We start from the raw sequence: 60,948 nt of genomic DNA, 5'->3' as shown, positions 1-60,948 counted from the left end.
GCCAAGCGAGGCAGCACCAAACACCATTCTTAGCGCCTGTGGCATGACCCGACCCGGGTTTGACTTCGAGGCGAACGCCCTAACTACTAGACCACCGATACGGTCTCTGACTAATTGGTTAGCAATGCATGACAATATTGTTATCCATACGCAAACTATGTGGTGTTACTCTGCCAACTTCTAAATGCCTCTTAAAGAATTTATGATAATTCTATCTGACTGTTTGGCAACTGATTACTTTAAAACTGTTTAAACAGGTCGTCTGTGAGAGTAAGATTTTTTACGCTTGAATAAATGTATTAAGGCGCCTTAAGCTTTAGCGTATTTTAACAGTAGAGTCATTACGGTCAGTCGTTTGCGGTCGTGTCTCATTTTGGTATAGAACGAAGTACAAATTAGGACGCCTAGATATGCATACATCCGATTACAGCAACTGCTAATTGCTAGGACTTCTTAGCTAGGACATCAGGTAGCTGCAATTCACTGGACAAGACGCTGAACAAAAGAACCCTCCTTGAGGAAAAATAAATAATCAACTTTATCAGCACTTCTCAGAGAAGATGTGTATAAATTAATCAGTAAATCATATATACAATTTCCTTGAAATCAAAGGATAATTCGCTAATGTTGCTCTGGTTTGACAGATGCTTAAAACTCTGATGAAGGTAAAGCTGCATAATGCCTAAAATAATTTAAGATGCGTATAACGTTTAAGATGTACTCTTTTCAAGACATAAGGTAGAATAAAATCTCTTTTTTTTAGCACATTTCAGCTTTAACAATTAAAACTGAAATACCTAAAATTAGGTATAAGATCAATTTTAAAAAAGCTTACCGGTCATGTAAATTGGCCTTTTAAATGTTTTTAAAAGCATATAATATTCCAGAACAACATTTAAAGCATTCTGATACCACGTCTCAACACTGCGTTTAAACCATGATTATGAAAAGCAAGAGGAAATTGTTCACCACGAGATTATGTTAGTAATAATTCTGTTAGAGTTATGAATTATGCTGTTAAAATACTGGCATTTAATCCCCCATGCAGGTCGATCATTGATCGGGCCATCTTAGTCCAGTGGTCAAGAGATTCCTCACCATTTTCTTCAAGAGAGTGAGGAGTGTTCAATGTCTCAGTGCTAAAACACACCATATTGTTCTATTAGCAACGTTGTACAATGAGCAGCCCAGTGAGGTTACAATCAGAGGTAACTACCAGCTATGGTAGCACTGATATTACTGGATGTCATCTCTTTATATTAAAACTTTATGTCATGACCAGCCATCGTTCCACAGGAACGAATTGTCTCCCAGCATTCTGGCTAATTGTTCATTGTAAGGTTTGTAAAAAGCATCCAATAGAACCCTAGTTTCAGGGAGCATGTCTCCGATCTGAACATCCTGTTTCCGCCGAGTATTGGCCTTTTGCATTGAGAGAATAGACTCCTCTTCGTCTGCCGTCAGATTTCCTGGAAATAAAACATACAGTTCTCGGTTTATGACTAATTTAATTAACGGATGAACGGTCAGACCGACCTGGTTGACAAAGTAAGGACAAACCAAGCTCTTCTACCTTTCTACCTTTTACATTTTACCTATTCTGCTTTTCTAACTTTGCTACTCGTGTGCTTTTTATCGCGATAAGACAATTTATAAACTAAATGACTGACTGACCTGATTGATGACAATGCTGTTCGGACTGACAGTTTAGTTTTATGAATGCCATGTTGACAACTATATATTCAGATTCAATACGCAATCATTCAGATGTAACTTTTTATGAGATTAACTCAAATTTTACAGACCTTAAGGAGTAATGCTGACCTATGTAATAGACAGAGGCCATATTAAACCTGCAGGGTCTGTAAAACTCCGAATCAGCCCAGTTAAAAGCCTTTCCTGCTTTATGAAATGAGTCTGATCGATACACTCTTCAGGCTATCACGCGACTGAAATAAACCAATCGTAGGACAGATTGCTCTGTCACAAAATAAAATATTACAAACACGCTGATATCCCATAATCGAGTAGAGTCACTGATTTTTCCCCCACAATATGAAAGGAACGTTACCATGGAAATATCTAAAGTTTCGACATAGTGATCGAAGATGTTACCGTTTCACTTGTGCATCAATTATATCCAATCTAATCGTCGTTACCGACCCAGTCGTCGAACAACAAAGGACGTAATCCCAAGACCAATTTCCAAAACAGCATTCAACACAAATCATCAAAGGACAACGAAAGTAAGAAATTAGGACGGACTCATGCAGTCAGCAGTTTTCCATTATGATGGAAAAACGCAAGGAATGTTTTTTAGCGAGTGAATTAAAAGCTTTTAGAAGTTGAACCGATACTTTACCCACTCCGGAAGAGATTTATGTTCAAATACTCAAACCGATATCTATACAGAGAACACCAATGTATATTATACAGAATACTAATGCGTGATTCCCACACAGTTACACGATAAACCCAGTTGTACTTAATGGCGAATGTGCGGCTGGGAATCTATATGTGTTTTCCCACGTTACAGCCGATGTAATACCGCTTGTTGAGGTGAAGTGAGGTGAATGACTCTTGACTATTGTCCCGGATTCCATCACGCCTCACAGCTAAAGGCCACTGATTTGTACGGTAATGCATACAAATTGACGGTGATCTCTTCCTGACTGACAGACGTGCAGACACACACATTATCTGACAGCCCAATACACGGCCAGCGCCAGGTGAAAACTATTGGTAAGGTAAATGCTCTGGTAAGACTGTAAACCGAAGGGAAATTAGGCCACAGTGTCTGCATGTGTTAACTGAACACTAACATCTTTTGAATACCGCGCTGATTAAGGGCATGGTCTTCATAAAAAGACCTTTTTGTGTTTAAAATAGAAAGGTCTTTTTATGAAGACAATAGAAAGTTATATAGATTTTGGAAAAACAGTGTTTATGTGAAACTGCTTCTAGGCTTCTGTCAGTTTTAAAGACAGTGCTAATTTGAAGACATGGTTAATATCTCAGCCCCTTCGACAACATGGGAAGCTTCACTGGTTAAAGTGGTTGTACATTAACCAACGTGTCAAGTCAATCAATCGGTATACTCAACTGTCACAGCCTTATGGCATATAATTATTCGCTTCAGCAACAAGAATTTGACACAAAATGTTTTTCATTAAACTTCAAGAAGAATAATGCTGACGTATTAACGAATGAAATGTGGAACAAAATGAATCTACGTGTGGATGAACGAATTGATTCATCCCCATGCAATTCTAGGACAGCCAAAAAAGCAAATTATCTCCAAAAATCACAACTCTGATTAGATCAATGAACAAATTCAATGAACGATTGAACGACGAAAGCTACTCACTGAGTCCAAGGAAATCGTAGATATCCCTGAGGATACCCTGAGGACCCTCTGCGTAATCTTCCGTTCTCACGATGAAGAGTTGTTGCCTTGGAAACACTCTGAGCCATTCTGCTAAGAACACAGCGTACATTCCCACACGTAGACGAATCTTTGGGAGAAAGATGGTAGGATTACACGTGTGTTATGACATAAGGAGGTTGCAGGTGAGCAAACCGTGGCATTTTACCCCACTTAGCATTGTGGGGCCATTAACGAAGACCACGCTCTTATAAAAACATTCCAAGAAATTTTTCGCCTTCAAATCAACTATCTAATGATTGATATGTAAACATACATGGTATTGCACGCACAGTGCTAATCAAACAACCATAGCATAATACGAATTGAAAATGCTAAATAAACACTATTAAAAAACAACGTTTTCAACTATTACGTGTTTTTCTCTTGAATTTAATAAAATGATATGAAAGTTAAACAAATACGGTTAAAAAGTTTGATCTATGCGAACTCCTAATGTAAGTTCCATTCACAACGCCATTAGAGTACTAGAGATGTTAACCTGGTGATCACTCATGATATACCTTCGCTCGTTGGTTAGTAGTAGCATTATACACACAGCCTCGTACTGAGTGCACTCTTATGCAGGCCTTATACACGCGGACTGCATTCACAACCGCCTGGTGGAAATCTACGGGCAACTTCCGGTCCTTCCGGAAGTACAAAAAATCGGAGTACATTCTGAAATATTAAAATGGATTACGTTAATGTTACAGACATATCCATATATCAGGTTATGACAGTATAAGAGATTTCTGGTTCAATCAGCTAAAGCGTTTTTGTCTAACCGGCGAGGTCCCAGGCACAACTATAGATCTCGCTGATTCGGTTGCAACTTTAAGTCAGGACGATTACTAGGTGATGGGTGGTGGTTTCCTTCACCCACAAACTTCACTACCGTCATGTAAGTAAAATAATACTTGAGTACGGGGTTAAGCAACATTTGAAGAAATTAAACAGCCATTATCGGATATCTGCATTTGTACGGTGTGACAATTTTGCCGTAGAAAAAAATTATTACATGTTAGTCAGGGACCATGCTTAGAAATACATGCATATTATTAACGGTCAGTAACAAAATTACTTAAAACCTCCTAATGACTCACATAATTAACTGACAGAGACGTACTTTATCAGGATACTTTGTAATAGCAAAGAATGTGAGAAACGATGAGATGTACGTCAACTTGTGTAAGCCTACGTGTCAGCATCTTTTCAGTAAGCTTTATGCGATACCCACGGCAAGCATTATTTAGCATCACGTAAAACATCGCTGTGGAAGATCTGTATTATTTACATTGGCTTCAGTGACACGTTTCAAAATGTTGTGATAATTTGTTTTGACAAGGTTGGCGTCAGCCGTTTGTAGAGTCATCTTGCTAACCGATTTCTGAGCTTGAGCATTAGTTTGGTATATGGTAAAATAGTGGCGTCGGGTAACACGTGATAAATGTGCAATGACATTTACGTGGTTGTAGGGTTTCTGAGTATGAGGATAAGTTTGGCGTCGGGTAACACGTGATGTATGTGCAATGACATTTACGTGGTTGTAGGGTTCCTGAGTATGAGGATAAGTTTGGCGTCAGGTAACACGTGATGTATGTGCAATGACATTTACGTGGTTGTAGGGTTCCTGAGTATGAGGATAAGTTTGGCGTCGGGTAACACGTGATGTATGTGCAATGACATTTACGTGGTTGTAGGGTTCCTGAGTATGAGGATAAGTTTGGCGTCAGGTAACACGTGATAAATGTGCAATGACATTTACGTGGTTGTAGGGTTCCTGAGTATGAGGATAAGTTTGGCGTCGGGTAACACGTGATGTATGTGCAATGACATTTACGTGGTTGTAGGGTTCCTGAGTATGAGGATAAGTTTGGCGTCGGGTAACACGTGATGTATGTGCAATGACATTTACGTGGTTGTAGGGTTTCTGAGTATGAGGATAAGTTTGGCGTCGGGTAACACGTGATGTATGTGCAATGACATTTACGTGGTTGTAGGGTTCCTGAGTATGAGGATAAGTTTAGCGTCGGGTAACACGTGATGTATGTGCAATGACATTTACGTGGTTGTAGGGTTCCTGAGTATGAGGATAAGTTTGGCGTCAGGTAACACGTGATGTATGTGCAATGACATTTACGTGGTTGTAGGGTTCCTGAGTATGAGGATAAGTTTGGCGTCGGGTAACACGTGATGTATGTGCAATGACATTTACGTGGTTGTAGGGTTCCTGAGTATGAGGATAAGTTTGGCGTCGGGTAACACGTGATGTAGGGTTTCTGAGTATGAGGATAAGTTTGGCGTCGGGTAACACGTGATGTATGTGCAATGACATTTACGTGGTTGTAGGGTTCCTGAGTATGAGGATAAGTTTGGCGTCGGGTAACACGTGATGTATGTGCAATGACATTTACGTGGTGGTAGGGTTCCTAAGTATGAGGATTAGTGTAGCTTCAGGTAACACGCGATGGATGTGTAGTAACATCTATCTGAATGCAGGATTCCTGAGTGTGAGGATAAGTTTGGAATAGGGTAACACGTGGTGGGGATTAGTTTATCGGCAGGTAACACGCTGTGGATGTACCTCGTTGCAGGGTTCCTGAGTATGAAGATAACTTTGGCATCAGGTAAGACATGGTGGTTGTGTAGTGATATTTACCTGGTGGTAGGGTTCCTGAGCATGAGGATATTTATTTATTTATTGGTATTTTACGCTGTACTCAATAATATTTCACTCATACGACGGCGGCCAGCATTATGGTGGGTGGAAACAGGGCAGAGCCCGGGGGAAACCTACGACCATCCGCAGGTTGCTGGTAGACCTTCCCACGTACAGCCGGAGAGGAAGCCATCATGAGCTGGACTTGAACTCACAGCGACCGCATTGGTGAGAGACTCCTGGTTCATTACGCTGCGCTAGCGCGCTAACCAACTGAGCCACCGAGCATGAGGATAAGATTGGCGTCAGATAACACGTGGTAAGATATGATGTCATATGGTAACATCAGGTAGCGCATGCCAGATGAGTAGTGATATTTACCTGGTTTTAGGGTTCCTGAGTATGAGGATAAGTTTGGCGTGAGGTAACACGTTGTGGTTGTGTGGTAATATTTACCTGGTTTTAGGGTTCCTGAGTATGAGGATAAGTTTGGTGTCAAGAAATACAGCACGTGGTGGTTGTGTAGAGATATTTACCTGATTTTAGGGTTCCTGAGTAAGAGCCTAAGATTGGTGTCATGTAATACAGCACGTGGTGGTTGTGTAGAGATATTTACGTGGTTTTAGGGTTCCTGGGTATGAGGATAAGTTTGGCGTCAGGTAGCACGTGGTGGATGGGTAGTGATATTTACCTGACTGTTGGGTTACTGAGTATGATTATATGTTTGACATTAGGTAACACGTGGCGGATGTGTAGTGATATTTAACAGGTTGTAGGGTATGACGTTCCTAAGTATGACGATAAGTTTGGTTGATGTGCAGTTATATTTACCTGGTTGTAGGGTTCCTGAGTATAAGAATTAGCTTAGCATTAGGTAAAACATGATGGACATAGTCAGGATTGAGTACACGTGGCTCAGTTGTGTTTTCGTTGCCCACCATCGCCCACCAGTGGTCATTATCCCAAAATGTCGACATACTTCCTTCACCTAAACATAGAACCAACGAGAGAAATAATCTTGCAGTGACACCTAGCATTGAAGACACACAAAACACTTGATCTTCAGACTAGACAAATATTGACGGCTATATTATTAATAAATGTGGTAGGGTAGATTAAACGAAATAGCTGTAGACAGTCCTGAAGTCAGATAGACTATTATATCAAAACATTGAAAGATTTAAATGAACACATACATGGCTTTTACACACTAGTGTGCATGAATCGTAAAGTCCATGTTGAGAACATCGGCGTAGCTGTAATGCTGCAAACCTGCAAACCTGCAGTTTTCTTACTTCTTGTACCCACAAATAATGTTACTGTAAAGTTTGTACATCTTGTAGGCATTTTTTGTTGTCGTTGATCTGAGCGCACGTTTAAACGTTTCTCTGAGCACGCACGCACCTGTAATTTTTATATTTAACTGCCAACATATGATATGTTGTTTATATTAACACATATACAGTATTGTTAAGGGAAAGTGAATAATACTCCTATATTCCCTTAATTTTCTAAACTATAAACATCTACCTAAAACGTTTGTTAAGCTGCACGTACCTATAACTTATGACTGTGTAAGTCGTTTACGCACCTGTAATTTTGTTATGAACTACCCCACTCTTCTCATCTGTCTCTGTCTCCGTCTCTATTCTGTACGCAGCGTGATCAAACAGATCCACGTAATTTCTCAGCGAAACCACGTGTCCCCGGGCACTCTGTCGACCTGATGGTTGTTAATTACAGCATAGGTCACAGACTGTTTTTTGGAATAAAAGTTGATAATAAAACGGATAAAAAATGCAGTACTGTTCCACGTGTGTAACCGCTATCCCGATCCGGAATAGAAAATCGGACTCCATCTTAAGACGAGAACAAGAAACAGGCGCATAAGCCACTTCACCAATCAAGTGAATTTTAAATAATACATATATATGCATGCTTAACAGAAGAAAATACTAAACATGAAGTCTTTGGCTGATATATATTATTCAGATGCTATTAATGTTACAAGGTGTTCTGAGGGTAGAGTGACTTGAATGATGTTGTTTTCGTACCTCCATTACTGAGCAGAGTAAGTCCTGGAACAGGAAGATGTAAATTGTGAAACAGGGGCCGGTTTCATGAAACTCACTTAGCTAAGTAAGCGCTTAACTGCCATGACAACGTATGTTGTAGATATATAAAGTGCACTTAGCTAAGGGCTACTTAACGCTGAGTAAGTTCCATGCAACCGACCCCTGCTGTACTACCACAAACACATAAATGGCGATAAGCATGATACCGTGAACATAAACCGTATCATATTTGTAATTACCAAGCCTCGTTCTTGCCCACCAATGAGGTTCTTTCAATGCCGGTGGGATGTTGCAGACATCGGGGTGAGCAATAATCTTTCGGTAAAGATCGGTGCTCCCGCACTTCGGCTGACCAATGATAAGGAAGTATGGTAAGCAGCGAACACGGTGAAAGTCCCAGATTCTCCGTCTCTTATTTAACAACTCAGCCATTACCGCCAGCTCATGACTAACGTCATTACGGGATGTGTAGAAGCTTCCGGAATAGTTTGCACGTGAATATTCAATCCAACACGGATTTTTGTACGACTCCAGAAAGGGGAAAGGCTTCTGTAACAGAAACAGGAATTCCGTTCACAATAATTCTCAAATAAAGGTTTATATTTTTCCAATGTCAAATCTATACGCAACAAACCATTCAGTCATACCATATGTAATACCAGAGAAAAACAAAAAATAAGATGAGTTAGTAATACAGTATTATTCGCCGCTGGGGTTGTGGTAATTGACCTAGACAGATGACATGTAAAACCGAATCGGAAACAATGATGAACCACCTTACACCACAGCAAAGGAATAAATAACCCAAGATGTCATCTATACTGTCTCCTCCTTCACATTAAGTCATGCTCTACATGGAAATCAAACTTTTTATTACATATGTTAAAGGGGAAGAAACCATAAAATAAAGCAAGCATCAGTAGAAAGACCTTTAAAAACTGTATCTGGAAAAGTTAAGATCTCTTTATTCATGGACTATTGAAGATATATGTCGCCATTGACGACGACTGGCTCTACGAAACAGCTAAGTAACTTTAAAATGGTACTTGTGGCAGCCTCGCTTGACGCTCAACACTGAGAAGTTAGGGCAAGGAATCAGAAGAGGGTGGGGTGCCATGTCTGGTGTCTTCAGCATGATAAAACAGCCATTTAATACCTTTTCTTGCACTCATAGTTCATGACTGAAGCTCACAAAAATTGTGCACAGAGCTGAAAACGCTATGTGAAGTCAATAGTGGTATATATTACCAATTTTCATCCTGCAGCCTCTTGTACAATCCACACATTTGACTATTTAAATTTAATGATTTAATTTCTACTGATGTTCTCTTCATTTTTATGATTCATTCCAGGAATTAAATTACTTTCTCGATGAAATAACGAGTGGTGTGTGACTCACCAGTGCCATGAGGTCCACGTCTTTTGGTCGGTAAGGCAAAGAAGTCTTCCAAAAAGCAGTTTTCTCCGTGAATGAAAGTCGTGATATTTGTGGCATAAAATAATTTAAAGAAATATTTTTGGCTTTTGTCCATTTGTCAAACCTTTTGAAATATATTTTTTGAACCTTGTTTGTTGGTACATTGTCCTCAAACAACTTTGCAATGAGTGGATCTGGGGAAGAAAAAGCACGTTGTTGTTCAGGTGAGTAAGTGGAGGAACCGTAACTTTGATCGTCTCTGTCTGGCCTTTTTTTGTTAGATTTTTTAACCTTGTCACTATCATAAGTAAGGTCTTGATTCAGACTGAGGGCGAACCTGTCACTTGTTTTCCCAGAACGATCGCCTGTCTTCGTTCTTTTTGGGTTTCCTTTCGCGAAAAGGTCATTGTGCCTGAGGTCAGCCGATATTACATATCCTGGATGTTTGTTGCTTAACGATGGCAAGAGATTTCCTAAGAAAAACCCTTGAGTAGTCTTTGAGACGTCGTCCTTGGTGACGTCATGCTTTTTGGAGCAGTTCGTTCGACCGCCTACGACAGAATTAAACGTAATAGTTTCTCTCTGGAGTGTGGACAGATATGTTGTTCCGACCAGTAGCAAAAGCAAAGCGAAGCCTGGAATGTATGTGGATCGTTTCTGTGCACAGCTGGGACAAAATATCAGCCGGTTCCACGTCATTTCCTGATCAGCCGTTGTTAAGCGCGCCCAGAGCTTCTTCTGATCGGACATCTTCACTCATAGCTACAGCTGAGGTCAGAGGTCACCTGCAAGATGACACAATACACACTTCTTACGAATTCACAAAACTCAGAGAAATTCTGACATCTTTGAAGTAGAACATGAATATAGTATTATAGGCTTAGACGGAAACTTAGTGGAAGGACAGGCCATCAGCCAGAAAGGCCAGGCCACATTGGTTGTTTATGGATTAACCAGATCGTACCTAGGTGGAACCCTGTATAGAAGCTGACCAGCACTTATAAATCGGTGAGATGTTTCCACAAGATAAAGGCTACTGATAAAGGTGGCAAAAAGTTCATTCTCACATTTGGGCGAAAAGCTGCGATAGGCTTATGTGGTATGCATAATGAGTTAGTGCTACATGGATTTCTGCTGACAAGCAGACTGCTAGTCATAAATGTCACGTGATCGAGTTTCTCTGACGTATGTCACTGAAACATCAATTAGGACGTGGCAGACGGGTTCTGCGAATGATTTGCATACTCACAGTCAGCACGTTTCTGTCTTCAACGCGCGAAAACTTAATTTGTGGGTTCAGACGTGGATTGAAAACGAGACAGGGAGCAAACTGAGGGGTGCTAAAGCCATACATTCTAACTGTTAGAGAATCCACAAACTCTGCCACACGGACACTTTTTGTCTCAGATGGTCACAAACATTGGTCGTCTAAAATCGCGTATTCGTTGACAAAATTACACGTCCACGTTATTGTACGTACCGGTTATGCCCTTGCCAGAGAATTAAAGGTTATACATGTATTGCCAAATGAGGGTATCTTAACGCCAGTAGTTAACCACATGCAGTTGCATAATCATAACGTGAGTTACCTAATAAAGCTGGTAGTTTTATTGCACTTCTGTGCGCGGTGTACGGAGAGCAATGGTGTAAAAATTACGGCGATAATAGCCATATACATGTAGTTGCCATGGCGTGCATTGTCCAATAAGGACGGAAAACGTCATGCAATTCACAAGCACACCCCTCACTCTCACACCACCCCTCTAAAAAGTTGACGAATAATTATAAAGACGAAAATCCACAGGCCATAATCGTGTAATCACAGAGCACATTTGAAAACACTCTCAATTATATAGCGGCAGTTAGTGGAATATATGTGTCATAACTTTTGATATGCATAAAGCTGACAAAAAAGATATTTAACAGTAAAACATTAAATACCGGAACCTAGTTTCACATGCATGAGTGAATTTTCATTAGTTATCATTGTGTTATCAATAAACTGGTTTTGAATCCGGCAGTAGTGTTGTAGACATCAGATGTTGTAGCCTATCTTAGATTAAAGGTGTATAAGGCCTTTTAGGTTTAATTATCTCAACAACACATCTCTCCATAATCATGTACCTGAAGGGAAAGGGCTTGCTGGTCAATATGGCACGTACTTCACTGTATCAAATGAACAAGCTTTATCTCTTATTTATAGAGGGTTTATTTGCATAAGGTGTTAACCGACTTTATACTTTTACTGTGGTCACGTAAGAACATGTGAGCTCTTCCTTCAAAGCACAGAATAATATAGGTTTATATAAGTATGCCGTTCCCCAGAAGTCATTTTAGTGTGTCACTTTTCAGTTTATTGCTACACACTCGTCAGTTGTCGTGAGTCGTAATCGAGAAACGGTCGGATTGTTCCATGATACCACTGACTTCATTCAGCAGACTCTCCATCAAAAACGTCTCAGATGTTAAGGGCTCTCGCGCTCTCGCGCCTCTGATTGCCTAACCTCGGGACTGTTAAACTGTCAAATATTGTTGATTCTCGCTGTTTTGGCTGCGGCTTTAGGTCAGGTTCCTGTCAAAGGATGATGGTTCACTCCGACCACTCCTGTTTTCTCCATCTGGGAAGTAATCTTAAACACTGACACTATTGTTTCAGTTAGTTATTCGACTTTTGTCATGCAGTCAGGGAAATTTGCTGTGAACAAATGCGATCCCTTTCTGTATCTAGGACAGTCGATACGACGCAGACTTACAGTTCGTCTACAAACGAACAATCTGTCCGTTCCCAAGTTATGCAATGAACAAAAGAACGTTCGGGCACTGGTCAACCATGCATGCACTTTCAACCAATTTTTGTTGCATATCAAGCCACGGATTTTCTAGACCACCAATTGCCATACATATGTTATTGAGTGTATTTAATCCTGCTTTTTAAGCTACCTTGAAAAGACTGTACCGCAGAGGAAAGTTAAAAATGACCACAGGAATCTGAATCTATAAACTTACATATGCTTATTTCTGGCATTACATTCGTGACTGTCCGTTACAACGTAGTTTCTGAGACCCGCAGTTAGCACCCTTTTTCTGAATGTTTCTAACCCAGAAATGTCCATCAGACGGGTATTGTATTACAGGGTCGTGTCAGCTTTGGCCCTCATTCTTCAAACCCATGATCGTCACCAAATCCAAACATGCTTGTCTTAGTTACTGAGTTTTTTTGTTGATCTTTGGTGACACAGTGACCCCCAGCTACACTCTGAGCCTCCCCCACTCCCCCAACCGCTTTATCCTGGGTACGCTCCCAGGTAGACGTCCGATAAAATTCGCGATGTGATGCTTAAGCAGAGCGGCTAATTAGCTAAACCATGTCACGACCCGACAACTCAATACCTGTCCACTTGTGTATTCACTGACAAAACACCATTCCTCGAACGCACCCCATTCCGCTAAACACGCAAGATGCAAAAGTTCTACAAAAACATTTACTGATGAAACCATTATACAGGTATTTGTAAATGTTCAAAATTTTTAATCGTATATTTGAACAACATAATGAGACAACCTGGTGCGGTTAAAAGTTATATTGCTATTTGATTATGTATCTTGTAACAGGTGCGGGGAAGTTTTACAAAACATGGAAATACAGGCAGCTGATAAATACTCGTGTTTATTTCTACACACAAACTAATTTCATTACGATAAACGAATTCGTGTTTGTTACAGGTAATAATACGAACATCAGATCTGCCACAAGAATACACAATATAAATTATGTATACACGCCTAATGACTCCTACTCCTCACATGACTTAAAAATTATTAAGTACTACGCAAAATCCCATACATTATATATATACATACATATATATATATATATATATATATATATATATATATATATATATATATATATATATATATATATATATATATATATATACATATATACATATACATATATACATATATATATATATATATATATATATATATATATATATATATATATATATATATATATATACGTTAGATTCAAATAATATAGTACTTAAAGGAATTTTGGAGAATTTTAAACTTAAAATACGGTTTGTTATCCTAGATAAGGCTACAGTCATTGAAAACACATTACTAGAAATCAAAACACTGAATGATAAATAGTATTGCAGGACTCACCGCTTAACATGTATCAAATTAAATGTCACTGACTTCTCAAACAAGAACCCATTCGCTGATAAATATGTGTGCACTCATATCGCCATACAGTGACCCGATGATCTAAATACACTGGCTAAGGGCATCCCGGGGTGGCCAGCTGGCCACAAGCTCAAATCGTTGACATCAAATTTATCGTCCTCGTGTAACCCTATCTACACATCTGTCCAACGGAGACTCGTTTGTTTGCGTATGTTACAGAAAGGGTGAAGACTTAACCTACTCTGCTTGCTCTCTGTAGTAAAACCGACCAGTATATTATATGTGTTCATACATAGCGGAGTATGTGTGCACATTTAAACATATACGTGTTGAAAGCGTTTTCTCTAATGTTTCCGATAACACATCCTTTTGTGAACTATGTGAACGGTTAATATTTGGTAAATTATACGGCATGAAAACGGCTTATCCGTACATTCCTTTTCTTTAAGACTCACAGTATACCGATTACTGTAAATAATCAAGTCCTGCCTTGTTCGGTAGGGCATTTTGTTTCCTTGATCGCCTCTTGATCTCTTTTAGCCAGGGTACTTTCAAAACAGGTACATGAAATACATACACAAAGCGATTGACCTTCACTTTTGTTTTCAGGACAGATTTCCTATATACTTATAGCATTGTTATATGAACGTTTTAAATGAAAACACAGCTCATGATGGCTTCCTCTCCCTCCGTAAATGGGAAGGTGTGTCAGGAACCGTAAGCGGATGGTCGTGGGTTTCCCCAGGGCTATGCCCAGTTTCCTCCCACCATAATGCAAGCCGCTGTCGTATAAGTGAAATATTCTTGAGTACGGCGTAAAACACCAATCAATTACATAAATAAATAAATGAAAACATACGACAGTAATTGATTTTCCTGGCTGAATAATTAGTAGTTAACAAGAGAAAAAAAGGAAGATAAATCTGTCGCACGAAAAAAGTGTACAGTGTCTAAAATCCGGATTATACCAGATTCTTTAGATGGCGACAAGCTCTCTTGGCTGCAGTGTTGACTTAAAGTATTGCAGTTTTAACTATCCAGTATGTCAGATCCGACAGGAATGTTTTCATAACATGTATGCTAATTTTGCTTTCTCAATAAAAAAAATCACATAATTGTGGACCTGAGCATCTCCTTTCAGGTCTTTCACCTCAGGGTATAAGCTCCTTATGAATTCCAAACGAGCTGTATGTATCTCCTGCTTCGGCCATGTCTACTTGAAAACTGATGACAGCTTCTCTCTTACATATTACCAGCTTTATTTACTGTTTATATGTTAGTTTAATAGCGTATTATTTCTGACACATTCCTGTAGGAACAGGTGTTTTAAGCTGTTTGAGAAATGGGTCTTGTGATTATCAACTTGACACGGTCCACAAACGGCATAAGAATGTCAGGTGATGCTAAGACCCCATACATTCTTCATTTTACCCTTTTCGCCTTATGCAAAGGTGGTTATGCAATTATTCATTCGAATGAAATTTGTTTTCACGCATGAGTGAAGGTTTTATTGAAAAATCAACTAACCCTAAAGTTCCAACAGTGAGCCTGCCCTAACAACTAATTCTTTTTTAAGAATTCAGCCATGATAACAATACGAATGCTGATCCTGGGAAAGGTGCAATGATCGAAATAGCTCATTTACCAACAAATGCTAGGTAGTATAGTATAATGAGAGATGAACAGCGTAGACAACCAGAGCAGGGATGACAGTGCGATATCTAGCATATGGTCACACGTAACCGGTGAAAAATACGGCCTCTTGTCATTTTATCTCAGTCAGGGTTTTATTCTAAGTGTTTATGCAAATCCTTTAATAGTAGATAATTAAATGCCCCCTCTTAGAACCACAGCTTAAGCAAAATTAAGTAAAAAAAATTGCAGTGATATTAATTTCAATTTATTAGACGTCACTGATCTAGAATTATTCAAAATGCTGCGTTATCACATTTAACGTACAATAACATTTAAAACAATGCAAAAGGACAGGGCTTCGGGGATACTTAGTCCACCAGAAGTCTGGCAAAAATCCGGCGTTTATCTTTACTAGTCATACAACGTGAGCATATAAACATCTCAAACGTCAAGTAGATCAACTCTACCTTCGACCCATACACTCCTGTAGCAGTAAAATTATGTTTGGATAACATTTGTCCGTTTCTACCGGAGTTTGGTTGAACAAATATTTTCTTCCACATTTGATATTAGCACTGATCCATTTCGGACTTAATTACGTCCACGTGACCTACCCTGTACATGTTAAGAGCTTGGTGTCACTGGGTTTGTATCTGGTGAACACATACAGGGTTTGTCACCACTAAAGCCCTGGTCCTGACCAACTGGTCAAACGGTCAACCTTGTAAAACACATACCATCACATTTACCCTGTATATGTCATGGTATTCTTTGACCCGTCAGCTATGTCAGATAGCTGTGCCCGTACCAGCCCGTTAGCTACCTTGGTATTGTTTCGTCTGAATTTACCTTACAAGTCTTAATTTATTGACTCAATATTCTCCCTGTCAGAGTATAAGCTTCATGTGGCGAAGGCATCGGACCTATGCCTCGAAACAGACATACATATACCAACCGCCAACCAATAAAGATGTTCCAGATCAATAATCGCAATAAATTTCCCGCTGTAAATATATTCAAAGTAGGCGGGACGGTCGGACGTGCTGTAGGCCTACATCGTACTTCAGACTGAACAGGCACGTGTTGAAAACCAATTAGAAACCAAGAATCGAGCAAAAGTTATGTACAGCTGCAGAGAGAATTTGAGAAATAAGCATAAAATAAAAGAATGAAAGCAAAAAAAAACATTATGTACTTACCTTATGAACAAGTGGCTGAAGTGTTCTATGCTGAGCGATTGGTGAGGATGTTGTTCGAGCTTGTGTCTAGCTGATGGTGACAGCGCTCCCACAGAAGTCCCTTAGTTACGTTTGTATCACTCCACGCACGTACACTATTAATGCCCTCCACCGGGAAGCCTATTTATGCCTGGTAGAGTATATGCCACAACCATAAATCGCAGATTAACGTCAATATCAGCACTGTTAATCCAGGACTTGTCAGAGTTGGAGAGACTATAAACAAAGGATATTTTAAACTTGTGACGCTGGCTCATGGCCGTTCTACCCTAAACGTACTTAAAAACTAGGCAAGGCCAAGCAAACATTGGAGTGAGCAGGAGCGTACAGGCTGCCCTGCGGGACGTAAGGATAAAAGTGATAGGGGTGCGAGAGTGAGGGCCCAGGTACGCAGACCGGGTAGTCTCCGAGAAATGAGGATCATGCTCCCTGCGCAGCCCTGAAGCTATACGGCATGGTGAAATGTACGGATTAGACAGGCTCGCAGAGAACAACCTTGACGTACGCCTTCAGATTGGTGACAATACAGCCGTATCATGTCCCGTCAGGTTAAGGCATGTCCTCTGGCCCTCCGACCGTTTTATTCCACACGCTTCAGGATTTATTCAGAGGAAGTTACGCTGGACAATTTGAATTTGGTTAGTGCTCAACATGGACTTTTGTATGTGCAGCATGAAATGACAAAAGATCGTGCTGGCGAGAGGTCGTGATTTCGATACATAATGGGTTCTATTGTTGTAAAAACTTGTGCACCATGCATGTCAACCATATGCCTCGAGCTGTTTTAAACGTCCATTTCCTTTTTGACAATGAGAAGCTTTGTTATGCCATTTCGTGGGAAATCCGTTTCCTCTTGCTAACCGCTTCCAGACTAATCTGCTCTTACATCCTCTGTTAAACTACTGAAGTGTAGCATCATGCGAGTAAGGACACAAAAAACACGTATACTCTTATCACGAGGTGGTAAAAAAGCCGATGATCAAATAATTATCAAGCAATCGTCAAAAAAAAAAACAATCATACGAACTAGGGAGTTTTATTTTTCATCGGCAGCAAATGTTGCTGAGAAAAAAACTAATTTAATTGATTAATGGCGTACTACGTGACGGCCTAAAATATTGTCGAAGTGCCACTGAGAAGGCACTGAACACATAAAGAAGGAATGATGAGCCTACAAGGCTTTTAGTTACAGTGGATTAGTCTGGATTTACTACAGGTAAACATGCAGGCCAAAACAATCAACACTTGTTTGTTTTCACTTTCAATTACCTTGGCTATACGTCTTTAGAGCATCTGATATGGCCGAAAATTGAATGTTCATTAAGGAGACCATACCGGAGATGTTAGACAAAAAAGGATTAGTGTAAAAGGAATCGAATTTTGCTATTATTTTAGAACAGCCCAAATAATTACCTTTCACAAAATGTCAGCCTTGTCAGTGCACGTGTTACCAGTCAAAATTGCATTATAACGTTTCTAAACTTTAGAATCATTTTAGCATCATAAATTGTGCAGATACGTGTCTGATATTCACTACACAGTAATAATTTGAGTTATTCTAGGTAAATACAGAAAATTTGATCTGATAAACAGACAAAAAGATTTTTTGCTAAACATTTCCCATAGTGTATTTTAAACATACTATAAAAAGACAAAGTGTAAAATATGTCTCAATAAGTGTGAGCAGGAAAACAAAACATGTTCATACACAAAAAACAACGGTAAATGAATGAGTATCCTTTGCTGACCAATTGTTATGTGATTTTGAGGATCTACGTTCATTTTGAACCACTGGCGATATAGGGTTTATTTAACAAGGTCGTTTAAACTGTAAACAGGAAATTCATCTTCCGGATGCTAAAACACTTTGTTTATACCCGAATATTCGTGTGCCGTGCTAGAGCAGGCCACTGATGGGATTGCTGTGCTACACACATCTCCATGTCGGGTTGACAGGACGTTCCTATAGTCTTCTCAGGCTGCTATTTGTCACAATTACAGGGAATGTAACAAAGGGAAAGCTACGATCGCAGCGCTTATAACTGACTCGTATCCTGCCTGGATGCGATTAACACACGTAAAGACGTAAAATATCGTGACAAACCTGTACATCTTCATTCCCATCTACGTATTGTGTAATAACTTTCAAATAACTTATCGTTTAACATGCACGTGTAAACTAAATTTAAGTATAAAATACTGTACTTTGCAAGACCAGCCCATCAGATTATGTGTGTAAATACAGCGTTTTCTGCGGGTTACTCAGACTTATCTTGTCTGAAGCACAAAGGGACACATTTTTTGTGCATGTGTTTGTATGTGTAAGTGAACAAAATATGTTCATAAAATCTTGAGTGTTTAAATTTCACACAGTTGGAATGGAGTGCACAGGAATGCAAGCAATATCCAAATGGAAGTTGACAGTGTAAGTCTAGCCAGTACATGTCTTACGATCACAAATTTGTCTTTAACTTACGCTTGTTGTATTATTCCTGAATTTACATTTCAACTTAAACACTAGTTTTCAATTTCGCCACGAAATTCAGCCATGGGGTAGGTCATAATTTTAGAGTAGTAGGCTGTTCTGAAGACCAACACAGCTTCAGCCTTTGATCACTAAAGTGGGCCAGGGCATATTCATTCACAGTGCTGTATCTTTATTCATATATTTGTTGTCATCCAGGATCGCATGTTAGTCAACATAACATTCACTGAAATTGTGGCCAGAAATCTCAAAATATGGGGCAAAAATCATGCAGACAAATCAAAACGCCTTATCAGCTTCCTCTTACACTCTGTCGTATTGAATGAGCAGACCAGAGAGCGGCAGGTAGATTCGAACTCACGACAGGGAGAGTCCTCTCACATACATTTCACACAGCACTAAATGGCCTAGAAGTAAAGAAACCATATCTTGTAAAAGAAACTGTAAAGTTATTTTGACCTTCTCAAACAACCCGCCATATATACAGGGAGCACATACAAGACAACGCAGGGACATCTCTGTAGGTGCAATTATCAGTTTTATTATCAGTTTATTTTATTATTAGTTTGGAAAGTGACATCATAGACCACACTAATGGAACGGTACGTAGTTCGCAAAACCATAACTGACAATAAGCTTCGGCATTTTTTTTTTCTTTTTGACACTACTTGACAAAAACAACTGTGCACTTGATATTATTTATAAAATAATAATAATAAATACATGCACACTGAGACGCATTCCAAACTTTAGGCGTACTCCGTACCTATGACGTATTCCCTTCATGAAATGTATTGCCTACCTGAGGCGAATTCCCTACCTGATGCAAATTTCCTATCTGAGATGTATTCGATACCTGAGATTTATCACCCGCCTGAAATATATTACCTGTCTAAGACGTATTCCCTATGTGTTATATAGGTGTATTCTCCCTTCCTGACACGCAATGTCTACCTGAGACGCAATGTCTACCTGACATGTATTCTTTACCTAAGATGTGTTCCCTAACTGAGACAAATACATCACACGGCGCATACACAAACTGGTGATGCATATACATTGGCACAGAAGAATATTCGTCTAAGACTGTACACAGTATTTATTTATCTTGTACATATTAACATCTGGCATGGTTACATGGACAGACGTCTAAACAAGGAATGGCATAAAGAATGGACATAACAGCATACATCATGTGATTAATTAAATAAAACAGCTCCAAGCGTTCCTTAATACCCTGCTGATAAAGTTCATTTGGCGGAAAAAGCCACACGCGCTTTAGTTTCCGTAAGGTGCCCAGTTCCAGGAAAATGACTTTTGTTCCAATCCTTCAGTCTCCAGCGGTTTCTTCATGTTGAGACGCCTGATTCTCCGCTGCTCGGCACTCTCCCCGACAAAACTCTCCCTGTATGTGGTACTCAGGGGTACATTTCCGCATGTGCTAGCCTGCCATTTATCTGAGACTGGGGGTGGTGTGGCCGCTGGTGGGGCTTTGGCCGCCGGACCATACTGACCTGTGAGTGCAGAAGCATTCACTCAACAACACGTTACATTAATTGTTTCTTGTTAGTCCCTTACTGGAATACACTGTTAAATCCCGCTTCAGAACGTAAATTTTATTCAATATGACTGAAGTGACACATGAGCACGAGTGATATGTTGCGAATCTCGCTCTAAAGGGTGATTTTGTCGTTTATGAATTTCATTTCCCTTTAGTTGTTCATGTATACGCATATTTAAAATCAATACAAACATGTTTGATTCGTCCACCACAGTTTTGGGATGAAATGCATTAGTCGTTATCTCTCAGACATGATTATGGCAAAGACGAGTTTTCTCAGCCTGGTAGTATACCACATGTGACACCTTTTCAAGCACCTGATACTGATTGCGGCCCCCGCAGTTCTCACTCTCATTTTAAAGGTAGAGAAAAAAAATAAACATGACATAAAGTTCAGATGAAAGAGTGCGAAAAATTATTCCTAAATGTGGTTTTTCAATATTTATACCGATTTTTTCCTTTAGGAGAAAAAGACACAGGAACATAATTTTTGTCTGGTGGGTATTTGGGATCACCTTTTGGTATTTATAGTCTTTGTTTAATAATTTCAATAAAGGGGGTGTAACACAGGTTTAATCAATAATTTTGCACTAGAATTTGTTCTTTTCAGCTAAAAAATGTATTAAACCTCAATTTGGATCATATTTATATTTTTAATATGTTCATAAATATTATCATAATTTAGGTTAAATGCATATGTTTCGATGTAAACAACAAATTTACATTCAAATAAATTTATTAGACAAGCATCACATCCTTATTTAGCACATTATTATGCAACAACGATAAATACCAAAAGTTGCTCCCAAGTACCCATCATACAAAAGTATTTTCAAACATCCTTTCCTCTCAAAAAAATCCAAAAAAATATTAAAGATCATATTTGCAGAGAAGTTTTTACGCTCTTTTATATGACTGGCATCATTTTATGTTTTCTTCTCCTTTAAAGAATTTGGCCAGGACACAAGTGAGATTCAACCCGTACCTGTTGCACAGGAAACCTATGCTCTCATCGTAACCGATAAGTTTCAGCCTCTGCAGTGCGTTACCTTCATTGTGGTTGATAACCCATGACCTGATCAAACATATATGAAAAAAGCCAACTGACGTCCAGTGCGTTTGTCCTTTAGAGTCACCTCCCTTGAATCAATCTCGCGTTAGAGTCAGAACAGACGTTTGAAAAGCCCTAACTCAAGTAATGTGAGCTAATGTATAAGTCAATCAGGCTTTGTAAGACTAGCTACCAGCAAAAGAGCTGCACGCGATTTAGTCCGGCTATTTAGACTGTACTGTCAGAATTTTTGTTAAATAAAATGGTGAAATAAAACTTTAATCAACTAAAAACCTAGTTTTCTTCCATTCAGGCACATGTTTCTTTCGCCAACCGTACATCCTTCACGCCCTGTGAATTCTTCGGGAGGGAGTGGAATAGAACATCTTTCTAGTCTTCGGTAGTATGTGTTGACCTCCACAGAGGTGAATTATGGTCCATTTGCACTTAAAACTTTAGCATAAGGTCAGAAGCTATGTGTGGTAGTGGTATTTATGCTATTTTCGCAAACTGCTGCAGTAAGGCACATGATCACTATGGTATTTTCGGCCGATGATTCAGTGAAGCGCACTTCCTGAAACGACACTTCAGTAAAACACATGCTCTTTATGTTATTTCTACACGACGCTTCAGTAAAACAAATGCTCTTTATGTTATTTCCGTACAGTTTCTTACCGGTAAAGTGAGTCTTGTGAATGGGACTCCGGAAAAGATATAGCGCTATTTTCTATCGGCACAACGCATACTGGATTCTTCTTACTTCTGGAAGTGTTTATGGGGACTTTTGTCTTGGGGTTGAAAAATCCAGCTGTAAGGTCAAATGTCAGTATTATTTCTTTATTCGATAGTAATGTTCTTTAACACCATACACAAGCATTTTTAACTTTTACGATGGCAGTCAGTGCCCAGCGTGAACCACCAAGCTTGTGGAAATTACTGTTAGAAATGTCCCACGTATTACGTACAGACATTAGCCGAAGACATGTGGTCTTCAACGAACGTTAGTGTAGGCTCACATTGGCGTCCTCGAAAGCTTGTCGCCATCAAGCTTACACGAGACTGGGGAAATGTACTTTTTCCTCGAGATTTCCTCCAGGTTTGAATCCCCAGCCACCGTGTCACAAATACCAGTTTTAACAAGTCAGGGTTGAAGTGAACACAATATACGGAGTTGTAGCCATGAACACGAAGTTCACGTCTATCTACAGAGCAGATATCAGAGAAATAGCAATCTGATTACCATGGTAACCATAGAAATGGACAAATATGAGTCGAGACACATTGCCATCTGTGTATCTATGTATGCAACAAAAATTAAAACTCTGTGTGGAAAACAGTTGGTATTGTAGTCCGGAGACAAAATCATATAGTATATACAGGGATGATGGCAAGCTAGTTACCCGGGTAAGGGTGAAAATGGGCAAATGTAAGTCTCGACATATCGTCATCTCTGTATATAAGTATACACCAAAAATTAAAACGCCACATGGAAAACAATTGGAGATATAGGGCGGACACGAATACAGAGGGAGAGAGGATAAAATTACTACAACATAATAAGCTGCGTCTAATGGCGGTGGGCGTTTAAAAATTATAGACTGCATGCCAGTGATAATTTCTACACGTTTATGAAGGTGGCCCACACCTCGTGTACAGTGAAATCAGAAGACCTGGGATCAAATCCGGGTCGGGTCATACCAAAGACTTTAGAAATGGTACTTGTTGCTGCTTTGCTTGGTGCTGAGCACTGAGAGGTTAGAGCAAGGAAACAGGACTGGTTAGCCCAGTGTCAGTATAATGTGAATGGGTGGGGTGTAAAGTCTGGTGTCTACGGCATGATATTTCAGTGGCGGCAACACTTTGAGCAACATAAAACCGCTCTGCCACGAGAAGAAACAGCATAAATACGCACACTCCTAATGATTCCTTCCCATCTTCTAACTGAAAAATTCTGAAATACGACGTAAAACTTCAAGCATTTAAGATCACATTTAACTCTGCTTATCAATTATACAGCGTAAACCAATAAAATATCATCGGACGCGTGCAAATCAGTTCTGGGGGTTACTGACTCCGAATTATGTGGGGCCTATTCCACAAGGTCATTTCATACAAGTCAAAATTTAAAACCTCACTAACTTGCTTTTAGATGAAGATAACATTCATGAGGTGGTCACAATTTTAATTTATAGGGCTTAAAAATAAGCTCTAAAAGCAGTATATGTTTTGAAGTTGTCTTAGTGGAAAAAGCCTTGTATTCTAAAGTTTGATGTGTTTAGTCCGAAGTGAAAATCTGACGGTATTCTGTGGAAAGATCATCATGGTTCTTAAAAATACAATAAATAATTAGTTCTTTTGGAAGAGGGATGCAAACTGACATAAACTGTTTGACTTCTCACTTTTTTTTTCTGACATACTTGCTAAGTATCAATCAGCTTTCAGCCTGGAATTCTTACGAGGCCATGAATAACGCTATGTTTCGCTTTGAGAAACCGGAAACACGATATTGCACCATGGACGCGTACCCTACCCTACCCGTTTACAAGGCAAAACAGGATTCGCTTAGAGCCAGCACAAACAGATTCGTTTTCGGGTTATAGAAATAAGTCGAGTTTGAAATTTATAAATAGGCGGTGGTTTGGATTTTCTCTAGGTGTGCGTTTGAGCTTATTTTGAACTGCGATATCATCACTAAGATAATAGGTGTTGGGTACTTCATCGCTGCACATATACATGTTTGATGTAACCTATTTTCATAGACAGATTCACATCAAAATATTGATTGGTTCCGATCTTTTCAGTCTTCGATTCAATCACAAGCCTTACCTCGTATGTGGTAGTCATCTGAATGCCTTCCTGCGGGAGCTTGAACTCCATTTCCTTAACCCAGAACGGCTTGCTTGGTAGCTTGACAGGCCAACTTTTGTAATCAGACCGTTGAGTACTCTTTCCTTCAAAAGCTATCATTGGGCCAAGCTTTGCAGGTTTGAAATCCGGGAACGAGTCCGGTCTAGGGGGACATTCCTTTGCTTCCACGCCGTCCGTAAAATGAGGACCGTCTTGAACTCGCGGTTTATTTGTCTTAGCTGTGAAGGCGAGTAGGGAATCGGTTTACCGAAATGATTTTCAAAAAAGGTGCAATAACATCTGAAAATAACTGACTTTGACGACCATTCAAAATTATGATAACGTGATGTACGTGTATAATACTTAAACGTGCAAGACTTCTGTTAGGTGTTTTTTCAGGATGCAAGCAAACGTCAGTTGAAGGTGTTTGTTCAGGATGCAAGCAAACGTCAGTTGAAGGTGTTTGTTCAGGATGCATGCAAACGTCAGTTGAGTTATTCCCCTTTCACTCTCCCCTGTGAAAATTTATTTTCACCCATCTTATGCTTCGATAACCTGCTGTACCAGGAGTCTAGCTAATAGCAGGGTAGACCGCTTTTTCAACTCTTTCTACAACTGACTGGCAAGGAAGTGTACACAGACGTTGAAACAAATGGTTTTAAATTAATACGGAGAAAACAAGCTCCCCAGACAAACGTCGTAAGTGAAGGGTTCTCACTATTAAAGAGAACAGTTGGATACAATACTTACAGTATTTTGGCTTTTTATTATCCTTGCCTTTCTGAACGTATGTCTCCCGATAGGTGGTGATGTTCGGAAAAGGACAGTTTCCGGCTACTTGTCGACTGCCTTGGTAGATAGGCAGGACTCTTTTGAAATTTTTATGTTCTTTGTAATCGTGCTAAAACAATGAAATTTGAAAGTGTTTTGACATTTGCTACGTGTATAATGTTGCACTGAAAACTTTGTTCCCTAGTTGTTATTCAGGATTTGACGTAGAATAAACAGTGTGTATCTCGCGAAGATGGGTTGTTCAATCTTTGAAGGAAAAGACCTCTAAAATCGAAGCAGGTATCACTAAGTAGACCACCTAAAACTATGCATAATCACTATCAGAGATTAGGAACTGTGACGTAGGAAGTTTTCCAGCTCTAATCACGTTGGAAATTAACGTAAACATAATAAGAATAACTCCTTTTACCCATAAGCAAAATATTAATGAAATGATGTTCTCAAAAATTCGTTTCTTCTCGTGAACATCAGGAAAAAGAGGTGATGTGACGTCAGAGCTTCTACATATACCGTTGGTATGGCTCATAAAGCCCTCCATAGCTCTTAAATATTTGAACGCCTTTCAACACTCTTAAAAAATCTTAAAAAAGACATGAACGTATTTTTACGCATAGTTTTCAGTTATCTGTATGGTGCACACTACTCCATATTTTAGCTTTCTTTTTACTTTAATGTAAAGCTTTTACCGCTTTCTTACATGTACAGTGCATGCCCAGTGCTATTTGAACTAGCTTATTCTTCCATAACATGTTTGTTATCTAGGTACACCACGATCTAAAACAATCTGCAGATAGTTGTGAGTTTCCCCCGGGCTCGGTCCGGTTTCCTCTCCATAGTGCTGACTGCCATCGTATATCTGAAATATTCTTGAGCACCGGCGCAACGCCAACTGAATATATAAATTAATAATATAAAACCACGATTTAAAATTAAATTACACGTAAGGATTTAATGGTGAACTCTTGGTCCATTGCTATAAATGCCTACCTGAATTGTGGACACCTCGTTCATCTTCCCCGCCGGTAGCTCCATGGCCTGTTTCATTTTACATGCCTTTGTTCGCTGAGATTCCATAGGGATAAAGGCAGTCTGATACTCAGACACAACGTCCGTTCGTTTGGCGGGAACACGAAAAGGCAGGCTGGGAACGTACGGAACTATGTCAGCCGGCTCCTGCAATATAGACGGGCGACACAGTCAGTAAACTATATCACAAATACGTAAAATTCAACGTAAATTTGTTTAATAATGGTTCATTTCAATAATCTGTCAGAAATCCAACATTTGCCGACGGTGTTCGATTCAACCCTTTAGGGTGTTACCAATCAAGACTAAGGTATGTATACTGAACTTTACTGAATAAGGTTATCGTAAAGGATAGAAAGCTTTCTGTATTGATACAGGGCAAAGTTTGGGATTTCATCTTCGATTAACATGATATAAAGAAAAAGGCTGAGCATGAATGAAACAAAATTCTGTGATACTAAATGTGGAAGAAATGCTTGAAAATGGATGGAAGAAAATTCTATTTGCTGTGAGAGATTTTGTACGTAAGCTCTAGCTCGTATACCAGTGCTTACACCCAATACAAAAAGCCGCCCTATTATTGTAACTGATGAGGCATAGCCTAGCATGGACATAGCCCTGGATGACTGTGTTCATGGCTAGCTCCCAGTAACACTTGTAGGATTCTTTGTAAAGCTTCAGAAAACAGTTTAATGCCAATTTCCTCGGCCTTTCCAGTTACTCCTTTCAATACAATTTGTAGGGTTCTAGATAACAAGACTCTTAAAATTCCGAAACGTCGATCACTCAATCAAAGGTAAATGTCTATTCATAGTCCATCTAGTTCAACCTCTCTGCTGAAATGGCCCCTGTTTTCTGTTAGAATGCTGGATACGTGGTTATCCCGACTCCTGGGCCTCGCTACTGCGAACAGTGGGAATGTATCGCCTAGGAACACGGAAGCTGTATATGATGCACGGATGGATATTTACATCTGTGATTGATCGACAGCTCAAGATTTTAACAGTTTGCAGTAGGAGTCATAGGACAGACTGTGGAGGTCGGTAATCGACTGTTTTCCGAAATTTGAAGGTGAAATGGAGCATGCCATGACTATGACAGCGCCAGTTCAAGGATAACAAAGCGGACATAGCATGGATACAAAATCGCCAACAACAAACCATTCATTTATGCTATCATCAGTGGTATGATGTGTATTTATTTAAGACAAAACAGTCTGAGAATTAATTTATGTACACGTCTTAATAAAGCGAGCCGTACAACCTTTTTGGTGAAAGTGTCCTGGTAGACTGTTTTGGCTTTCATCTTGCCTACTGGAGGACAATATGGTGTCGGCTTCTGCTGAACCCTCATCTTGATCTAGAAAAATCAGCCGAATACTAAAGTGTGTCAAATACGCATTTATCAACATGCTGAACATCAACATCAACTGACCACATATCATTACTCTAATGTATAGGCCTACACATCTGCCACGACTACGGGACACATTGTTTTTTTGTGTTTTTTTTTCAGAGCCAGATGAAAATTGTTGACCTATTTTTTGACCCAAAGTAAATTAAATTTAATATCATTACTCTAATGTATACACATCTGCCACGACTACGGGACACATTGTTTTTTTGTGTTTATTTTTTCAGAGCCAGATGAAAATTGTTGACCTATTTTTTGACCCAAAGTAAATTAAATTTATTGATAGTTAGAAATGCTTCAACCATGTTGAAAAAGTTTTATTTATGAGAGAAAGAAACCGAAGAGCCCGGAGCGCCGGAGTAAACTACCCACATCTGTCAATTAACTGACGGACTTTCTCACGTCTGACGTACTAGCACGCCATGTTGGTGAACAAGTGATCTTCAGCGGATGAGAGACTGCTCAAACCGCCCTACAAGAGCCCTTGACCACTTATTGCCACCAAGTCACACGAGCAATTAGAGCCGGGGAATTATTTCCGTGTTCATATAAGGTAGGGTTGTCCCATGTCAAAACATAACAGCCACAGTTTTAGTTCATATTTAGTATACTGTGACACAATTCTTGACCCGTATCAGTGTAATGGCTTAGGCGGGGCGGCTTACGTGCCCTCGATAAGGCGTCTCAGTGAAGCAGTACTGGATAAAAGAGCGGTCCTGCAACAAGAAGGCACATTACATGAACTCTAAATGATTCCTTCGTCGCCATATGACTGAAAAATTGTGAAGTGTGACGTTAAATCCCAAGCACTCACTCACTCGCTCACCCAGGTTAAGGTTTTTTTTTCAGGTTAAGTACAAAATTAAAGACTTTGTTTAAAGTTAAATCTTCTATTAATTCTAAAATAGCTTTGAAAAACCGGGCCCTTTTAAATCAAAATCGGTCTCTAATACAAATTCTTAAATGACACTTTCCCGCAGCAACCTGCGGATGGTCGTGGGTTTCCACCCGGCTCTGCCCGGTTCCCTCCCACCATAATGCTGGTCGCCGTCGGATAAGAGAAATATTCTTAAGTGTGGCGTAAAACACTAATTAAATAAATAAAATTTAAAAAATGGCACTTCAGTCTACACTAAAGTTAATACTTTTTGAACCACTGGCCCCTGACCCATTAAGGGGTGTACTATCCATCAGAATCCGGTAAAATAACGAGTGTTATTCTCCGATAGGGTTCAGTTTTGAGTGTGATGTGGACATCAAACAATGCGGAGCCACTGAAGTGAGTCGACACAGGAGTTTCAGTGGTATGACTAAACCGGTCATCAGTTACAAGGCATCTCCTAAATTTGTGTTACCCAAGCGTACACTTTTTCATCCAGGACTGTTATTGTTTTACCTGATGTTCCACGTAATTCCTGTCATAAGACGTTTGTAACTCCATCTTCTCTTTGTCTTTACAGACGAGCTTGGATTTGGGTTTGAATTTAGTAGAGTACTCTTGAAATGTGAACCAGCGGTACCTCTGTAAGATTTAAACAGTAGGCATGTGAGTGCAAAACTGATTAAAGACGTAAGCTGAGCGGGGAGCAACAAAAACAATTTTTTTAAAAACTAATAATAATGAAAAGAATTATTTAGGCATGGAAAATAAGCAGATTACATAGTTATCAGTGAACTCACATCCTTATATTCAGTGACTCCTTCCGTGCCCTTCCTCTTGAACTGGCGCTGAACCTGACTCCTGAATCGAACCCTGTAAGATGAATATACAACAACGTTAATATCACATAACTAGATATATCACTGTGAAAACTATATACAGAAACACAAGCAACGGAATCATATTATTGAGAAAATAAGACTAACTGTCATTGTTTTAAGTGAAAACTTTTTTGACTTCTCAAAAAAATCAACAGATTGCAAAATTAAAACTGAATTTTAGTAATGCCTACTGTGGTGTTTGTCATGGTAGATTTAAGACGATTCGCGCAAACTGATTTACGAACACACACTATATTTATATACGTTGTTGACTTTGTTCACCGACAGCATCTAGCGAGAAAAATGGCTGTTCTTTTTTTTTTTTTTCTCATTTCAAATAAAGGTGAAAGAAAAAAAGCCGAGATATAAAAAAGGATCTAAAGTTACCATGGAAAGCGCGCAGGAACTATTAATGCCCCTTATATCCTTATACAACAGGTTTTGAGTAGACGTCAGAAAAATATATAAATACGAGTTTTAAACTTCATGTCTGATAATTTATCTATACATATACACATTTGGTCGAATGTTGTGTTTACTCTATTATATTATCAGTTATATTGTCTGTAAAAACTTAGTGATTTTCTTGTATATTCAACGTTCAACCTTATCAGCCATGAGGACGTAAAGATTTCACCGCTAACTAATGATCAAAATATACACATACTTCTTAATACCATCATCCGCTTTGACTCCCTGTTCACTGCTCGACTGGGAACTTGACGCCGCCATAGTGACAGAAGAATGGCCTTTGCGGATTCACTTTCGGCTGGTTCACTTCGTTTGCAGACCTACGGCAACGTCCCCACCATGCCGTCTGGTGTCGGATGACGTCAACCGTTTGTGGCGTCATTCTCCAAAGCCCAGCGCCGAACCAAGCGATACTACTGAGTGTCGCTATGCAGCGTCACAATAGAGACCTGTTACGTTTCCACGGCTGGCTCTTTAAGAATGCCGGATATATCCCACAAGGAAGTGCTGAACATTCTTCAAACTGTTTTATTCTGAAACTGAAAGTTGTAATGTTGATTACATATGAAATGATAGTGTTACATTTGTTTTCTTATTTTGCATACGTGTATGTATGTAATGTATAGGTTACATTTGGCTAGAAATAGATCGCACATATCTTGACAGCCCATATATTGGGGACCCGTCAAACGCCGGCCAGTAGGACCTTCACGTCATTTTATTGACGTCAAAAGCTGCTTTCCCAGCTCATCATTATGACGTCACATGAAAGAAAGAACAGTTAATTCGACTGAAACGATTAGCGCCATCTGACGTCAAACAACTCAAGGTCCTGCTTCAGACTAGCGCCACCTCTCGTGATTTTAGAGAGTGCCGCTGTTGCTTGTTCCTCTTGGATATTGCAACGTTGTGTCGTTAAAATGGCGTTGGTTCATTTATCTGACCCTCAACGACGCCATAAAAATTGCTTCATTTTTTAAAACATGACTGTCGATGAACGTTAATGACATATGTGTCGTCCTAAAAGCAATTCTCTACAATGGGACAATTGTACAATCTTTTAAAACATAACAGGAGAAGCCATAGCATTTTTTGCACTTAACATCCCACGTTTAGAATTGGTTCAACATGGAGTTTAAAGGATTCAAGTGAATTAATGAATTAATTGTTTGTTAACATGGCGCTTTGTTCGTTAACATAGCGCTTTGTTCGTTAATATAGCGCTTTGTTCGTTAACATATCGCTTTGTTCGTTAAAATAACTCTTGACAATAAACAAGTTTAGACCATCGTTGTTTTCCACAAATATGAACAACTTGTGCAAAAATTCTTGATTTAACTAACTGGTATTTTCCTTCACACTCAAGAATTTGTTGCGAACATAGTGAAGATTTGGAAAATGTCACTGAACGCCACCTGAGTCTTGTTTAGTATTGCCCAAAATTATCCGCTTATATACAAATATAGTTTATGTTAACATTACTCTGAAGTCAGGATGCCTGTGGTGATCTTTCATTTATTACAAGTACATGATTTGCTTTTCCATCCTAAATTTGTTGTTATTATAGTCTAAACAGAAAGGCAAGTGTTCTCGAGTGACAGTCCATACCGTGCCATAATGCCATGATATATCCGTATATTCGCCCGTACTAGTGCATAACTATACACGTGAGTTCAGTTCTTCTTAGGTCGTACGACGGAAGCTTCCATGTGTAACTCAGGGCCTGAGTTGTCGGACAACTGACATTTCCGAGGTGTAATATACAGCTGATATCATGGCTTAATTATGATTTTACCAGTACTAAAACCAGTACAGTTTGAGTGTTTATCACAGAGTGACCTCGATGAAATTCTGGGGACGCGATACAACTAGAGCGAACGATGACTCCAAGCTACTAGGCTATAACGGTGCAGTTTTAATCTCGGTTTGTTTGTAGGGGTCTTGCAAGTAGTGTACTGTAAACTCGTAGGGCAGTGTACACGCTATCACGTTCGTTAGAGACCACATGTCTTCCAACAATATGTCGTGCAAGTCTGTGTGTTACATGTGATAAAGTTTGCCAGTATCTTGTCAAAGGTCAGTGAGTTCCTACATAAAACCGACTGCTGTCATATAAGTGACAAAGTCTTGACAGTGGCGATAAATAAACCAATCCATGAATAAAAGTTATTGTTTTCTTGGTGTAAGTGGTGTAAGTACTGGCACATTGATGAGATTTAGACCATACCTTGTGATTTAAAACAAAAGGGAAATTGCATGCATTTATTCTAAAAGAACTTACCACATTAGCTGCCTCTTTTGAATCTACAGTTAGCCACTTTTCTGTTACACATTATGTTACATTATTGTAAAACAATTTTTTTTTGCTGACTCATGGTTCTCTATCATTTAGCAAGTGCGTTTGAAATAATAATCCGTACTAATGTATGTAGCTGTAGGTCAGTCCCGTTTGTCGTTATTGCACCTAATCGCACCCCTTCTTCGTCGAACTTCCGATCCATGATGTTTAGCCAAGGAGAAATAAGTCGGATGTATATAATATAAAAATCAAACAGGACAATTCGCTAACAAAACCGCGAGACAGGAGTCCTTTAGAAATCTCGTGTTCTATTTGTGTTCCTCATGACCTTGTTTGACCTTAGCCACGAGCGCACACAGGTTCGGATCATAAACGTGTTCTATCATTCCTACTTCAGGACTTTCCGGCCCAAGGAGAAGGCAATTTTGGCTGACGCAGTACTAACAGTGATGCTTTGGTCACGCCCAGTTTATCACAAGGAGATGGGTTGTATAGAGATAAAACTTCAATCGTTTGCAAAATACACCTGCTGGGTAGCACACTTCTCACCCTCACACAGCTAGGGTGGCCACACCAGTGTAACCTTGTACACGGAAGAACCTATTATCATGCCCCCGTCTTTGCTGTACCTCAACTTGTTTTGCTGTGCGTCTTTTCTGTATACCACGGATGCTCGTTTCGGAAAATATGTTACCTGGACACATTTCAACTTAGTTGTATAACATTATTCAAGTTTTAATCTTTAAGTTTTTGCTGCCAACGCAGTATTTACAGATGCCGTACTCTGGGACAGCACTGGGTGATACAATAGACGACCATCCAATCACAGTACCCGGACAACTCGCGTTTTCCTCTAAACACCAAATGTGATTTGAAGATGTAGCATTTACCGCGCTGAAAGTTGTTGCTTTCCGCGGCCTCCGGGGCGTTGCTGTGCAGAAGTATGTACTCAACTTGGTTTCGCGTTTAGTTCAAAATATAAATAAATATAGTGTATAAGTACCAACAAGGTACCACAAATCTGCAATTACTCTGGTGTGTAGCCGGCCCTCAGAATCTGTGTAATAGTGCAAAGATACCAGGGATCTTCAGGGATAGCTTAAGATGAACGATAAATATATATCTGTGTACAATGTTTTTTTTTCTTATTTAGAGGGAGAGTAAGGTGGATGTGAGTGTGTGCATTTGTGTAGGGATCGGGAAGTGTGTGTGTGTGAGGATGGGGGGGGGGTAGGTGTGTAGGTTTTGGGGTAGAGATGAAAACGAACAATATCTCGGGTAATAAGATAGGGTCATTTCGCAAAAGACGTAACCAATAGCACTGAATACAACTAGAGCGAACGATGATTTCAACTGAACTGGGCGTTCGTGACTTGTACAAAAAGCCATATTTATACATAAATTGCTGATTGGCTATTTACTAGGCTTGTTCCTATGTTCAGCAATGTTGTCTCTTAGTATTGGGTGTGTGTGTATATATAGGGGCTGTCTTAAATCTACGCCTCATGTATATGGGTGTAACTGCCAGGTTTATGTATGAGTATAGTTCAATGGAAATCTAAAAACACGAGTTCATTTAGCTGTTGATGTTCACTGCGTACTTATGCACAGGCGAAGGGAATACACAAAAAGGAACTTTACGCCTACTATTGAGGACTGAACTCCCCCCCCCCCCCCACCCCCCTTGACCACATTCCGCTAAGAAGACGACGACAGTCCTTATTCACGGCGTTTTTATCACTTCCATGCATTCAGATTCAAAATTCTCAGCGCTGAGCAAATATAAGCAGCAGTATATGAGAGACGCGCCTTCTATGAATAAACACAATTAAATAAAGTCAGTGGTGACAGGATTCATAATATTTTTTGTGTGTCCGCGATACCCACATTGAGTATGAACTTCGTGTTGAAAGGCTGTTCGTTCAACCAGTTCCACTGTATCTGGACAGCCTTCTTATCATGGCGCATTAGTAAAGACTTCAAGTTTATACTCTATGCATAGCAAGTGTAATTCTGGACAGAAAGAAATCTTGAGCGCTTCTGCGTTTCCTTTCATGCCCTACTCCCCTTACGAATACATAAATGTATCGTGCTATCAGTCAAATATGCAAGACTATTAATGGCAAGTCCTAGTTTCGTATTGAAAGGAAGGCGATATATTGTTGTGTGTCTACACCGACCGACACTCTCACACGCCCCTCATTATGGGCGGAGAATCGAATCAAATATAGAAACTTTTAAGGTGCACAATAACTGGCTTAAAACGGTATTTATTAAGACACAATAAGACGGCTGTCTACCTAAGTTCGTTCCTAAATTCTGTTTACTATTAATGTGACGTGCAGGCTCTTTTATCCCTCGGCGATTTGCGTCGGCCTTCAGAATACCTCCATATTCGTCAGTCGGCGCCGTTTGATACAAACGAGTTGTCACTATTCATTACCATTTGGAAACCTCAGCATTAAACCGTGTTACAAGAACGTACCCAATCTTTCATGGCTCAAAGACGTCACATGAGGTGAACTTAACACCTTAATTTGTGTTTTCTGGATTAAGTATGGCGCTATATTTTCCAGTCTTTGCACCCAAAGTCTTTTCGCCACGGGTGCTAATACGGGAAAATAAAACAGTCGATTTATGTTTGGGATTTTCCCCAAGGATTGCGGGTGGATTTAGTGATATATCAAACCAGTGTACATACAGCCCGTTTGTGGAGAAGACAAACCCCGAACGGTTCAATTACATTTATAGCCTAAAAAAACAACCTTCTTCATTATCGGACCTTATAGATCAACAGCTGCCATCAAGCCCATGTTGTTGTTGCCCTTATCACTGGACTTACGGGACGCTTTCCAAACAATACTCCTCCTCAGCACACTCCGGTAAATGTTCCACGAAAACAACGGTATCTACAAAGGAAAGACGTAATTGGCATCAATCACCTCCCAAGACAGTAAACCTGAGAAATGAAGAAGAAACATCTGCTAATGCTAAAAGCCCGGTGATGGTGCCGAAGAGAAAACTGTCAGACGATACATTTGAGAGGATGAGTAACCTGACGGATCCCTTTTTGGACAACTCGGGCATGAAAAATGGAAGCCCATGTCAAAGTTCCTCCGCCAAAAAGCTAAGGATCCGCCGCCCCAAAACATACCAATGTCCTTACTGTGAGGTTTGCTGTAGTAACCAGGGGCAGCTGAAAGGTCATGTTCGCATTCATACTGGTAAGGATTTTGTTTTCCTGTAGCAGCAGTTTGAGTATTTTCCCCGGTCTCTCTGCTCGATGTTATGTAAGAATAATCGGTCGTTTGACTTGTAAGGCCGTTTGTACTGTCGGATACCTTCATTAATCTTTAACGAATATGACTTACAGCTATGCACGTCATTCACGAGGAAGTTCCTCATTAATGGAACAAAGGTCGACGGCTTAAATCACTGAACTCGGGTTTCTTCTCGCCATAAAAACATTATATAATGGAAAAACTCTTGAGTATGGCACTAAACCAAACAAAAAAATAATTACTTTTTGCTGGATAAGTGTTTATGCTGTCAGTAGGAATACTAAATTTATCATTGTTTTTGTCTGGTGGAATCTGGTCAGTGCCATTGCGCCTCGCTAGGTACCTCACAAACACAGAGCCACAACCCAGTCAGAAAGAGCTGGATTCGAACTGACCACCTGACAAGTTCAGGATCACGCCATCTCAATGTTCATGGTCAGGCCACCTCATGTTGTCGAGGTTCAGGCCACCTCATTGATCAAGGGTTAAACCATCTCATTGGCCAAAGGTCAGCGCCCAGTTTCATTAAAACGCACGTAGCGCTATCATGGCGACGTAATACCGTCAGTACTTGGTGCAGTTTCACAAAGCGGCGTACGACATTTTTTATTGTACATTTGTCGTTCGACATTTTTGTACGTCACTATAACCGTACCATTTTCCTATGTGCGATTATCATACATGTGCAACTTCGTGAGGCTACGCTCAGGTCGCACTTAGCGCTAAGCGGACTTTGTGAAACGGACTCCAGGTCATTAAAGTTTCTTGACTTTTTTCTTGCCATTGTTATTATCTTTTTTTGTTACACCCTTTTCTTTACATCATTGCATTCTGACTTAATGTTACTTTCGGAATAACCGTCCTTCACATGTGTGGTTTAAAACGCTGCGCACATCAAGACTTTCACTTTCTATCCCCACTTTACTGGAAAACTGTTGTAAACGAGCCATATACAAGCCCACTGTGTCACAGTTTAACAGTGTATTAATATATGCTTCATACGTTATTATGGCTGACTTAATCAACCTTCACACAGACGAACCGTTGATTGAAAATCGAACATGTGCTATTTCATGCCATTGTAGGATTCTACACATCGCTTCATTTGAATGCGGCTTATTTTCATCCCACTTGTCGAGTTCATTCTTTTCTTTAATTATTTATTTATAAAAACATTTCCAAACGTCGTAATACCGAAATGTGTGTGTACATGTATGTAAGTTTAGTGTTGTATCGCTTTGTCCACTATGATGGTGTGATTAAAAGTTGTAAATTTCTATCCTACATGTACACAAGCAGCGTAACTAAATTAAATATCGAAGGATAATACATGGTTAACTATGTGAACCACAGATTTTCTCCTCGGACACTGTTCTCTTATGAAGCTACAACACAAACCGTGCCTGTACAGCGTTAGGTGACAATGAGTAAGTCAGTTGATATCACCATAGTATCATACAGGACCATGAGTTGTAGCTGCTTGTACGAGCATCATGTAAGGCACTGACAGCGTCTATATTCTATGTCCCCTTATTCACAATGTGAAAATCATGTCTGACTTTTTTCTGACTACATCCTAGTTGTATTATGTTTTCAGGTGAAAGACCGTACAGGTGCACTGAGAATGGATGTAACAAGGCTTTCATCAGGAACGAGGAACTGACAAGACATCGAAGAATTCATACGGGAGAGAGACCCCACAAATGTAATGTGTGCGGGAAAGCCTTCAGCCGCAAAGACCATCTCAACAAACACGTTAAAGTACACTCCTTTGAAACAGACTTCTTAAACATGTAATAAGCATTCTCCCGTCATGGGTGAAGATACTTGTAGGCCACACTTCATCTAGAGGATGTGATACAATGTTGAAGACATCGACGATGTCATGTCATTCCATGGATTATGAGCCCAAGTACAACTACGGTCTGAGCCCAAGTTTGAAACTTACGAAGGAAGACTTGTTGAGTTTCATGATAAGAACATGGAACGTTGTACTTATATCTAGCTCCTGAGACCCCATCGGGTATAATGTGCAGGTTAGGCCCCCTTGGGTATAATGTACTTTTAAGACTTCCGTAGGCATAAAAAGTGGCTCAAAACCACATAAAACTCATGTGACAGTACTTAATTTTAGCTCACTTGAGCACCCTTAACTTCAAGCATATTTAGCCTTTTCGCCCTGATAAAGGGGCCTCCGTGGCTCAGTCGGTTAGCGTGCTAGCGCAGCGTAATGACCCAGAAGCCTCTCACCAATGAGTTCAAGTCGCTGTGAGTTCAAGTCCAGCTCATGCTGGCTTCCTCTCCGGCCGTAAGTGGGAAGGTCTGCCAGCAACCTGCGGATGGTCGTGGGTTTCCCATGGGCTCTGCCCGGTTTCCTCCCACCATAAGGCGGGCCGCCGTCGTATAAGTGAAATATTCTTGAGTACGGCGTAAAACATCAATCAAATAAATAAATAAATAGTTTCGCCCTGATAAATTTGAACTATATGCCTATGGAATTCTTATAACAAAATAACGACAATTATGAATGCGGACTATCACTTCTGACGTCACCAAAAGACTCTCTAGCAACGTATCAAGTACAGTAAGTGGAAAGGACGAGCGAAGGCCGTAAACTATCTCAACAGCGTAATTATAATGCTTTTCAAACTACGTACAATGATATCAAAAATACTTTGTGTAGTTCGCACTCGAACTTGGCAATTCTGTTCTCAGTTATTTACATGAACGAATTATATCGCTTCTGTCTCACTTTAAGGTTTGCACAGCTAGTCTTTTAATAATTATATTTAAATCATAAATGTTAAAAGCTCAAACTCAGAAGCCTAGTAACGAATATTTATTTTCATAATGTAGCAAAATTATTTATTTGTTTTTGTAACCCATTTGCGCCAGTAATTTATATAAAGTGTGTTTTTGTACCTAGATACGGAAGGATGCCATTTTGCTGAAAAGATTTCATTTTTATTTAATTTATAACTATATTCCATTTATTTTTAGGGCGTAGTTTCTTACGCGTTTTTTTTCCGTTTCATCTTTACAGTCTTATTAAAGTAAAAAAAAGCTAAATATGAAGTATGGTTCATCATACAGACAACTGAAAACTATGCGTAAAATACTTTTATTTTGTGTTAAATAAAATACTTTCATTTATTTTTTCAGATTTTTTAAAGAGTGTTGAAAGGCATTCAAATATTTGAATTCTATGGTGGGCTTTGTGAGCCATACTGACGATTTACTAAGAATTGTGACGTCACATCACCTTTTTTCCTGATGTTAATCAGAAGGAAGGAATTTTTGGTAACAGTAATCTTTTACCCATACGTAAAAAGATTTATTCCAACATTCGGTGTCGTGATTGGGCTTGGATAATTTTCCTTTGACTTCAGATTTCCTTGCCAGTATGGTCCATAAAGCCCAACTCAAAATTCAAATTTTTGATCCCCTTTAACTCTTCACAAAAGTCAAAAATAAATGAAAGTTTATTGATGCATAGTTTTAAGTGGTCTTTTTAGCGATGCTTACTTTGATTTTGAGAGGTCTTTTCCTTTAAACTATATTTTGTTTGAGTGTTTTCTTCTTGTTGCTAACAACTGTCCATCACTTGTTGCTAACAAGTGTCCATCACTTGTTGCTGGCAACTGTTCATCATTTGTTATATTAAACATTCAAAACAAATAGTCAAACTTTGAAAGTTAAAAGTCAATTTACGGGGTAAAGCTATGCGGATTATTCAAATACTGCTTATAGTAAAGGTTATGCATTGTTATATGGTGCCATGTGTATGCATATTAATGTCGTTGACATTAAAGAAAATGCTCAAATTGTTTATTTTTGTACAAACGATACTTCACGGTGTTCAAATGATTACACGTGTTTGTTGGGTTTCATTTTGATTAAAGTCATTTGAAAAACGATTTTGAGTTGTATCTGTGTATGAATTCAATTGTCCTTATATTCATACTGCTGCTTCACTCAAGCGACATGCTATAGGCAACAGATATCAACTCTACCAATCACACTGCCGACTATCATTCAAACGTTACCATTCCATTTGCCTCGAGCGAGGGAATATGAAGATTTTCAGTTTTATTATCTGTTGGCTAAACTCGTCTTAGGGTTGAGCCTCGATTTCCATGCAGTTCATAAGTCTGGTGTTTTAGCCACCGTTTCTTAACCATTCCACGATGTTTTACGATTTTATTCTTTCACCTTTATACGAAATCCTGACTTATATAACGATAATGATTATATAGCAAAGCAGACAAACCTCACCAACATGGTATCAGTCACCTCTCAGGCGCATGGGATCAGGCCCAACGTTGGCACTTCGTGGATGGGATCAGGCCCAACGTTGGGTACTTTCGTGGATGGGATCAGGTACCACATCGTGTACATCGTGGATGGGATCAAGCACCATATCGTGCATCTCGTAGATGGGATCAGGTACCACATCGGGTACTTCGTGGATGGGATCAGGCCCAACGTTGGGTACTCCGTGGATGGGATCAGGTACCACATCGTGTACATCGTGGATGGGATCAAGCACCATATCGTGTATCTCATAGATGGGATCAGGTGCCACATCGGGTACTTCGTGGATGGATGAGGCACCACATCCTGTACCTCATTGATGGGGTTAGCCACCATATTGTGTGCCTCGCGGATGAGATCAGGTTCCACATCGGGTACTACGTGGATGGGATCAGGTACCAGCATTTGGTACTTCGTGGATGAGATCAGGCACCACATCATGTACCTCGTGGATGGGATCAAGCAGCACATCGTGTATCTCGTGGATGGGATTAGGCACAATATCGTGTACTCCGTGGATGGGATCAGGTACCAACATTTGGTACTTCGTGGATGAGATCAGGCACCACATCGTGTACCTCGTTGATGGGATTAAGCAACACATCGTGTATCTCGTGGACGGGATTAGGCACAATATCGTGTACTTCGTGGATGGGATCAGGCACCGTATCGTGTACCTCGTGGATGGGGTTAGCCAAGATATTTTGTGCTTCGCGGATGGGATCAAGTACCACATCGGGTACCTCGTGGATGGGGTTAGCCCCCACATCGTGTACCTCGTGGATAGGGTTAGCCTCCATATTGTGTACCTCGTGGATGGGGTTAGCCACCACATTGTGTACCTCGTGGATAGGGTTAGCCACCATATCGTGTACCTCGCGAATGAGGTTACCTACATCATTGTGTGCCTCGCGGATGGGGTTAGCCATCTTATCATGTGCCTCGCGGATTGGGCTAGCCACCACATCGTGTACCTCGTGGATAGGATCAGCCACCACATCGTGTACCTCGCGAATGGGGTTAGCCACCTTATTGTATGCCTCGTGGATGGGTTTAGCCATCTTATCGTTTGCCTCGCGGATGGAGTTAGCCATCTTATCGTGTGCCTCGCGGATGGGGTTAGCCACCACATCGTGTACCTCGTGGATGGGATCAGCCACCACATTGTGTACCTCGTGGATGGGGTTAGCCACCATATTGTGTACCTCGTGGATGGGATCAGGCACCACATTGTGTACCTCGTGGATGGGGTTAGCCACCATATTGTGTACCTCGTGGATGGGATCAGGCACCATATCGTGTACCTCATGGATGAGGTTAGCCACCTTATCGTGTACCTCGCGAATGGGGTAAGCACCTTATTGTGTGCCTCGCGGATGGGGTTAGCCATCTTATCGTGTGCCTCGCGGATGGGGTTAGCCACCTTATTGTGTGCCTCGCGAATGGGGTTACCCGCCACATTGTTTACCTCGTGGATGGGGTTAGCCACCATATTGTGTACCTTGCGGATGGGATCAGGCACCACATCGTGTACCTCGTGGATGGGATCAGGCACCATATCGTGTACCTCATGGATGAGGTTAGCCACCTTATCGTGTACCTCGTGGATGGGGTTAGCCACCATATTGTGTACCTCGTGGATGGGATCAGGCACCACATTGTGTACCTCGTGGATGGGGTTAGCCACCATATTGTGTACCTCGTGGATGGGATCAGGCACCACATTGTGTACCTCGTGGATGGGGTTAGCCACCACATCGTGTACCTCGCGAATTGGGTTAGCCACCTTATTGTGTGCATCGCGGATGGGGTTAGCCATCTTATCGTGTCCCCCGCGGATGGGGCTAGCCACCACATCGTGTACCTCGTGGATAGGATCAGCCACCACATCGTGTACCTCGCGAATGGGGTTAGCCACCTTATTGTGTACCTCGTGGATGGGGTTAGCCACCACATCGTGTACCTCGTGGATGGGGTTAGCCACCATATCCTGTAACTTGCGAATAGGGTTAGCCACCACATTGTGTACCTTGCGGATGGGATCAGGCACAACATTGTGTACCTCGTGGATGGGGTTAGCCACCATATCGTGTACCTCGTGAATGGGGTTAGCCACCACATCGTGTACATCGCCAATAGGGTTACCCACCTTATTGTGTACCTCGTGGATGGGGTTAGCCACCACATCATGTACCTCGTGGATGGGGTTAGCCACCACATTGTGTACCTCGTGGATGGGGTTAGCCACCACATTGTGTACCTCGTGGATGGGGTTAGCCACCACATCATGTACCTCGTGGATGGGGTTAGCCACCACATTGTGTACCTCGTGGATGGGGTTAGCCATCATATAGTGTACCCTGTGGATGGGATTAGCCACCACATTGTTTACCTCGTGGATGGGTTAGCCACCACATCGTGTAACTTGCGAATGGGGTTAGCCACCACATTGTTTACCTCGTGGATGGGGTTAGCCACCACATCGTGTAACTTGCGAATGGGGTTAGCCACCACATTGTTTACCTCGTGGATGGGGTTAGCCACCACATCGTGTACCTCGTGGATGGGGTTAGCCACCATATCGTGTACCTCGCGAATGAGGTTACCTACATCATTGTGTACCTCGTGGATGGGGTTAGCCACCACATCGTGTACCTCGTGGATGGGGTTAGCCACCACATTGTGTACCTCGTGGATGGGGTTAGCCACCACATCGTGTAACTTGCGAATGGGGTTAGCCACCACATTGTTTACCTCGTGGATGGGGTTAGCCACCATATCGTGTACCCTGTGGATGCGGTTAGCTACCACATTGTGTACCTCGTGGATGGGGTTAGCCACCATATCCTGTAACTTGCGAATAGGGTTAGCCACCACATTGTGTACCTTGCGGATGGGATCAGGCACCACATTGTGTACCTCGTGGATGGGATCAGGCACCACATTGTGTACCTCGTGGATGGGGTTAGCTACCACATCGTGTACCTCGTGGATGGGGTTAGCCACCTTATCGTGTGCCTCGCGGATGCGGTTACCCACCACATTGTGTACCTCGTCCATGGGGTTAGCCACCACATCGTGTACCTCGTCGATGGGGTTAGCCACCACATTGTGTACCTCGTGGATGGGGTTAGCCACCATATCGTGTACCTCGTCGATGGGGTTAGCCACCACATTGTGTACCTCGTCGATGGGGTTAGCCACCTTATCGTGTGCCTCGCGGATGCGGTTACCCACCACATTGTGTACCTCGTCCATGGGGTTAGCCACCACATCGTGTACCTCGTCGATGGGGTTAGCCACCACATTGTGTACCTCGTGGATGGGGTTAGCCACCATATCGTGTACCTCGTCGATGGGGTTAGCCACCACATTGTGTACCTCGTGGATGGGGTTAGCCACCTTATCGTGTGCCTCGCGGATGCGGTTACCCACCACATTGTGTACCTCGTCCATGGGGTTAGCCACCACATCGTGTACCTCGTCGATGGGGTTAGCCACCACATTGTGTACCTCGTGGATGGGGTTAGCCACCTTATCGTGTGCCTCGCGGATGCGGTTACCCACCACATTGTGTACCTCGTGGATGGGGTTAGCCACCACATCGTGTACCTCGTCGATGGGGTTAGCCACCACATTGTGTACCTCGTGGATGGGGTTAGCAACCATATCGTGTACCTCGCGAATGAGGTTACCCACCACATTGTGTACCTCGTGGATGGGGTTAGCCACCATATTGTGTACCTCGTCGATGGGGTTAGCCACCACATTGTGTACCTCGTGGATGGGGTTAGCCACCACATCGTGTACCTCGTCGATGGGGTTAGCCACCACATTGTGTACCTCGTGGATAGGATCAGGCATCACGTGTTCCTCGTGGATGGAATTAACCACCACTTCGTACACGTCGTCGTAAGGATTACCCAGAAACTCGTTCCGCACGCCTAACGATGAACTAATGATTTGGGCAAACCTGAAGTTTTGTGCTTGCTACTGTATAAACACTTACCAGGAAGTGTGCAGTTATGACTTGAATGCCCACATAAATTCAAACACGTTAGTTTAGTTCCAGAAAAGTTCTTATAGAAATGTGACGCAATGGAAAAACAGGAATCGGGTATAAATCAGAAGAACATAGAGAAACAGTATAGACCTATGCTTACACATCCAGGATCCCTGGGCAAGGTGTATGTGTGGATTTATAATTTTAGGAATTTATATTTGGGAATTCGTTAATGACAGTCTTATTCCCATTTACAGCCCGACAATTATGACATTCTTGCTGTATAGCGTGAACAAGCATGTACTTTCATCTCATTTAAACAAGATTAATGACTTTTTAAAATATAATTTCTTTACATTTTATATCGGGAATAAATAACATCCATTGATAATACTTTATATCAGTAATGTTTACAAATAGGACATCTATGATCTATGGTAAGTTATTGTGAAATAAATTTCAGCTGAAAAAAGGGAAAGGAACATACAAATTTTAATGATTGAAATTGTGACATAATTCTGACTTCGTGATGACTTCATGATTCGGGGTATGGTCTTCAATGTTTTTTTTGCTTTTAGGAGAAAGGGTATATAAAAATACTTTTTGTATGGTGGGTATTTGGAACCACCTATTGGTATATATCGTCTTTGCATAATAATGTTCTCCCAAAATATGTGATGCATGTCTAATCAATTTATTTGAATATAAATGCGATGTTTATAGACATTTCCAAATAGACACATTCACTACTTTCAGGTGAAAAAAAAATTCAAGTGTAAATATATGTATTAAGCATGTGTCTCATCCTCATTTATAACATTATTATGCAAAGACAATATATACGAAGAGGCGGCCCTAAATACCCACCATACAAAAGTTATTTCCATGAGTCTTTTTCTCTTGAAAGAAAAGTCGATAAAATATTGAAGACGACATTTGCAACTAACTTTTCGCACTCTTTCATCTAAATTTTTATGTTTTCTCCACCAAGCAACAATCAAATAAATAAAATATTTTATCACATATATATACCCAATATATCTCAAAGTTTTCCAAACAATCAACCAAGAGATAGCTTATAGTCTACTCTGACTAAGCAAAGGCCATCTATGGGGACCCCCATTCGTTGAAATGTGTGCTAAAATCATGAGAGGGATTTTTAGTTGGTCTCGACGGTGTGAATTGAACCTTACATGTGGTTTGATGCCTTGTATCACAGCAATGTTAACATAATTTGTACCATCAAACAAAGTTATTTATTTCTAGTATACATTCGGATGGAAGGCTCTGTAGGCTTGTACTTACTCAAATAAATATAATCGGATCAAATCATAGGACACGGCGAAGCACAATGATCTGTTCCTAAGAAAAAGTTGATAATCCATTCTGTGGTACAAGAGGTATTACCCTAATGCATCCATAGCTATTACAAGCATTAAATAGGTGGAGTTTTTCTTATGGTAATAGTAGTGCTGTTACACTTTTAGTATATCATTAAACAACAATAGGTAATAAACCAATTTTTGGAACAAAACATGAAATTTTTTTTAACAGTTTCATTAATTATTAGCCAAGTATGTCGTCTTAGACTTGGAGATGAGCCCAGTCTTTCCTCTCAACAAATGTCGTCTCAGGAAATGTCCTCTCGGCAAATGACGACAAACAATCGTACACAACAATGGATTCTTTGCGAAATTAGCGGTTGTTGTGATGTTGAACTTTATAAGCTAAAACCAAAAAAACTAGTAGCGTTTGGCGGTTTGACGAAAGGCTTACATGGGGATATGACATGAACACACGACGAATTGAACAGAGCATGTTATAAAGCTTAATAGCGGTTTGATTCGTGTAAGTGCTTAAAACTGAATCTTCAAGATGTGTGTATAGACACTTGATTCAGTCAACATGAACGCACTGATTTACCTGGGGGACCAGTCAGCTGTCAGACGGAACTCTTCTGTGGCTAAAGTTCGTCCGGTGGTAGTATAGGGGTGGGAAGTGCGTACCTGTGCTCTTTACAGACTACAGGCAAATTAAGTCCATAAAATTGCTCTTTGCATCCTTTCTCGTGTTCAAACATTTTGTAAGCAGTATTTCTTGTGTTTCCTCTATACAGCAGTTCTCACTGCGAGGGACGTCTCGCCCACCCATCAGAGTGCGTCTTTCAAAGAGTCTCTTTCTGCTTCAAATATGATGGTTCGATCCAGCCGTGGTCGTCACGCCCGTGCTGTAGTCTCCCAAGAGGAGGTGGGTGTATGAAGGGGGGGGGGGGGGGGGGGGGGCGCAAAATAAAGCGTCAGCAGTGCAGACGCCTGGGAAGTTTCCGTAGTTCACTCACACATAAACACGCGGGACGTTTGCTGTACATTCAAACACATGCCAAAAAACTTATAGGTGAATAAAACTCCGAGCAAACCCATTGACGATGAATGAACCGATGACACAGTGTTTGGTTTTAATAACCTGAAATAGCTACGTGCACAATGGTGGCTAGAAATGGGCGTACAAAACCTACACTCAACGACTAATTGTTATGATGATTTACTTTAGAAAGCTGTCCTCGCACCCCTTTCCTGTACACTTATGGACTGAATGGAAGTGCTTTCTTTAGCTGCACTGCGGACGTCTCCTTAGTTCAGAGGAAACCAGAGCAAATTTACATACACAGGCCCCTCCAATATGTTACTTTATTTGCATCAAATATTGAACCCCGGTGGCAGAGGCGAAACACCCACCCCTGTGGGTCACTGAGGGCAAATCCCAGAAGGCGGTCTTTGTAATAATGGACAGGGCCAAGGAGATGTCTGATAAAACGGCAGGTAAGACAACCGAAAATTTTTTCGGTTTCTTATGAAATTAGTGTTGACGATCATTTACCGATTGTATTGTCCAATGCATATTGCCAAGTCTGAATTGTAGTGGACAATCTATACTATTCACGTGGGCCCCGGACACTCTAAAAGGTTTCCGCGACTCATAAAGCTGACCAGAATTGTTTATAAGTAAAAAAATTCTTTATCGTGGCATTAAACAACAATAGATGTAGTACTATGTTTTATGTATATTGCAAATGTCTGTAAACTGGTTGTATATCTACAGATTAATGATTTCTGTTTATTACAATGGCCTGCTTGGTATATGTAGTGAATTTATGTTTAATATGTAGTAACCTACATTTTCTAAATTACAAACACCTGTATATATTATACATATATTACTATGTGTGGAGATCTGTACATTTCTTTGTTTTAAAATTCATTAGAATGACAGTATATTTTGTTGTCAAATTTTTAAAAAGTTGTAATGTCAGTATGGTAATGTCACGAAGGCAAGATAGTACGCAGTTCACTTCCTCGCTTGGCGTTCAGCGTGAAGGGAAGAGTGCAGCGACTGGTTGACCCGTATCAGTATAATGGCTCGGGCGGGGCAGCCTGCTTGCCTTCGATAAGGCGTCTCAGTGAAGCAGCACTAGATAAAAGAGCGGTTGAAATCCGGCCTGCAACAAGGGGACAGATCACATCCACACTAAGGATTCCTTCGTCGTCATATGGCTAACCCCAAGCACTCACTCATTCACTCACTCGCCTACTGTACATACAGCACTTGGTGTCGGCGGCAGAGTGCCGGACGACTGCTTCATTCAGCGGCACAGTGCCGGACGACGGGTTCATTCAACGGCAGAGTGCCGGACGACGGTTCACTTCACTACGTACACATGTACAAATACAGTCTATCTCTTTTGGAGAGTCGCCTATATTCAGCTGCCTGTAAAACCAGTCATACTCGCTACCAAAATTGGCTTTAGTCCGTGACATGTAACAACATAAGCTCTACACAATGCCATGTTTAAAGTTCACATTATTGCATCGAAAAGGAAGTTAGAACACTTTTTCTAATTCATAATGTTAAAGTCCTTACGCCCCGTTTTGACGGCAAGAAATCACTGCCTTAAGTGAAGTAATTATTAAAAAACAGTGGCATGCTGGATATTGGGCAGAGTTCAATACGTTTTGACGGAGGGCGACACCATTTTCCTAAACTTCTGTTCATGTTACTGTAAACCCTGTTTCTGCGTCTGCCATATTTGAAAATGTTTGCACGTTCTAGTATAATATAACCTTAATAAATGAATATAATTTTATCTGTTGTAGGATATTATCTCAAGGCAGTATGCTTTTAAAGCTGGATGTTTGGAAATTTGTTATAAGTGTAGGTGTAGTGTAGGAAGTGGTACTGCGTGGAGTTTGTTCTTACCGCATGTTGGTGCACCTATTGTAAAACAAATTACTCTCCACGACCATCCCCAGCATGCCACTGGTTTTTGAATAATTATGACGTCACCCGAAGCAATGCGTTCCTGGTTTCGAAACTAAGCTTATTGAGTTCAACATTATGAATCAAAAAAAGTGTTCTAATTTGATTTTCTTTGCAAAAATATGAACTTCCAACATATCGATGTGTAGAGCTTGTGTTGTTACGTGTCACTAATGAAAGGCAATTTCGGTAGCGAGTATGACTGATTTTACAGAGAGCTGAATATAGGCGACTCTTTAAAAGAAATAGACTACAGTTTAGCAGCCACAAGGTACAATGCACTTTGAAGTGTTCACACAGTACCTTTCAGTAATCGCTCAGTAAATGCGAAGTGAAAGTTTTACTGTTTGCCATTATTTCCATTTAACACCCACCGAGCCCTAGCCATATACATGTGATAAAAACAAACGTAGGAAAATTCTAACATTTACCCGTAATTCTGCCAGAAAGTAAGTCGTAATTTTACCAGGACTCTGTCCTACCAGAGTTTTCTAGATTTGAACATAGCTAAATATTCAATTATTGCTTAACGAAAAAATGAAGAATTTTCGCTCATACACCTACGATGGGTGTCCTGGAATTTTATGGGTGGAGGAAATCGGAGTGTTCGACGTTAATAGAGACCTTTGGGTAGAAGTTACAAGTTCAACTTGTAAACTTCAAACTAGAATAGATAAACTAATTGTGGTTTGAAGTTACAAGTTTTAACTAAACGCCTCTATTGGCGTTTCCATTTGTGACGTACAGATTTATACTGTACTGTGTATTTCTTGCGGACAAGTGGTTTTAACAAACGGAATACCACGCACACGACATCACTAGCAGTGCTCAACAAACAAGGTGAGCGCGAAAATCTAGAAATTCCCAGTCCGAGGTCGGTATTTATCCCAAATGTCATACGTCAGCGATTGGGGCTGATGCACCTTAATAGTTATGTACTTGGACCGAGATGAAAGGCCAAGAAATTAAGTAGATGACACGGTTTATGCGACGACCGGAATGCGTCAAAACTATAACAGCGTGTCAAGGATATGTCAACAATATAATAATGCATCAAGAATATGAGAAATACGTCAGAAATATAAGAATACGTCAAGAATATAAGAATGAAAAAAAAATTACACGGAATATGTCAAGAATTTATGAATGTGTCACGAATGTAACAATATGTGAAAAGTATGCGCCATTACAAGTCTGTCAAGAATATAAACATGTGTTAACCATGTAAGATTGTTTCAAAAATGTAAAATGTGGCGTTAAGAACATAAAAATCCGTGAAAAATATAAGAATATACAAAGAAAGAATGTGTTAAAGACATGAGTATGTGTCAAGAATGTAAGAATGCATCAAGAATATAACAACTACATACAAATTCGGTTTGTTTGAGGTTTTATTTCAATGGAATGGCGAACAGGGGTCAACAGGTGTGAAAATGTGGCTGAAATGATCACGAAAATTTAGATGCATGTATACAGTGGAGAATATTCCACTCGGAGGAGAAAACAATCATCCCGGAAAAATGTACTGGTAGCCAGATATCAAGACAGATGGTGTAGGCAAACGCTTAGCTGATTCAGCACTCGTTCACAAACTTCAATCTGGATTAACTGAATGGTCTGTATGCAAGAATTCTTGGACATAATTAGCGCGGGAGAATGTTCTTGGACACCTGCCTCTGTATGGAATTGGTCTTGGGATTTAAATTACGGGCCGGATCGCTTCTTGACAGCAGCTCAGAAAACCAGATTGTTTTAATGCTTCCTGTAAAGAAAACAACACTTCATGCATTAGCGACATTATAAAAGCAATGCTTCATGAATTACCAAAATCATGTCTTTAAGTAAAAGCAAATAATCCTAGATTATCCACATACTGCAGAGTATTACATACAATTTCGTTTTTCTTCCAACCACTTGTGAAAAAACAAAACATCTGAGGAGCTGACTTCTTTCAATATAAATTCACTGAATAAATAGAAGTTGTTATCCATATATTCGTTTTATTATCTGATGAGCTGAATAGTTTTAATATATTTTCAGATTTTGTTCTCAGAAAATGGCTATTAACTATCCTACAAAAGGTTATCCATCTCCCCTCCAGTACATTACGCGCACATTTTCAACCCACAGAAACAATTCTATAGAGGATCTAAATTCAGTTTGCAACGAAATTCTAATTGAGCATTGTAAATGAACATTTTCAGGGTACTTGTTTCACAGTTTAATGATAGTGAATCGAATACTGGCGTCCTTGATGCCATGCAAAATGTTACTGGCAAAAGTACGTTACACTGATAGAACGACCGCTTGTCCTTTCAGAACGACCACTTGCCCTGAAAGAACGGCGTAATGCCCAGTACCGTTTAGACAAAGAAACACACCACCTTATGGCGGAGTGCACATCCTGCAATCGGTTGGGGGTAACATCCTGTACACGTTACATTTATTTGGAAGTGTAGAAGAGTGTGCTATTCCAGATTTTAACCACTGAAATATGTTCTACTTTGACAATTTGAGAGTTAACACTCGGGTTAAACATTTGCTGCAGGCATGCGTTTTCATGTGATGTAACCTAAACATATTCATCGGTACATTGCCCCTGAGCACCCAGTTTATACAGAGAATGCCTTTCTAAAGTCCTATACCTTGGCACTGCTCCTGTATGACGAACATATCTCACCAATTAACATGTACAGTTGCCAGGCTGTCATTTTGTCATTAAACGGAGCACGAATTTTGAAACCAAAAAAGAAAGCCTGAGAGTTGTTTTCAGAAGCAGTTTTACGATTACATCAGTCATAGTCTTTATAGTACAGAAAATCCTTGTAACACGTGTTGACAAAGTCTAATTACCTGAAGCATTAGACCTTATGTTATTCCGAGCCGTAAGTGTTGCCCGTGAAAACAGGTTCACCACCGCACTCTAAAACCCGCTTTGCTTCAGCCTGGAAATACAAAAGCAAAACGACTTGTGTGACAAGCTAACCATGTCTACGGTTCAAATACTGATATATTTCCCTTTCATTTCAATATTTCATTTTTAAAAGTAAAATGACTAGAAAGACGACGTTCATGAATTGCTGTGCCATTTAGAGGTTACTACCGTGTAAACATCAGCATTGACGTTCTTTGGACCGTTAATCGTTGGGTCGTAAATCTCTTTCAATTCCATTTGACGATTCTGCATCATAAAAGTTTGTGTCTTGAGCGTGGAAATGGTTTTAAAAAATCGTGAGAGGCCAACAGAGATCCTCTGTTGTTGCAGATGTCAACACATTGCATAAGTTCGGTTATCAAGTCTGTATGGACCAGATTTGATAAATGGGTTCTGAGATAGCAATCCAACACACCGAACAATTATAGAATTTCATTTTCTCTGATGTCTACTTCAAAGACTGTTCGTGCGCTATTGCCTGTGGCTTACACCTGCCTAACACACCTCGCTCAGTCGTTTTCAACGTTTGGCTTTCCTTCTGGTATAAATAAAACAGGTATAAAGTAAATGATCAGCGAGACTTCTGCATTTCATCTATAGCTTAGCCTGTAAAAATACACTTTCAGAAGCAAACCTCAAAATGCCTACACTTAAGATTTGAAAAACGAAATTAATGAAATTTCATGAAAGAAAAGAAACTCTCAGTGTCCCTGAAAGATGCATGAAGGAATCAGAATCAAGAAAAATGGCATGTGAGAAAGCCGGCCCTTAGGTAAATACAGTACTTAAGCTTATTTTTTCTACTGGCGTTGTTCATGATGCTGTTTTCATGAATAGTTTCACTTATATGACGGAAACCAGACAACAGTAGAGGGAATCACCGCACCAATCCAAGTATATAACAAACCTCCTAACTTAAAGGCGCAGTCAAAACAACGATAACTATATGACCAAGCGACTTGATTGTTTAAAAGTAACAGAACTCTCCGCAAAATTATTACACAAACTTCATGTTTCCATGACAACGGATTTCGTGTATATTCATATACACGCGCATATAAAGGCGAAAATTGCATAGTCATTAATTCCGTGTAGAGGAAAAGTTATAAGTTCTTTCCGAAGTACAAAGAAGTCAGAATGTTTATATTTAAAACTGTAATATACGGTTGGTGGCATTTGAAGGTATTATATGTTCATATGATGATAGGTGTCAAACGCCAGTGAGTTCCTATTTTTCCTATGTAAAAGTAAACATGATCCCTATATTACTGAAATATTACATATTTCAGTGTCAAGCACCACTTAAATAAATACTCAATATTATTTCACTTATACACCGGCCATCAACATTATAGTGGGGCAAAACCGGACAGAGCCCGAGGAAACCCACGACCTTCCGTAGGTTGATGCCAGAACTTAATTCAAACGTGCAACTAGAGAGGTAGCCAACGTGAGCTGGGCTTGAACTCCTAGCGACCGCATTTTGTCTGTGCAAGCACACTATCCACTTGGACGTGGAAGCCACGACAAATATATAAATGAAGAAATAAATAAATGAGGTGGCCTCCGTGGTCGAGGCGATCAGCGCGGTGCAATGACTCCAACAGGATCCATGTGAGTTTAGGGCCAGCTCATGCTGGATTCCTCTCGATTCCGCGTGGGAAGGTCTGCCAGTTACGTGCCGGTGGTTATGGGTTTTCTACTCAACTGTATGCTCTAAACTCAGTAACTGTCTGTTTTTGTGTGATGCTGACTTACCTCCGCTAACTGACTGATCAGCCTCTGTATGGTGACGGTATTGTCTGAGCAGGACGTACTATCGACGACGGCTCTCTTGCCGGTGCCGGCACCTGCTCCTCCCCAGCCCATTGTCTGAGCCCACTGACCCATGCTCAGGCACACCAGTTCACTCACCAGCACCACGAGTAGCACAAAACACACGTTGTTCCTCATTATTGGTGACTGGGAAAAAAAGAAAAACAGGAAATGCCAGTAAAAGTGTTGTAGACATCATACAACAATAACATATATGAAACTCGGCCTTATGTCTATAATTATATCGACAGTCAAGCGGTGTATCATGTTGGCCATACTATTTTCAACACATACCGCAAGCATATTGTGTAGGTAATCACTCAATACTCAATTAGTTATCATGCTAATATATTCATATAGCCTATATCCCCAAATCATTTTCTTTCCATGTATTTCATTAATTAGAATCCACTTTACTTTTCAAGGCAATGATTTACTGCTTAACACGGAAAACGCGCATTGTGTATGTCACATCCAGGCACACGCCATACGTTATGATATATCCTGAATTCAAGATTACAACAGTTTACGCTGAACTTCAAAGCATGAACAAATTTCATATAGTGATTTTCGCTCGGAAATATTACATGAATGCGATATCAAATTGTAGCTGAACCGAAATAAAGCAACCGGTACTCCTATGAACCTCGAAGATTTGTGGCTTACACAAAATGCTACTTGTTAAACGGGTCCCCACCTGTAGCGTAACAATCAGTAAACGCTCAAATGCATTATAACAATATAAAGTTTTTATAGAGGTCAACTTAATAGTTAAATCGAATGCGGACATCCACAGATCTCGCAGCTTCCAAGATTTGCGGCTCACAGAAATAGTATTTTTAAACATTCTATAATATATTCAATGTACGCAAGTACAATGCCCAATCTGTTACTAGTAAGTATTATATTTCACTTGAAGAGCATTTGTATTATTTCTCTTTCCTTGTTAATGTCAGTCGATATCAAACGTTCGCAGATAATTTGGATGATTCAAAGACATTCCATAAAAAAAATGATAAAGCACGATCTTCAGGTGAATGGAGTACATCTAAACTGTTATTAGTTCGGGATTTAATAAAATGTCAAAAAGATGTTTCACTTACCTAAATTCTATTGATTGCCTCTCGGTATTAAAAAATAGGTGCTCTTCGAAGTTCTGCTGATCCGCTCTGCCCATGTGCTCGATTAACCAGCTCCCATGGTTTTTAAATATTCTGGCGGCGGCACATCTTCTAATTAGACTATTGATCGATTAATGCCTCTTCCATTTTCACAATTTACGCGCGACATTTTCACCGGTACCCCCGCCGATTTCCGCTTTCCCCACACACGCATTTAGGTGGATCGACCTTCACAGGACACAGTCCTCCCTTGCAAAAACAATCCAACTGTCAATTTAAGGTTAGGTGGACAAAATATTTGTTTGATATTTAGCAGTATTAAGTGTCCACACAGATCCAAATTACATGTTCATGTAGAATTTTCATTTCCTAAAATGTTTATCTATTGTTGCAAGCAAAACAATATCATCAATGTCAAAAACACGCCAAATTAAGTAATCTGTACTGTCTTAGTGTCTTGGGTATATAAGGGGGCCTATTACCCTATCATGTACATACATTTGGACACCCAGAGGAACGAAGTTTTGTTCTTCGTCTGTCCAAAAATCTCTGTGCGTTTTCCATTCTTGAATTATAAACGTGGCATACATATCTTAGGTATGATCAATTATAATGAATAAATCATAGGTTTTAAAATGTTTTTAATTTTTTCTTCAAAACGCATTTTGAAATAAACATAACTTTAACACATATCTTATGAAGAGTTTCTTGCCGTCTTGTTCGCTTTTAGCAATATTAAGACCCTTTGGGTACATGTATATTCGACTGTGTCACACACGACCTAACGGGCGATTTGTTGTAGCCATTTGTAAATAGGTTTACGGCTGTTCATATTCATCAGATATTTATTTAGTTGAGATTATTCTTTGCATACATTATGCGAGTGATGACGGATAACCTTTTTATTGACGTAGAGGCATAAATCTATTCGTGATTACGAATTAGGTCATTACCAGGACCTGATTAACCCTTAGATCAAGAAAATTGCAATATGTAATCACCCAGGGAACGAATTTAAGATGTTCCAATAAACACAGATTCACCTGCTTTCCTGGGTACGTTTTTGGAACGTTGACTACTATATACTCTTGGGATTTGTGGGATTTTCGTGAGGTTCTAATTTCCAATATGGCATAGCGACTGGAAAGTAGAAACAAGACATTCACATAAACACGTTTCACATAAATTTGGTAAGTTTCAGAATACAGATAGAAGATCACCTAATACAAACTCCAATCAATGATGGCGCAGATTTAAGAAGTCCAAAAAACAGGCTGATAATAAGATAAACAATATATGAATATAACAGAAATCTCGGAAACATACATACAAACAGTTCCCTCTAAACCTTGAAGCCATATTTGTGAAAACGTTAAATTACAACCATATAATATAGAATCGTCCAATTTTCCATGTGATGACCCTGTATAGATATTTTCAAACTAGACTTGCGCATACAGATTGGCTTCTTGTCACACAAAACTTTGAGATACGGCAATTTAATGTTTGTAGCTGCTGAAATTATTCAAACCATAATTTGGATCATTGTCAACGTCATTAACATTTTGTGCCTGGAGACGTGATTTTCACTGTTCAATCATTATATACGACAACATATCTGCAACTATATGTCTTAATCTCAACAATTAAAGCCATCAATCCCATCGAATATATTGATCCATTATCACAACAATTTGGTTGTTGATATCACGCTGCAAATTATTATGTTACAATAAGAAAAAAAGGTGACTAAAAGAAATCTTCATTTTCCAGCCACGAGAACAAAATGTAGTCTTACAAATGAAGTTAACCTGGTGATTCACACGTACACATAGGAGGATTCGTCAAACTGTGCAGACGTATACAGTGCAGAACTTTACATGAAATAGACGTTCTTGTGAGAGTCTCTAAATCCACCTGCAGATACCTGATAAATTATTCAGATATTTTCCATCAGATTAATCTAAATAACGACGAGTTTGGTAAGAGGCAGGACATTGTACCCACGTCCTCAGGGGTAAGCACTGTTTGTCTACCAGTGTCTTTCTTCAAACTTTAAAATAACAGGCTTAACGTTGTAAATCAACAAATTCAGGCTTTAAAACTTAAAACAATTTGTTTGTCATGATTTGAAATCATCTTCCGACTTTTAAAGGTTACTTACAAAACTGCGCATTTCCATTTTCTTGTAGTTATTGTTTTATTTTTGACGAAATTATAACTACAAGTGAGATACAATGAGCATTTTTATCTTCCAGAAATCCACGAATGTCTCCAAATGTTATGAAACTGACACAGGAGTGTGTAACAGTGTATGCTATTTCGCTTCAGTGTAACTGAATTTGTCTGACTAAAATATATGTCCCACTCTAACTGTTAGGCCGCGGTCGCTGGAGGAATTCGCAGATCCTGCTAACTTCGCAGAAACTCGACACCATATGTGGGTTGACGTAAAGACGTCGTATTTTTAAATACTATTTCATGTTATCTTTAGTCCGATTCGAAATTTATGATTGAATTCATGACTGGTCATTCTATCTGGATTCTGATGTATAATAGACAGAAAACGAGCATTGAATTAGTTTTTTTTTATATTTCCTCAAACCGTTAGCCAAAATTTACAAAATTAACGTCACTGAAGCTTCATGCCTAAAGCACCAGGTCTATTTATTTATTGGATTGGCGCTTTACGAAGTACTCAAGAATATTATACGACGGCAGTCAACAGCCGCAGGTTGGTACAACTTAAAGTAAATAACATGAGTGTTAAATTTGATCGGGGTTCACCGGTTATGAGGCGAGAGATCTAACATTCACGACATCCGGTGTATTTTTTTTTTTTGGCTGATCTTAAGAACAGTAATTAATTCCGTGACATCCATATCCACACCTGGCACAAATGTAATGTGTGGGCGGAATGGGGAATATTTTATTCACTAGTAATGAAACAATGTTCTCTTTCTGTACCATCACCCACACGCTGAGTAGGACAAACCACTTTCTGCCCTTCACGTGACCTGCGTCATACACGAAGACTATTTATAGAAGCAATGCATCCTAACGTCATGGCGACAAAACCCGCGTGAAAAGCTGCTCCTGATTCATATCTAATTTGGACAGACTGATGGTGGCCTCGTGATAATGGACAATAAAGGCTAATAATGGTTGTCGTGCACTTGGTATGTTGTGTCCGTGTTGCGTGAGTGTACCGTCGCATCCACCAACGAAATCACTGAGGTGTATCAGAATTTATTGGCTGGTATTTAAACATTTACATGTAACTCCCAAAACTACATCTTTAGTTCCAAAGTAAACACGTGAATGTACATGGAGTTATTAATTACTTAGGATTGTTCCGTGCAATATGAGAAACTTTACACAGCATGAAAATAAGCTCAACTGCGTTAACGATGAAGAATTCCATCGCACACTTATTTACCATTAGCTGCGACAGGCAGCCTTATACGTCATTTTGTTTGTCTGTCTATCGATTTGTCAGCCAATTGGCCAAATTTTGCACACCCTACATTTTAATATGGTCCTTTATCTTAACGAATGGCCCTTGTTTAAGACGCCGTCGGCTTTTTGGATTTTCCAGCTATATTGCGAATTTGCGCTTGCTCATTTGTAAATATATGTAATCCTAAAAAGCGCAGATTTACCAGTAAATTTTATCTGCGGTCATTCCTGATCAGTCCTGATCTTGCCTCAGCCCTATGCACATTTAATTCTATCCCAATTAGTTATTTTTCAACCCAAAGTTCACAACGAGGAGGATATTGTCATGCTTATTTTATTGTCATGTTTGTACGGCATGTTCTCGTAATACATAGTAATTTATTTATAGTAATCTTTAATCTATTAGTCACGAATTAGTTGACGTCTGCGATTCCCCATCCAATCCACATGTAACCAGTGAGCCTCTTGTCAGTTTACACTCATTTATTTTTTTCAGGTGTTCATGTAAATGCTTACGTTTATTTATCTGATTGATGTTTTATGCCGTACTCAAGAAAATTTCACTTATACGATTTTTTAATTTAAATGTTGAGTTGTAATCGCATTTAGAAAATCCACAAACAGAATCCTGGATTATGCAGACATTAAATATAAAAACAATAGCGTTAAAGGAGAACGACTTTATTTTCACACTAAATGTTCATTAAACACAACATTTGTGCTATGTTAGCCTGTAAACTGCATTCAAAATACCATTATGTCTATCTTGTCGACCGCGGAGCCCTGGCCGGGTGACGTCTTGCCGTGAATACCTGCCGGGATTATGTACTGAAAAGCCCTACAAAGCATAGCCGAATGCATGCATTATGCCTACCTACTGTGTGGTTTTCCAGAAGCTGTAGTGTGGATTAAGTTATAATTACCCCTACATGTACACCTGAAAGTCATATGCGTGAAACAGTTTTTACAGCAAATATTTTGTAAGATAGACTACCGGAGTTTTAGGCCTATTTGATCCGGGAAAACCGTTAGTACAACATAGCAACTGGTTTATACGATGATCGCTTTTCGTTCACATATCGGCCACGTTAACAGACTATACATTTTTATAGCCAAGTTGAGAGATACCGGCTGTGACACGTGGATCCACGCAGTCGGGCTAGCCGATTGTGAGTCGCGCTGACGACAACAGTCTATCACTCAAAACGGGTGAAACTCACAATCGAGTTAATTTTTTATGTTTTAAAAAAAGTCTTACCGGCAAAAAGAAATAAGGTTTGAATTATACTGAATGGAAACAGCGGCTGGCAACACATAGAAATGCCAGTTTAAAATTTGTCTGGGTTCCCATGACGGCTTCAAGGTGTTGTGTATCACGCACGAACAGCGGCCTGTAGGCCACGTGTGAACTGAGCTGGAGGGCCGCCCTCAAGCGTGACCGTTGTGGGGCAAAGGCTTGCGACTCCCTACAGTTGGTGTCACACAGACAGCTGTTTCAAACAAGCAAGTAGCCAATCAACTTCTGCATTCAAGGGCTGAAAATCCGGACGTCTTTTCCGTTTGGCGTTTTTTGGGGATATTATAAGACTCGTCCTTCGTCCTTTTCTTGAGAAGTTATGGCTGATTTTGCAAATCTCACAGACCTGCGATCGAGTCTCCCGTAATCAAATGGCGTTTTTGACGAATGAATGAATGAATGATTGTGGCTTAACGACATATCGGCTATATTTCAGCCATATCGTGGCGAGAACAATATTTCGATATGGCAATGAGAACATCAAAAACGAAATTTGACGAGATCTGGTCCATACTTTGTACATCTGTGACATTTTTAGACCATGTACGTAACCTTAGTATCCTGCGTTGTGTCTCTGGAGTCGGAAGCCACACTTGGGCCTGAAATAAACTCGAAATTACTTGTAAAAGTATGGCCATGTTTCCTGCCGTCAGTGATGTACATATAGAGAAGCCAAAAGTATGGCCATGTTTCCTGCCGTCAGTGATGTACATATAGAGAAGCCAAAAGTATGGCCATGTTTCCTGCCGTCAGTGATGTACATATAGAGAAGCCAAAAGTATGGCCATGTTTCCTGCCGTCAGTGATGTACATATAGAGAAGCCAAAAGTATGGCCATGTTTCCTGCCGTCAGTGATGTACATATAGAGAAGCCAAAAGTATGACCATGTTTCCTGCCGTCAGTGATGTACATATAGAGAAGCCAAAAGTATGACCATGTTTCCTGCCGTCAGTGATTGTACATATAGAGAAGCCAAAAGTATGACCATGTTTCCTACCGTCAGTGATGTACATATAGAGAAGCCAAAAGTAATGGCCATGTTTCCTGCCGTCAGTGATGTACATATAGAGAAGCCACATATGCCTGCAGTAAATGTACCGCTGTTTCGTCACAAGGTCAACGGTGGCTAAGTCGAAGAGGAATAGATTTTCCGATGTTTGATGACCAAATTCTGCCCTTTTTCTTCCGTTTTCGGCGTTTTACACGATCGGAATGGATTCAGGAGACATCAAACCATCTGTCCTGCAGTTTGGAAAGCTCAGCGCTGGGGCCTACTTTAAAAGTGAATCTAAAGCAGCGACTTCATTACCATAGTTGGCAGATGATCACTTATGACAGGCGATATCTTGCATTTTGTCAGTTTACCTCAGTTGGGGTTTTATTTTAGCTGTTGTTTGAAATTCTTAAATAGTAGCAATTTAGACCTTCACTACCACAGAAATGAGTAAAAAAATGCAGTGATGGTAATTACAATTTATTAGACGTCACTGGTGTAGTACTGTATATAATGCCGTGTTGGCATCACATTAAACAAACAATAACATGAAAAGATAGAAAGGAATCACACCCTGGGGATTTTTACTCCCGACTTGTGGTTTACACAGACAGACAGGGATACGCAAGACCATGCCATAGCTTTGCGCGGTCTCCATTAAATTGCCCTTACATTTAGTTTCAACGAGAGATAAGATAATGCCCAAATACGGTATTTATAGCAATGATTTAACAAAATAATCAGTTTACTTCAGTGTATGTCTTCATAAGGTCAAACTACTGTAAGAAATACTAAAAGTGTTCTTGTTATCTTGTTCGTTTATCGACTGGAATATATTTGCAGCATCGTGTTGCACAACCGCAGCCGTAAAGGAGAGATAAATCCTGATGACATTATCTTCCCTGGTGAAATACATATGTCTTCCATAGAAATCGCTCCTGTAATAGCTAGTATAAAAAAGGACACGTGTATGTGTTCATGTGACGTAAGTTTTCCTGTGACGTAGATGTTCCTGTGACGTAACGAAACAGGTGTGCCGCTTTGTGATAATTGGTTTATTAAG

At 40.1% G+C, this 60,948-nt stretch overlaps 3 protein-coding genes across 3 annotated transcripts; all 3 read right to left on the bottom strand.

The window, feature by feature from the left end:
* Positions 1–514: 514 nt before the first annotated feature.
* Positions 515–17,238, bottom strand: LOC135468165 (carbohydrate sulfotransferase 15-like). The gene is made up of 8 exons (XM_064746254.1): positions 16,607–17,238; positions 9,561–10,363; positions 8,401–8,710; positions 7,678–7,809; positions 6,918–7,074; positions 3,949–4,105; positions 3,368–3,515; positions 515–1,469 (listed from the first exon to the last, which is right to left on the bottom strand). Exons 2-8 carry the CDS (start codon positions 10,326–10,328, stop codon positions 1,273–1,275), a joined length of 1,869 nt encoding a protein of 622 aa, XP_064602324.1. The 5' UTR covers positions 10,329–10,363; positions 16,607–17,238; the 3' UTR covers positions 515–1,272.
* A 3,170-nt stretch (positions 17,239–20,408) lies between these two features.
* Positions 20,409–30,370, bottom strand: LOC135467542 (uncharacterized). Its single transcript, XM_064745313.1, has 7 exons — positions 30,249–30,370; positions 29,501–29,573; positions 29,217–29,342; positions 27,671–27,766; positions 26,369–26,554; positions 25,340–25,490; positions 20,409–20,644 (listed from the first exon to the last, which is right to left on the bottom strand). Exons 1-7 carry the CDS (start codon positions 30,311–30,313, stop codon positions 20,409–20,411), a joined length of 933 nt encoding a protein of 310 aa, XP_064601383.1. The 5' UTR covers positions 30,314–30,370.
* A 10,100-nt stretch (positions 30,371–40,470) lies between these two features.
* On the bottom strand, positions 40,471–42,293 carry LOC135467540 (microtubule-associated protein 6-like). Its single transcript, XM_064745312.1, has 2 exons — positions 41,304–42,293; positions 40,471–41,217 (listed from the first exon to the last, which is right to left on the bottom strand). Exons 1-2 carry the CDS (start codon positions 42,291–42,293, stop codon positions 40,471–40,473), a joined length of 1,737 nt encoding a protein of 578 aa, XP_064601382.1.
* Between the last annotated feature and the right edge of the window lie 18,655 nt (positions 42,294–60,948).

The sequence above is a fragment of the Liolophura sinensis genome, chromosome 6 (assembly GCF_032854445.1).
Source record: "Liolophura sinensis isolate JHLJ2023 chromosome 6, CUHK_Ljap_v2, whole genome shotgun sequence".
In the NCBI taxonomy this organism is placed as follows: domain Eukaryota; kingdom Metazoa; phylum Mollusca; class Polyplacophora; order Chitonida; family Chitonidae; genus Liolophura; species Liolophura sinensis.
Note: the sequence above shows the minus strand (reverse complement) of the source record. Positions and strands in the feature narration are given on the sequence as shown.

Bases quoted from the DNA above. Each gene is read 5' to 3' on its own strand.
- LOC135468165 (XM_064746254.1), bottom strand. From the start codon at position 10,328: ATGTCCGATCAGAAGAAGCTCTGGGCGCGCTTAACAACGGCTGATCAG. The intron at 8,711-9,560 runs GTGAGTCACACA...TTTCTGTTACAG, and splicing joins ACGTGGACCTCATGGCACTG to AAGCCTTTCCCCTTTCTGGA. The intron at 7,075-7,677 runs GTGCGTAAACGA...TTCTATGTTTAG, and splicing joins AGTTCATAACAAAATTACAG to GTGAAGGAAGTATGTCGACA.
- LOC135467542 (XM_064745313.1), bottom strand. From the start codon at position 30,313: ATGGCGGCGTCAAGTTCCCAGTCGAGCAGTGAACAGGGAGTCAAAGCG. The intron at 29,343-29,500 runs GTGAGTTCACTG...TAAATCTTACAG, and splicing joins GAGTCACTGAATATAAGGAT to AGGTACCGCTGGTTCACATT. The intron at 20,645-25,339 runs GTAAGTATTGTA...CTGCACTCACAG, and splicing joins TAATAAAAAGCCAAAATACT to GTCAGTATGGTCCGGCGGCC.
- LOC135467540 (XM_064745312.1), bottom strand. From the start codon at position 42,293: ATGGCTAACCCCATCCACGAGGTACACAATGTGGTGGCTAACCCCATC. The intron at 41,218-41,303 runs GTGCTTACCCCA...CCCATCCACGAG, and splicing joins TCCGCGAGGCACACAATAAG to GTACACAATATGGTGGCTAA.